Source organism: Mytilus trossulus, unplaced genomic scaffold, assembly GCF_036588685.1.
Source record: "Mytilus trossulus isolate FHL-02 unplaced genomic scaffold, PNRI_Mtr1.1.1.hap1 h1tg000187l__unscaffolded, whole genome shotgun sequence".
NCBI lineage: Eukaryota > Metazoa > Mollusca > Bivalvia > Mytilida > Mytilidae > Mytilus > Mytilus trossulus.
Window position 1 is genome coordinate 424576 of NW_026963309.1, and position 72089 is coordinate 496664.

Genomic DNA, 72089 nt, shown 5'->3' on the forward strand with positions numbered 1-72089 from the left:
ATATATATATATATGTCATTTCGAGGCCTTTTATAGCCGACTATGCGGTGTGGTCATTGTTGAAGGCTGTACCGGGACCCGCTATGGTAGTTTTTTATCATTATTATTTTTGTGTCATTTTGGTCTCTTGTCGAGAGTAGTCGCATGTGCAATCATATCACATCTTCTGTTTATGTTAATATCACAAACAATCCCGACAAGACATTGTCATATTACAATTAATGTTTTAACATAGTTTAATACCCGAATGAACTCTCATACATTCATGACATTGTCTTACCACAATTAATGTTTAGAATTTTCTTATTCCAGGAATAAATTACCTTATCCGTATTTGGCACAACTTTTTGGAATGTTGGATTCTCAATGCTCTTCAACTTTGTACTTGTTTTGTTATACATTTTTGTTTGGCTATAAAACTATTTTGATCTGAGCGTCACTGAGGAGTCTTGTGTAGACGAAAAGCGCGTCTGGTGTACTTAGTTATAAACCTGGTACCTTTGATAACTATTTTAAAACATAGTTTAATACCCGGATGAACAGTCATATATTCATGACATTGTCATATTACATGTACAATTAATGTTTTAAAATAAAAAAAGTTTAATACCCAAATTAACGCTCACACATACATGACATTGTCATATTACAATAAATGTTATAAAAAGTTTAATACCCGAATGAACTCTCATACATTTGTCATACATTCATGCCATTGTCATACCACATTTAATGTTTTTATATAGATACATCACAGATGAACTTTATGATCCTTAAACAACAAAATAACATTCATTTGGTAACAACATGTAAATACAGCATGTACGTCATATTTGTGATGTTTGCTGCAAGCATGCGTTCTCTGCAAGTCTAAAGTCATGAAATTTGATACCAAATTAGATTTTCCTTGATTTGACTAGTATGTGTTCTCGTGTGTCTATGTTAATATCACTCACACTGAACCTCAACGACAAACATCTCATTGTGAGTGGTAAAAGCTTTTTCCTCAGTAGGTATTCTCATGTGTTTCTGTAACCTACCAAGCCGACTAACCCGTTTACAACATGCATTACAGTCATAAGGTTTATCCCCTGTATGTGTTCTCATGTGTTTCTGTGAGGTACCAACCTGATCAAACACTATACGGTACCACATGCAGCACAGCCCCGATGACAGTCATATGGTTAATAAGTAAATAACCTGTATGTATTCTCATGCGAGTCTGTAAATTTCAAAGCTGACCAAACACTCTACCACATACATCACAATCATGAGGTGTATCATTCATGTGTGTGTTTCCATGTGTCTACGTAAATTACCAAGCCGACTAAACGCTTTACTACAAACATCACAGACATAAGATTTATCACCTGTATGTATTCTCATGTGAACTTGTAAATGAGATTTCTGATTAAACGCTTTACCACAAACATTACAGTCATGAGGTCTGTCGCCTGTATGTATTCTTATGTGAACTCGTAAATGAGATTGCTGATTAAACGCTTTACCACAAACATCACAGTTGTAAGGTTTATCCCCTGTATGTGTTCTCGTGTGACTCTGTAAACTTCTATGCTGACTAAACCGTTTACCACATACATCACATATATAAGGTGTATCACCTGTATGTGTTCTCATGTGACTCTGAAAATTAACAAGCTGATTAAACGCTTTGCCACACACATCGCAGTTATGGGGTTTAACACCTGTATGTATTCTCATGTGTCGCTGTAATTCACTGGAATAGGCCAACCCTTTACCACATTCAACACATTTGTAAGGTTTATCCCCTGTATGTGTTCTCGTGTGTCTCTGTAAACTTTTATGTTGACTAAACCCTTTCCCACAAACATCACATTCATGAGGTTTACCACCTGTATGTATTCTCATGTGACTCTGTAAATAAGCAAGCTGATTAAACGCTTTACCACAAACATCACAGGTATGGGGTTTAACACCTGTATGTATTATCAGATGCCTCTGTAAACTCCCAACATGATTAAACCCTTTACCACATATATCACAGTCAAAAGGTGTATCGCCTGTATGAGTTCTCATGTGACTCTGTAAACTTCTAAGATAATTAAACCGTTTACCACATAAATGACAGTTGTGAGGTTTTTCTCCAGTATGTGTAATCATGTGCACCTTAAGCTGATTTCCTTGTGAAAATTCTCTAACACATACATCACATTTATAAGGTTTTTCCCCAGTATGTGTTCTCAAGTGAATCTTTAACTGACCTCGTTGACAAAATTCTCTAGCACAGAGATCACATTTATAAGGTTTTTCCCCAGTATGTGTTCTCATATGTTTTTTTAAGTCTCCTCTTTCTCTAAATTTTCTAAAACAGACATCACAATCATGAAGTTTTATACCAGTATGTGTTTTCAAGTGTGTCTTTAAGTGACCTGTTTGACTAAATTCTCTAGCACAAAGATCACATCTATATGGTTTTTCACCCGTATGCGTTCTTATATGTTGCTTTAAGTGACTACCATTACTAAATTCTTTAGCACAAACATCACATTTATACGTTTTTTCACCAGTATGTGTTCTCATGTGTCTCTTTAAGTGACTACTTAGACTGAATTCTCTACCACAAACATCACATTTATGACGTGTTTTACCAGCCTGTGTGTTGATGTGTCTCTGTAGAGTACCGTTGGTTGTGCCTAAATCATCTCCTCCCTCTGACATCTTATTGATAATGTTTATCTCAAGAATGTGCGTTCTTATACAACTCTGTAAAGAACAAACAAATATAAAAATATATAAACCTTTTGATACCTTTCTGCAACTTCGCTGTGAATACCACTGTCACTCTAATATAATTATAACTAATTTAACTAGCTGTCAGTTTATTATCTTAATTGAGGTCTTAATTGTGTATGTCATAAGCATTTAATGTAAATGTGTTTGTACTAATAAATATTGTCTACTGTCTATAAAATAATACACATGATACATATCATATCTATTTTGACATTGGATCTCTGCATTTATGCATCTATGACTTACATTGTGTACTTATATATTTGAAATTATTGTTAATGTTTCATGAATTGCAACTTTGAGAGTTATCCCATTCATGACATTGGCATGCATGTTACATAATATTATATTTTATAATAGTAAATAAAGATATGTATAACCTGTCTGTATAAATAAAATCAGAAAAGACAATCTGATAAACAGCATGATCATTATTGATCATTGCAAATCATTATGACTAAATTAATGTAAGTAATTCAACCATGCACTAAGGATAATTCAATCGTCACAACTCGGCCGATTCCGTACCTCATAGAATAAGAGAAGCGGAGATACCCGAGGATTGCCGATTGAAGGATAATTCAATCGTCACAACTCGGCCGATTCCGTACCTCATAGAATAAGAGAAGCGGAGATACCCGAGGATTGCCGATTGAAGGATAATTACACAGGAGGTGGTAACTTCCTATTATTTGGTATACAGGGATGTGCCAAAAATATAGGTCATAATTTTGTGAGATTTTATATAACAAGAGTGCACACACTGAAATGTCTCGCCTTCTTTACTAATCCTTGATACTATCTTTACAGACCTAAATATAAAGCTTTATTACAACTGTCACATAAACTCAACATTAACCAAGAAAATGAAACATTGATCAATGAAACATGAAAAGGAGGTCACGGTCAGATGAACCATGCCAGGCAGACATGTACAGCTAACAATTCTTCAATATTACAAATATAGTTGACTTATTGCTTATAAATAAAGAAAACAGACCAAAACACAAACACTTAAAACTTAGCAATGGACCGGGAAAATGAGATCAAGGTCAAATAAAACTTGCGTAACCGACATATAGATCATAAAATATTTCCATACACCAAATATAGTTGTCCTAATGCATAAAGTATTAGAAAAAAAGACCAAAACTAAAAAACATAACTTTGACTACTGAACCATGAAAATGATGTCAAGGTCAGATGACACCTGTCAGCTAGACATGTACACCTTACAATCATTCCATACACCAATTAAAGCAGACCTATTGCATATAGTACAAGAAAAACAGACCAAAACACAAAAGCTCAACTATAACCACTGAACCATGAAAATGAGGTCAAGGTCAGATGACACCTGCCAGTTGGACATGTACACCTTACCGTCATTCCATACACCAATGATAGCAGACCTATTGCATATAGTATAAGAAAAACAGACCAAAACACAAAAACTTAACTATAACCAAACCACGAATATGAGGTCAAGGTCAGATGACACCTGCCAGTTGGACATGTACACCTTACAGTCCTTCCATACACCGAATATACTAGACCTATTGCTTATAGTATCTGAGATATGGACTTGACCACCAAAACTTAACCTTGTTCACTGATCCATGAATTGAAGTCGAGGTCAAGTGAAAACGTGTCTGACAGACATGAGGACCTTGCAAGGTACGCACATTCCAAATATAGTTATCCAATTACTTATAATAAGAGAGAATTTAACATTACAAAAAATATTAATTTTTTTTTCAAGTAGTCACTGAACCATGAAAATGAGGTCAAGGACATTGGACATGTGACTGACGGAAAGTTCGTAACATGAGGCATCTATATACAAATTATGAAACATCCAGGTCTTCTACCTTCTAAAATATAAAGCTTTTAAGAAGTGAGCTAACACCGCCGCCGCCGCCGCCGCCGTAGCCGCCGCCGGATCACTATCCCTATGTCGAGCTTTCTGCAACAAAAGTTGCAGGCTCGACAAAAATGACCCTCCTCTTTAATGGCATCCTATATCAAAATGCATTTACGTTTGATACCTGTATATTGATTTGGGATATGATCTACATATCATATATAAATATGCTTTTCGAGAATCTTACATTATTAATGGTCAATTATTATATTAAATCAAATCAATTTATTTGAAAGTACACCTTTCAAATAAGTTCGCAAATGAACACCGGTAATTTGTGTCCTGATTTGATCTTCAATAATGTTTAGCACCAAACAATGTCAATTCATAAATAACCAGACTTTTTTTTCACATCCCCCTTTCCTTTATTCAAAAACCGATCTCAATTTAAATTTCTAATCGAGTTTGCAACAATAATTACTCGACATTTAAATACATCATAAAATATTAAAATGTTAAATACAGTGCTTGTTATCACTGAATGGTAAAGATTTTTTTAATTTATCAGTTGGTAGTAAAAGTGAATATACATTGGACAAAGAAAGATAACTCCAATTGAAAATTTCTTGCTATTAAACAATATTGTGCAATTAAATATTTCTTCCTATTGCGCAATACTGTGCAATTGAAAATATTTGCTTTTGTACAATACTGTGCACTTGAAGATTATTTGCTATTGCGCAATACTGTGCAATTGAAAATTTCTTGCTATTACACAATATGACAATACTTAATATAATAATTTTGGATTCTGATTTGAACCAACTTAAACTGGGCCAATAATCAACCAGATGCTCCGCAGGGCGTAGCTTTATACGACCGCAGAGGTTGAACCCTGAACGGTTGGGGCAAGTATGGACACAACATTCAAGCTGTATTCAGCTCTAAATTTGGATTGTGATTAAATAGTTGACACAGCATAGGTTTCTGACACAGAATGAATGCGTTTTAATGAAATTAAAATTTTTGTTTTCTCTTAGAGCAATTCACTATGCTGTTGAATATTATTCCTCTCAAAAAAATGTTTGAAGAAATTTTCTTTTTATTTATGAGATTTCAAATGAGAAAATTGAACCCAATTTTTTTAATCACATCCCCCTTTCCCTTATTCCAAAACTAATCTCAATTAAAATTTCTAATGGAGTTTGCAACAATTACTACTCATTTAAATACATCATAACATATTGAGATGTAAAAAAAATGCTTGTTATCACTGAATGGTAAAGATTATTTTAATTTATCAGTTGGTAGTAAAAAGTGAATATACATTGTATATTGTATATATAACAAAGATTTAAGTTGATTCAGGACAAAGAAAGATAACTCCAAATAAAAAAAAAATTTACAATTAGATATTTCTTGCTTACTATTCTGGACAAAGAAAGATAACTCTAATTAAAAACAAAATTGCTATTTCACAATATTTTGCAATAAGATATTTCTTGCCATTGCGCAATACTGTGCAATTGAAAAGACTTGCTATTGCACAAAACTTAATATAATAATTTTAGATCCTGATTTGGACCAACTTGAAAACTGGGCCCAGAATCAAAAATCTAAGTACATGTTTGGATTCAGCATATCAAAGAACCCCAAGATTTCAATTTTTGTTAAAATCAAACTAAGTTTAATTTTGGACCCTTTGGACTTTAATGTAGACCAATTTGAAAACAAGACCAAAAATTAGGAATCTACATACACAGTTAGATTTGGCATATCAAAGAACCCCATTTATTCAATTTTTGATGAAATCAAACAAAGTTTAATTTTGGACCCCGATTTGGACCAACTTGAAAACTGGGCCGATAATCAAGAATCTAAGAAAATTTTTAGATTCAGCATATCAAAGAACCCAACCGATTAATTTTTTGTCAAAATCAAACGAAGTTTAATTTTGGACCCTTTGGACCTTTATGTAGACCAATTTGAAAACGGGACCAAAAGTTAAAAATCTACATACACAGTTAGATTCAGCATATCAAAGAACCCCAATTATTCAATTTTGATGAATTCAAACAAAGTTTAATTTTGGACCCTTTGGGCCCCTTATTCCTAAACTGTTTGGACCAAAACTCCCAAAATCATTACCAACCTTCCTTTTATGGTCATAAACCTTGTGTTTAAATTTCATAGATTTCTATTTACTTATACTAAAGTTATGGTGCGAAACCCAAGAAAAATGCTTATTTGGGTCCCTTTTTGGCCCCTAATTCCTAAACTGTTGGGACCTAAACTCCCAAAATCAATACCAACCTTCCTTTTGTGGTCATAAACATTGTGTATAAATTTCATTATTTTCTATTTACTTAAACTAAAGTTATTGTGCGAAACCCAAGAAAAATGCTTATTTGGGTCCCTTTTTGGCCCCTAATTCCTACACTATTGAAACCAAAACTCCCAAAATCAATCCCAACCTTTCTTTTGTGGTCATAAACCTTGTGTCAAAATTTCATAGATTTCTATTAACTTAAACTAAAGTTATAGTGCGAAAACCAAGAAAATGCTTATTTGGGCCCTTTTTGGCCCCTAATTCCTAAAATGTTGGGACCAAAACTCCCAAAATCAATACCAACCTTCCTTTTGTGGTCATAAACCTTGTGATAAAATTTTATAGATTTATATTCACTTTTACTAAAGTTAGAGTGCGAAAACTGAAAGTATTCGGACGACGACGACGACGACGACGACGACGACGCCAACGTGATAGCAATATACGACGAAAATTTTTTCAAAATTTGCGGTCGTATAAAAATATGAGTACATGTTTAGATTCAGCATATCAAAAAAGCCAAAGAATTCAATTTTTGTTAAAATCAAACATAGTTTAATTTTGGACCCTTTGGACTTTAATGTAGACCAATTTGAAAACGGGACCAAAAATTAAGAATCTACATTTACAGTTAGATTTGGCATATCAAAGGACCCCAATTATTATATTTTTGATGAAATCAAACAATTTGAAAGTTTTAGAATCTTATCTTAAATATAATGGTTAAGTCAACAGATTCGAACCTTGTCGGGTAAATAAAAGACATGAATGGATCAACGTGTTATATATTTAGATATATATGTTTTATATATATGTGTAATTCAGTTTTATATGTTTTACGGAATTGTACAAGTGATGTCCGGAAACGCCTTTTTGTTTAACTCTGACTCTCTTTTATTAAATGTCGTTAAGAACGTAAGATGTGTTTTTGTTCATGAGCTAGTCGCAACCCCAACACTAATATTATTAGGACGAGGCGATATCGTTACATGGTGGAGTGACCCTAAAACGATTATTAGGAGACAATTTAATGAGAATATTTGCTGTTTTTAAAAGACATTTTAATTATTTTTGAAAATGTGACTCCCGTTGATAATACATGTAGACCCCATACACGAGGACGACACACGTGGTTGATTCGTCAATATGGATAAATTATGAGAGCATTTTGACCAGTGACTATAGCATTATACAAATATATATTCATTTTTTTTTTTCAACATATCCAAAGACATTTATTTTTCACATCAATTCGCCATTATAAATGAGTCTTGCCCGTGTGAGTAAACAAGTGCGTAATTTAGAGCAGAGACTTCACCAAACGCCTCTTTTGCGCACAATACCTGTAATATTGTCTGATAGTAAGGCCAAATATTTAGCCAACACTATTGACTGGTCATCGCATCCTGATAATAAAATATTTTGGTGGTGGAAAAGTGGTGCGGACACTGAAACTCAGTTTACTTGGCTAAAAGACAACTTAGAATCTAAAATTCAGGAACTTTCTTCACAACATTTTACAATTTACATTTGGCTAGGCACTTGTGACCTGACAGAAAAAAATGGAAAATTTATTAAATTACGATCGGTTAATAACGAGAGAGTAAATTACATATGTGAAACATACAAACAAATTTATAAGTTCCTTTCCGATTATCCGACCATTAAAGTTGTTTTTCTCGAGCTTCCGTATTACTCAATTTATTTGTGGAATTTGTTCCAACAACATCCTGAACCAGAGCAGTTTCGTGTGCAGGATAGACTGTTAGAATGTCATATTGCCGAGGTCAATAAATTTATAAGGGAAACAAATATTTTGCTTCGTGTTCATTCACCAGATTTTGGCTTGGACCTTCTTAAAGTAAGAAAACACCATGGACGCCCGCCTGTTTATTCAAATAACTATGGTCTATATATAGATGGTATTCACCAACATCCATATTTGGCCCGTTTGTGGTTGATTCGAATTTTACTTAGGATAGTTGAAGATTGCCAAAATAAAGATTTATCATAGTATGCATTGCCTGTATTTATTTTCGTTTACGTAGAATGTGAGATTTATCTCATTTCTGCTCGTCTACTTACAGCTGAGCGTACAGTATGTGAGATTTTTCTCATTACTGATTTTTCCGTGTGATATATATAAAACATTGTATTTTTATTGGGTAAATGTCGGAATCTGACAACGAGTCTGTATTTACAGACGATTTTCTGTTGTATAATCAAATAACAGACGACATAGAACCTGATATTGGCTATTTATTACAACCTTCTCCACAAGAGTTGAATGATTCATTTAGTTTGCCAAATGTAGAGACACCAGCTACCCCTGCCCGGACACTATTTGATAAATTTCAAACCTCAGATATAACAAATTCTAGTACGCCAAATACCGTAGTTTCGTCAAAACTTGAAAACGAAGTTCAACCTTCCACATCAAATTTTAAACATAATTCTTTTCACAAAATGGAAAAGTTAGCCAATTGTCGTAAATTTGGGGGATACCCACATGAAAATGCATTCCAGTTTTTGAGTGAATTTGAGTCTTACGCCGTGTTACATCATATATTACCGGAAGAGGATGCTAGAAAAATTGCCGCTTTTCATTTACACCTTTGTGGCCCAGCTCTTACTTGGTTCAATACTCTTCCAACCGACAATAAGCAATTATGGCAAACTTTTGAACAGGTTTACAAAAAGCAATATATTGATATTGATTTTCGAAGTCCAACTATACTTCTTGAAGGTGAAATATTTAAAACATTAAAACTTTCAAAAGGGCAATCAATTGACGATTTTTATGCTCAACTACTTGAAAAAGCAACAATTTTGCACAAAAGTGATCACGAAATATTGATTAAATTTATAAAGGGTTTGCCTGATCAACTCGCCTTTTTTGTTCGGGCAGGTCACCATAGTGATAGCGCAAATTGCCTAGCAGCTGCCAAAATGGGCGAAGCTCACGGTTATCGAAAGGACGATTTACCACTTGTGGCTGCTGTTAGTAAATCTGTCAATAACACACCTGCTGCGGTGAAAGATGTAAACAAAGTATAAAACTGATGTAGTTAGTGAACTGCAAGGACAAATAAACAGTCTTGCTCAAGCTGTCTCAAAACTTGCAACCAATTTTTCTCAGCAAAAAGACAGTACTCGTGATGTACAAGGAAATGATTATTTTTCTCGTTCACGAAATCGTCAGTCACATCAATCTGACCGTGGTTTGTGCCGTAAATGTCATGCGCCTGGACACTTTGCGCGTGCCTGCAATTGGAATGAACAGGGTAATATAAATTTCTCTTGTGTATGTCATATTTGTGGACAAACGGGCCATAAGAGTCCACAGTGTGTAAACAGTTCGGGAAACCGGATGAACCCGGGGTTCACAGGGCAGGACCCCCGGGGCGGAATGTAGATAAAATTTCTGTACACGAGTCTGCCTATGTTAACATTTCTGATAAATCGGTAAATTATTCAGAATCAACTGAATGTACAAGTGACGACGATTCAACATTTGTTAGTAAATTTTTGTATATGCCTGTAAGAATTGCAAATCTGGAAATTTCAGCATTAATTGATACAGGTAGTTCAATAAATGTCATGTCGTCGCAACTTTTTAATTCAATACCAGATTCAATGAAGTCCGAGTTCAGTGCTACGAGTGACAAAATTACTTTAGCGAATAATCAAACAGTGCAAATTTATGGAACTGCTAGGGTTAAGATTACTCAGGGATGATTCCAGGTATTTTCAAATTGGTCCCTTGAACATCAAATTGGGAATTTTTATCCCAATTGGGAATTTTTTTATGCATAAAATCTAAGACGAAATCATTATCATTTTCCTATCAAAACGGAAAATGTATATTAAGTTTAACCTCTACACTGATTTAAGAATTTGTAACATTTTGAATAATTATGGATGGGCTACTGATTATGAGATATGTGATTCTGATCTCATAGATATGATCACCAGATTACTTGGAATTTATTGGATTGAGACCAGGGAAGTTGTATTACATGAATATCATTGCACATGATGCACTAGTCCAAATAATTATGAGGTCTTGATCATGAAAGGCTATTATATTTCTTTTCTTTGGTGCCTTACTTCAAAGTAACCTAGGCATATTACATATAGTACATAAACATATATACCAGCTAACATAAATCTATGGCATGCCGTTTTACTATTTAATCAAATGTCAAGATATCTCATGTAATATATAAGATAGCTCATTTTATATATAAGATATCTTCTATAATTTCATTTACATAAGATGTCTTATATATTATATGTGATATCTTATATATTATATAAAATATCTCATAAGTTTATTAGAGATCTCATAAAGTATATGAGATATCTTATAAATATATATATATCTTTATTAGCCTCCCTAAGGAGAGATAGTTATATCAATACAATATAATAGCATAACACAATATATACAAATTTGAATCGAAAAAAAAAATTAAAAAAAATAAATGAAAAATAAAAAATAGTAATAGTAATAATTGAAAGTACTTTCAACTTAATTCACATTGTTAATTCGGATTGAGAAGGGAAAAAAAACAAAAAAAAACACAACAAAACTTGGGACGGAAACTTAATTCATATTGTCAATAAGGAATGAGAAAATGTTTTGCAAAATCTGTAAACATATTTGACGCATAAGAATTGAAAACGTTTTTTCTGCTCACAGTCTAGTTCAAATTCGGTTTCGCATGAGAGCAAAATGTAACAGAAATCTTCATCATCTAAGGATCCAAGAAAGGCACTGAAAGTTATTGGATTTAAGCATAGAAGCTCGCACCAGAATTCATCCCGAATGTCGGATAAATAGTCACATGACGAAATTGCGTGAATACAGGGGTCGGTGAAAAGTTTACCACATTTATCACATAAAATACTTTTAAATTCTATTCTTACCTTTAGGGGCGTTTCCTGGATTCTGAAAGGGATGTGACATGTATTCTATAAAATTAAAAAATATCAACGGGTGTAGCGAGACTAAAAACGTTTCGTTCTCTAATTCAAGGATGAACAGCCTATTCGACCCCCCCTTTTTCCCCAAAAAAAAACAAAAAAAAACAGAATCAGCCATCTGACCTGAAGTTACATAAAAGTTGATAAATTAAACACTTTGTACAATCATCGTAGTTTCAAAATATGAAAAAATGATGGATTGATTGTTGATGTTTTAACTTCACCTTTAAGCGCCACATTTCGTCTATTTCATGGCGCCCAGTTATTATTGGTAGAGGGAGCCGGAGTGCCAGGAGAAAACCACACACATTTGATAGGAAAACTGACAGTCCTAATCAATTAATATTGGAGTCGAAAACCCCAGGACGGGCGGAGTTTGCCTTCAAACCCTCCGTGTTGACTGTCTAGTGTTTACTGTAGAAGAACTACTTGGGACTTCTTGGCAAACGAGGCCCCTGATGAAAAAAAAAGGTTTCTCTTCCTTTTTTATACGCCCGTCAAAATTTTGACGGGACGTATTATGTTATACAAATGTTCGAAAAATGATTTATGATTATTGCTTAAAACTTAACACACTTCTTTGTTACATTAATCTAAAGATCTGTATACTTTTTGGTGATGAGTCAAAATTTTATTTTTGAGTTATTGAGTATTTTGTAAAATAATCTATAAGATATTTCATATAATATCTTATAAACTATACAAGATATCTTATAAACTATACAAGATATCTTATAAAGTGTTTAAGATATCTTGAAATTAAATTAAATAGCAAAATGGCTTGCCATATAAACCAATGAAAAAAAATCATTCATTTGGTATATTTTCAACAGGTCATCTTTATAAGTTTACCTTGATTAAAATGGATTTCGAATTGAACTGGTCCATTGTCGTATTCAGAAAGACAATTACAAAAGTTTATATACTTAATAGATAAGATATTTAAAGCAATTGACCAGAGAACTTTAAAATTATTTGGAAAATTGTATATTTCATAAATAAATAAATCAAATAATCCCATAACATTTTAATCAATTGAATCCGGCTGCTAAAATTGTTTACCACATATTAACATAATCAAATCGTCCACTAAAGTCAAAATATAGGACACTTCATAAACATCTATATTTTGCCTAAACAGTCCTAAAATTTTCCGGAAATACCGATTTTTATTTTATTTTCATAAATTGGGAATTTACATTCACAAGTGGTTTTTTTTGGGGCCGCTGGCCGATTTTTTGCGGCCCTAAACTATATAGTGGAATCATCCCTGTTTACTGTGCCAAGGAAAGCACTGGATTCATGTATATATTTTAGTGCAAACATCGCATCCTTTAATTTTAGGAACGAATTATTTATATTCCAAGAATATCGTTCTTGACTTTAGTGATTGTCGCATAAGATCTAAACATTTCAAGGTTTTAACTCAAAGTCCCGCTTCTATACCTCCGAATTCAGAAGTCCTTATTTGGGGACACGTAAATGGAAAAGTGCAATATGGAATGCAAGGTATATGTACTTTCAAAATATCTAAAGACCGAGGAGTCATAATATCAAAAGCTGTAGTGACAGTAAATCGAGAAAAACAAGTCCCGATTAAAATTTTGAATTTTACTAATGAAACATTTTTGTACATTTGAATAAAAGACAGATTTTAGCGGAGCTTGAACCATTTTCTAAGGATCATGTATGTATGCCTTTGAGTGAAAATGATGACACTCATTTTGTTCAAAATATTCAATTGTCGACTGAACCGGTGAATAAGATACTGAGATCGACTCTAAATTTATGTCTTATTTTAATATTCCCAAATACTTAACTGAAGTACAGAAATCGACATTGATTGAATTTTTACATTCTAATAAAGAATTATTTGTAACCGAGGAAAACCCTGACTTAGGCTTTACCAATGTTGTTCAACACCAAATATGTTTGAAGCCCGACTTTAAACCGAAACACCAACGTTCATATCGTTTAACACCGGAAAAGAAGGATATTCTAAGACATCATTTAGATGAACTTTTGCGACAAGGTGTAATTGCACCAGTAGAGGATACAGAAGATGTTCCTATTACAAGTCCGGTGGTACTTGTGTCGAAAAGAACGTATCAAAAAGACAAATCAAACGCTTCACCCCAATTTCCGTTGTCTTTGCATATTAAGGACACAGACTTTTCGTCTGTACCTAAAGATTGTCATGCGTATCTCAAACAGCAATGTGAAAAGTTGAACCTTATACGTACTGAAGTCGAGAAAAATGCTATGAATTCACAAGTTAAAAAGGTTGACCGCGTAAATAAGGACAAAATACCAAATATTTCTTTTAATGAAAACGACTATGTTTATTTGTCGAAAGAACCAACCGGGTCAGGTCAAAAATTTAAGAATAGATTTGCCGGTCCATATGTGATCTCAAGAGTAAATAGTCCTCATATGTACACCTTAAAAGACCCAAACACGAACAAAATATTATCACAGCCAGTGCATATCAATAGACTGAAATCTGCGTATGTGAGAAAACCAAATCCGTCAAAATATTTTATGGACCCTGTTCATACGAAACTAGACGATGTTGAAGTGCAAGATTATACATCAATGAATGAGGATAATACGCCTGTTCAGGAAAACCAAAACACCAATTATGACAATTTATCTGATAATACTCCCGATTCTGATAATACAAGCCAATCAGACAATATTTTGATTGTTGAAAATAGTCAGTGACAATCATGTCTCGCCCAAAGCGCACTAAGAAATTACCCGCTAGGTTCAAAGATAATAATTTCATTCATTTTAGTGAGGTTGACGTATCTAGCGATTCAAAGTCTGCAAGTCAGTTAAAAGTGAAAAGATTCCTAGCGCACAAAATAATGAATGGAAAAAGAGCGTATCTTGCTCATATAGTTGGTGAACCAGCCCAACACGCTATGTGGCTTCAAGAACACCAGCTTCGACCGAAAGCCAAGGCCAAATTAAAAGCTCGACCTCCGCCAAAAATTTAAACATTTTGATTGTCATAACATCATCTTTATTTAATTAGCGTCCACCAATTATATACTCGTTAGATTTATCTCATGAGTACATGCGCGATACAACTCACGGTAAATTCACAAGTAGACTATTTGTCTGTGAGAGTTTTCTCATGACTACATGCGCAATATAACTGTATATATTCACAAGTTACTATTTGTCTGTGAGATTTATCTCATGACAATTTAATTAAGTAGCTATGTACAACGTAACATTTATCGAAATTTGGAACATCGACTCATGATATTAATAATTCGTCAAGGATCTGTGAGATATTGGTAGTGCCGTCTGTATTTTATTCTACCACAAACTTACTTGTGAGATTTATCTCATAGTAAGATATCCGTTTACTGGATATCCGTAAATGAAGACCAAGAGGCAAAAGAGAAAGATTAATATGAACATTTATTGCATGTTCCCTTTTATACTTTGTATTATTATGCATTGATGTGTTTATTATATATGATTCCGGCATCACTTACATTTTTGCTACTTAAATATGATTATTGAAATATCGTTTTTTGTATTCATTGTTGATAACATGAATAATATTGTTTGATATATTAACATGTTTTTGTTTTGTATTGAAGCTTTGATTAGACTTTAAGGGCAGTTAGCCTGATTTACTTTTGAAAGGCAAATTCATTGACTTTAGAACATGTAGCTAGAAGATTTACTTGTTGTTTTTCACCCTCCGTTTTGAATTTAGAATTATGACTATCGATTTGTATGTAATTTTATAAGTTCGAAAGTTGCAAGGATTAGTTAAGGTTCCACTAAAGTCAAAATATAGGACACTTCATAAACATCTAAACTTTGCCTGTATTTTTCAACCTATAATGAATAAAGTCATAAACTATGAGAACATATGTTCATTTAAACATACTTTATATATACACATTGTGTAAATTGTAAATAAACTTGAAATTGTTATGTTGTGGCCAAACCGGTTCTTGGGGCGAACACTAAATTTTCAAAAAAATCTACAGGCCTGCAAGACGACTTAATTTACTTAAAATTGGTATGGACGAATACTTTTACATGTAATGCAGGGCAAGCGGAAGCTGATTTGTCACATACATATGTTTTAATGGCATATTTGTCCAATTTCTGTATTGTACCTTCGATATTCGTTCACTTAGATACATAAAATTAACTGAAACTCGAAAATCAATACATTTTATAACCAGATGCTCCGCAGGGCGTAGCTTTATACGACCGCAGAGGTTGAACCCTGAACGGTTGGGGCAAGTATGGACACAACATTCAAGCTGGATCTCGCTCTAAATTTGGATTGTGATTAAATAGTTGACACAGCATAGGTTTCTGACACAGAATGAATGTATTCAAATGAACTTAAAATTTTTGTTTTCTCTTAGAGCAATTCACTATGCTGTTGAATATTAATCCTCTCAAAAAAATGTTTGAAGAAATTTTCTTTTTATTTATGAAATTTCAAATGAGAAAAATTGATCCCAATTTTTTATTCAAATCCCCCTTTCCCTTATTCCAAAACTGATTTCAATTAAAATATTCTAATGGAGTTTGCAACAATTACTACTCATTTAAATACATCATAAAATATTAAGATGTAAAAAAACTGCTTGTTATCACTGAATGGTAAAGATTATTTAAATTTATCAGTTGGTAGTAAAAAGTGAATATACATTGTATATTGTATATAACAAAGATTTAAGTTGATTCTGGACAAAGAAAGATAACTCTAATTAAAAAAAAATCTTGCAGATATTTCTTGCTTACTATACTGGACAAAGAAAGATAACTCTTAATTAAAAAAAAATTTGCTATTTCACAATATTGTGACATTAGATATTTCTTGCCATTACACAATACTGTGCAATTGAAAAGACTTGCTATTGCACAATACTTAATATAATAATTTTAGATCCTGATTTGGACCAACTTGAAAACTGGGCCCATAATCAAAAATCTAAGTACATGTTTAGATTCAGCATATCAAAGAGGCCCAAGAATTTAATTTTTGTTAAAATCAAACTTAGTTTAATTTTGGACCCTTTGCACTTTAATTTAGACCAATTTTAAAACTGGACCAAAAATTAAGAATCTACATACACAGTTAGATTTGGCATATCAAAGAACCCCAATTATTCAATTTTTGATGAAATCAAACAATGTTTAATTTTGGACCTCGATTTGGGCCAACTTGAAAACTGGGCCAATAATCAAAAATCTAAGTACATTTTTAGATTCAGCATATCAAAGAACCCAACCGATTCATTTTGTGTCAAAATCAAACTAAGTTTAATTTTGGACCCTTTGGACCTTAATGTAGACCAATTTGAAAACGGGACCAAAAATTAAGAATCTACATACACAGTTAGATTCGGCATATTAAAGAACCCCAATTATTCAATTTTGATGAAATCAAACAAAGTTTAATTTTGGACCCTTTGGGCCCCTTTACTGTTGGGACCAAAACTCCCAAAATCAATACCAACCTTCCTTTTATAGTCATAAACCTTGTATTTAAATTTCATAGATTTCTATTTACTTATACTAACGCTATGGTGCGAAAACCAAGAAAAATGCTTATTTGGGTCCCTTTTTGGCCCCTAATTCCAAAACTGTTGGGACCGAAACTCCCGAAAACAATACCAACCTTCCTTTTGTGGTCATAAACATTGTGTTTAAATTTCATTGATTTCTATTTACTTTAACTAAAGTTATTGTGCGAAAACCAAGAATAATGCTCATTTGGGCCCTTTTTTGGCCCCTAATTCCTAAACTGTTGAAACCAAAACTCCCAAAATCAATCCAAACCTTTCTTTTGTGGTCATAAACCTTGTGTCAAAATTTCATAGATTTCTATTAACTTAAACTAAAGTTATAGTGCGAAAACCAAGAAAATGCTTATTTGGGCCCTTTTTGGCCCCTAATTCCTAAAATGTTAGGACCAAAACTCCCAAAATCAATACCAGCCTTCCTTTTATGGTCATAAACCTTGTGTTAAAATTTCATAGATTTCTATTCACTTTTACTAAAGTTAGAGTGCGAAAACTAAAAGTATTCGGACGACGACGACGACGACGACGCCAACGTGATAGCAATATACAGTTAGACATGTGTACAAGCTTTGACGTGTATTTGATGTCTGATCTTATAGTCGATACGGGTTTGAACTTTGAAAAGTCTATACCGGACCATGGACCAATAGTTTGGACTATAAACGTAAAGAAAGACATTGCATGCAATACAAGTTCTATTGGCCAAGCACCAAATACAGATAGACCCAGGTACAATTTGAAACGCTTCCCATTGAACTTTCTAAACAACAAAACACACATTCAAGATACTATTGACAAAATTGAACACGAACTAGTCACAAATAAAGACATAAATAGTGCATATACAGAGTTTGTTACTTTAATAGAAAAAGAGATGAAAGACACAGTTCCCGTATTGAAGACCCCAACAGGACCAAGTTCGGATAAAAGGAAGAAATCGCTTCGAAAACCATATTGGACTGAAGAACTTACCTCATTATGGAATAAAGTGTGTTTTAAAGAAAAGCAGTGGTTGAAATGCAAAAACTGCACTAATCTGAGACGTCAACTTAAACAGGAATTTTGCAATATTCGTAATCAGTTCGATAAGCTAAATAGAAATACTAAACGTAACTTTCAATTAAAGGAGCAGGATAATTTGTCTAAACTGTTTCAAAGTAATAACACTCGGGACTTTTGGAAATACATTGGTAATATTGGTATTGCGAATGAACGTCGCCAAAACATTCCATTCAAAGTAAAAACAGATGAAGGCTTTAGTAGTGATGTTGATGTTGTCCTGGGCAAATGGAAAACAGATTATGAAAAACTATTTAATTCTGGTGATAATGGCAACTTTGATAACAATCATTTAGACTGGGTAAAGGGAAATAATCATGTTTTCCCGACTAGGAACTGTGACACTTTGAACTGCCCTATGTCATTGACGCTGTAAATAGGACTAAATTGAATAAAGCAGTCGGTTTTGATTATATTCCTGCGGAAAGTTTACGCAATAGCATATGTATAGACCTGTTATTTAAACTTATTTCATTCTGCTTTCAAAATGGTAAAGTGCCTGATTTATGGTTAAATGGAATTATTAATCCTATTCCAAAAAATGATAATGGTTGTAAATTCGATCCTATGTCATATAGAGGTATAACTATTCTATCTATCCCATGTAAAATTTTTGCTGACATTTTAAATAAGCGTTTGAATAAATGGCTTAATGAAAATGAAATTTTATGTGATGAACAGAACGGTTTTCGAAAAGGTAGAAACTGTACAGATCATGTTTATGTATTAGATAATATTGTTAAAAGTAGAAAAAATGCAAAAAAGGATACATTTGTATGTTTTGTTGACGCAAAGAAAGCATTTGATACCGTTGATAGAGACTGTCTAATTTTTAAATTGAAAAAAGTTGGTATTAGCGGTATATTTTTAAATTGTATTACTTCTTTATACAGTAATGTTAATTGTGCAGTCAGAGTAAATAACTTTATGACATCCTTTTTTCCTGTTGCTCTTGGTGTAAAACAAGGCTGTGTTTTATCGCCGACTTTATTTTCTATCTATGTAAATGATTTAGTCTCAGATATTAGAGAAGCAAATTGTGGTATTCAAATAGATGACATTATGGTCTCTATGTTATTATATGCTGATGATATTGCATTGATTGCACCTGATGCAGAGAAACTGCAAAAGCAGTTGGACATTTTAAATAAGTGGTGTGAAAAGTGGAGATTAACTCTAAATAAAAACAAAACCAAAATTGTTCATTTTAGAAATAAATCTGTACTAAGAAGTAATTCTCAGTTCAAATGTGGCGAACTTTGTCTTGAATATGCAGCTTGTTATAAATATCTTGGTGTACTTTTGAATGAATTTTCAGATAATTCTATAATTGCCAAAGAATTGTATAAATCAGCTAATAGAGCTCTTGGTGTTATTAAAGCCAAATTTTGTAAAACTGGTGGTATGAATTTTGATGTATTTACTAAATTATATGACACTTTAGTCAAACCCATTTTTACATATGCTTCCGGTGTATGGGGCATTAATATACATAATTGTATAAATAATTTGCAAAACAATGCTTGTAAATTTTTCTTAGGCTTAAGCAAAAGAAGCAGCAACTTAGCTGCTAGAGGTGATATGGGTTTTATATCAGGCGATGCACTACTGAAAGTTGAAGTTTTTAAACTTTGGAATCGTCTAAAATGTGACAATACTAGTAATATATGTAAAAAGGTTCATACCTGGGCGATTAGAAGAAAATCGTCATGGGATTATAGAGTTTTACAGTTAGCTCGTAAATATAGTTTGATTATAAATGTAGAAGATGAAATTAATATGAGTAATGTATGGGACTCTATACAAGTTTTTGAAAAAGAATATTGGCACCATGAAGTATGGAATGATAAAAATAATGTCAATGGTAATAAATTAAGATTTTATAGATTGTTTAAAACTTGTATTGGTACGGAGCCTTATGTAAAGTTAGTTAATAATAGATGCCACCGACGTATTTTGTCACTATTCAGAGCTGGTTCGTTACAACTTAAAGTTGAAACAGGTCGATATGCTAGACCACCAGAACCTCTACAAGACCGTTTGTGTATTTTTTGTGATAGTAGCCAAATTGAAGATGAAAAACACTTTCTTTTTAATTGTTGTTTTTACTCTGATATCAGACATGAATTATATGCCAAAGCCTGTCTTTTAAATGTTGATTTTGAGAATTTATGTGATGTTGAAAAACTTCGTTATCTTATGTGTAATGAGAATATGGTTCCTCTTTTAGCTAGTTCCCTTTATCATATGTTTTATCGACGAAAACATGTCATCTAGAAATTATATATGTTTTGTTATTTTTAATTATTTTTTTTTTTAATTTTCGAAATACATTTTAAATGTATTAAAGCTGTCCTTTTATGTATGTATTAGATGTTTGTTTTAATGATAGTGTCTCATAAGTCGTTTTCGGCTGGCATCCTTTTACATAAATATTAGGTTCTTATGACTTTATGTGTATATATATATATTGATATTGTAATGGATGGTGACACTTTAATAAAATAAATCTTATCTTATCTTATCTTATCTATACGACGAAAATTTTTTCAAAATTTGCGATCGTATAAAAAATCAACATGCGCTTGCCCTGCATTCCATGTAATAGTATTCGTTCATACCAATTTTAAGCAAATTAAGTCGTCTTGCAGGCCTCCAGATTTTTTTGAAAATGTATTGTTTACCCCAAGAACCGGTTTGGCCACAACATAACAATTTCAAGTTTATTTACAATTTATACAGTGTGTATATGTAAAGTATGTTTAAATGAACATATGTTCTCATAGTTTATGACTTTATTCCTTATAGGTGGAAAAATACAGGCAAAGTTTAGATGTTTATGAAGTGTCCTATATTTTGACTTTAGTGGAACCTTAAAGACTTAAAATCGAATTGTCAAAACTTTATAAAGGAAACTACACTTTATTTTATGAAATGAACATTGTTTTTTTCTGTAGTGCTGATTGTTAATGAAATAAGTTTAATAACCCCAAAACATGGAAATTGGAATAGTAAGGCATAGATAACCAAATGAGATTGTATGAATATCTGTCAATGACTTTTATATGTTAATCACGAATAACCTGAGTAGTATTGCTGTGAGTAGTATGGTTCACGAGAAATTCAGCGTTCATGAGATTTTATGAGCTGGTCTTGAATTGTATTTTTGTGTGGGACTCTTTGAAAGTGTGCATAATTTATCACGTTTAGCATTTATCTACAAAATAAGAGTAAGGACTCTGGTGATTTCATAGTATTTTATATCATATGATATTTAACTGTCACGTTTATGACGAACAAGATATTTTTTATACATGTAGTACTCAGCAATTTGTTCCAAGATGCTTATTCCACCAAGTTATCCATACCAGTTACTTGTTCGTTAAGATATATTTTGAAAGATAGAGAATTTTGAATATTTTGAAAGTTAGAAAGATAGTATTGCAATATTGATCATGTATTTTTATTTGATTGTGAATCTGAATTCCATATATGCAAAAATTCATTGGGAATTTTCTTTCTGCCGGGGGATGTTATATATTTAGATATATATGTTTTACGGAATTGTACAAGTGATGTCTGGAAACGCCTTTTTGTTTAACTCTGACTCTCTTTTATTAAATGTCGTTAAGAACGTAAGATGTGTTTTTGTTCATGAGCTAGTCGCAACCCCAACACTAATATTATTAAGACGAGGCGATATCGTTACAAACGGGGTAGATATATTTAAACTCGCACAATATTTTTATTTTTTATTTTTTTATTTTAGACAAAAGTCTAAAGAAGAGAACGAATGACTTTATATTTATAATACAAAAGTGGCCGCATTCGTGTTCATCCAAAATATTGCAATGGAAGTTGTATGTGATGATAATACATAACATAAATAAAGATTGAGGATGAACACGGATGCGGCCACTTTCGTTTCTGACAAAAACCATCTGAAAAGTGACATTTTTTCGCATATTTGGTAGATTTTTCATATTTGAGCTTGAATCGGATCGTTTTAAATGACTAAATAAGTTAAAATCTTTCACATAAGTTATTTGAATCATATGAAATAGACACTTCAGTGTTTAACCAGATGCTCCGCAGGGCGTAGCTTTATACGACCGCAGAGGTTGAAACTGAACGGTTGGGGCAAGTATGGACACAACATTCAAGCTGGATTCCGCTCTAAATTTGGATTGTGATTAAATAGTTGACACAGCATAGGTTTCTGACACAGAATGAATGTATTCAAATGAACTTAAAATTTTTGTTTTCTCTTAGAGCAATTCACTATGCTGTTGAATATTAATCCTCTCAAAAAAATGTTTGAAGAAATTTTCTTTTTATTTATGAAATTTCAAATGAGAAAAATTGAACCCAATTTTTTAATCACATCCCCCTTTCCCTTATTCCAAAACTAATTTCAATTAAAATATTCTAATGGAGTTTGCAACAATTACTACTCATTTAAATACATCATAAAATATTAAGATGTAAAAAAACTGCTTGTTATCACTGAATGGTAAAGATTATTTAAATTTATCAGTTGGTAGTAAAAAGTGAATATACATTGTATATTGTATATAACAAAGATTTAAGTTGATTCTAGACAAAGAAAGATAACTCCAATTAAAAATAAAAATTCTTGCAGATATTTCTTGCTTACTATACTGGACAAAGAAAGATAACTCTTAATTTAAAAAAAAATTGCTATTTCACAATATTGTGAAATTAAGATATTTCTTGCCATTGCACAATACTGTGCAATTGAAAAGACTTGCTATTGCACAATACTTAATATAATAATTTTAGATCCTGATTTGGACCAACTTGAAAACTGGGCCCATAATCAAAAATCCAAGTACATGTTTAGATTCAGCATATCAAAGAGGCCCAAGAATTTAAGTTTTGTTAAAATCAAACTTAGTTTAATTTTGGACCCTTTGCACTTTAATTTAGACCAATTTTAGAACTGGACCAAAAATTAAGAATCTACATACACAGTTAGATTTGGCATATCAAAGAACCCCAATTATTCAATTTTTGATGAAATCAAACAATGTTTAATTTTGGACCTCGATTTGGGCCAACTTGAAAACTGGGTAAATAATCAAAAATCTAAGTACATTTTTAGATTCAGCATATCAAAGAACCCCAAGGTTTCAATTTTTGTTAAAATCAAACTAAGTTTAATTTTGGACCCTTTGGACCTTAATGTAGACCAATTTGAAAACGGGACCAAAAATTAAGAATCTACATTCACAGTTAGATTCGGCATATTAAAGAACCCCAATTATTCAATTTTGATGAAATCAAACAAAGTTTAATGTTGGACCCTTTGGGCCCCTTTTTCCTTAACTGTTGGGACCAAAACTCCCAAAATCAATACCAACCTTCCTTTTATAGTCATAAACCTTGTGTTTAAATTTCATAGATTTCTATTTACTTATACTAACGCTATGGTGCAAAAACCAAGAAAAATGCTTATTTGGGTCCCTTTTTGGCCCCTAATTCCTAAACTGTTGGGACCGAAACTCCAAAAATCAATACCAACCTTCCTTTTGAGGTCATAAACATTGTGTTTAAATTTCATTGATTTCTATTTATTTTAACTAAAGTTATTGTGCAAAACCAAGAATAATGCTTATTTGGGCCCTTTTTTGGCCCCTAATTCCTAAAAACTCCCAAAATCAATCCCAACCTTTCTTTTGTGGTCATAAACCTTGTGTCAAAATTTCATAGATTTCTATTAACTTAAGCTAAAGTTATAGTGCGAAAACCAAGAAAATGCTTATTTGGGCCCTTTTTGGCCCCTAATTCCTAAAATGTTGGGACCAAAACTCCCAAAATCAATACCAGCCTTCCTTTTATGGTCATAAACCTTGTGTTAAAATTTCATAGATTTCTATTCACTTTTACTAAAGTTAGAGTGCGAAAACTAAAAGTATTCGGACGACGACGACGACGACGACGACGACGACGACGCCAACGTGATAGCAATATACGACGAAAATTTTTTCAAAATTTGCGGTCGTATAAAAAGTGGTCAAAATCTATCGTCAGATGAAACTGAAATTTGAGGCAAAAATCGGTCCTTACCGGACCTATACTCCTTTCATAGATTTCTATTTACTTATACTAAAGTTATGGTAAGAAAACCAAGAAAAATGCTTATTTTGACCCCTTTTTTGGCCCCTACTTCCTAAACTGTTGGGACCAAAACTCCCGAAATCAATACCAACCTTCCTTTTGTGGTCCGATAATCCTTGTGTTTAAATTTCATAGTTTTCTATTTACTTATACAAAGTTATGGTGCGAAAACGGTTACACGCCATTATTCCGACAGCCCATTGGTCCGACAACCCATTAGTCCGACAACCCAATAGTCCGACAACCCATTGCTCCGACAGCCCAAAACTCCGACAACCCACAAGTCCTACACTGATGGTATCAGGGGAAAATAAAATGTGTCTGTCTGTATTATTACGTTTAGATATGTAATAACATATTTTAAGAAATAATCCCGTATATATAACATGAGGCTAAGGTAGTTCGAATACTTTCTATATATACTCAATTCGAAATCTGTATATATATAGAATAAAACAGAAAAGAATATGTCATTTTCCAAATTAAAGGATCTTAAAGAGCATACATGTATAAATCAAGAACAACCATTGGTGGTACGAGCTACTGATGACACCCCCGCCCAAACATTTCGGTAGACAGGAAGTGTTTGAGTTGTGAATCTGAAAAAGCATCACACAGTATAACTGACTTATATAAATATTGAAATCAAATTTCAGAAATAATTTCTTGTAGTTCCTGAGAAAAATGTGACGACAGTTTTCAACTTGGCTGTCACATGTAATGAGTAATGAATTTGAAAAAGTATCACACGCCACAGCCGACTTCAATTAACCTTTCAGAAATCCTTGTAATGTAGTTCATGAAAAAAGATGGAACGAAAATATTTATGGGGCGGACGGACGAACGGTTAGACGATACGACAGACAGAGGTAAAACAGTCTACTCCCACTTTTTCGAAGCGGCGGTCTAATGATTGGGTCAACAGTCATGACATTAAAACATTAAAATACTAATATGATATAATTATCTTTATAGCCCTATAAGCCTCGGTCACAATCGGGGCCAAGACAAAATAGAAAAAAAACCAACTAACACATGGATATCAAATAACAGTCAGTATCAAGACATGTAATCCATAATTCAAAAGAACTAACAAATTGAATGTAATCATCATTTCCCCCCATAATAGTAAAGTTTTCTTGTGTTAACAAAATTTATCTTATTTAATATCTTACTTTTTAAAGTTCTTACATGTGCTAGAAATATGGTGAAAGAGTTCCACCCTCAAATTATTATATAGTGAGCAGTCGATTGAAAAATAACTCCCATCCTCAACTTTATCAGCTGTACAAAACGATTTTTTTAGTATCGAGCATTTCCAATTCTTAATGTAATGGAAGAGCACCGATTGTGAATTAACATATGACCTACCTTTCTTAAAATCAATAATATCTAAATATTTTTCCTCTTCTTGAAAAATGCTTTAAATGAAAAACAAATGTCAAGTTTCCAACAAAACACATAATGTACTAAGTTTTTAAAATTAGACAATATGACAAAGACACAAGCAGGACAAGAATGTCACACATTGTCTTAGATTTTTTACTAGTTTGTTATTGACTTTCATACTGCACTCATTCTATTTGAGCATTAAAATGCGTTGACTGTATATTTCTGCAACAAAATTAATTTAAATAAAACTCAGATGAGTGATACAAGGAGAGAAAGCGTTGCGAACAAAAACGGCGGGTAGTGTCATCAAACTCCGATATATTTATTTTATATGTAGTTAATAGTGGGGAAAACATCACTCCCCTGATACGCGAAAAGGGGGAGCCGAAGATCTAGTTAAGTCTTAGATGCATGATTTTTTTTTATTTGTTAGTGCATGCGCTATGAACTACAGTGCTTTCAGATAACTCCGAATACTCTCAGATATGTTCCTAGTGTCTTTTTGTTGTCGGGATGTACATGTTCCCAGCCAAATTCACTTGTTTTATTGTCCATCTGATGAGTTAAGCCTTTTTCAACTGATTTGTATAGTTCGTTCTTATGTTGAACTGTTATACCACTGTCCAAGGTTAGGGGAGGGTTGGGATCCCGCTATCATGTTTAACCCCGCCACATTATTTATGTATCTGCCTGTCCCAAGTCAGGAGCCTGTTATTCAGTGGTTGTCGTTTGTTTATGTGTTACATATTTGTTTTTCGTTCATTTTTTATACAAATAAGGCCTTTAGTTTTCTCGTTTGAATTGTTTTACATTGTCATATCGGGGCCTTTTATAGTGGACTATGCGGTATGGGCTTTGCTCATTGTTGAAGGCGTACGGTGACCTATAGTTGTTAATGTCTGTGTCATGTTGGTCTCTTGTGGATGGTTGTGTTATTTGCAATCATACCACATCTTCTTTTTTATAAAGAAGGTAGATCGAGACACACATGCGAAAAAATAGCGAACTAGAACAGCACAGACTGATAGTGGACACACAAACAACGAAATATTAAGATAGATAAAGTACCTTTACACTTAAAACGAATATGGGACGTGGGTAAAGACTGAGCAGTTGCCTTTAGCATGTGTATTAACTCCCATATACTGAGACAAATATCCCGCATGGAAAAAGTAATTGTAATCAAGACGGACAATCACACATATCATAAAGAACGGAGTTTACGGTGGGTATGGTTGTCCTGCGAGATAACGTACTGTGCTGGTGATTCGGTCCTGACGGGTGCTGGTGATCAATGAAAAAATGTAAACAAAGACGAAAATAAAGATTTTTGACGTTTTCACTCATAAAAAATGGAAGAAAACAGTTGAGATTTTTCAATTTCGTTTCATATATAAACCATTAAAAAAATGACCCTCTAAACTGTTTCAGTAAGCGTAACACAAAAATGCTAATTTTCAGAAAATCTCGAACTGAAAAAATAAAACAAAAATGCTCATAGAGTCCGCTTTCTATACCGCAATCCACACGACAAAACAATTTTGTGAAAAAACATTGCAATTTATTAAAATTTAGCATTTTCTCAATTTATTCATGTCCTGATACTGTGCTTATGGGTCCTGTCATTGTGCTGGTGGGTCCTGATACGGTGCTGGTGATTTTGGATAAAAAGTTGGTCATATTTGAAACAAATGCTACAAAATCAAAAAAAATAGCCAGATAATTGTTGCCAACAGGATCTATGACTCCTATTTTAGCTCTTGTGCATCCATTTGGCTGTTTAATATGTGTTTTCAAATGATCTGAACTTGTATTACATAATAACATAAAAGGGCAACATCTTTCGTCCAATATCAGATAACAATATATAGTATCTAAAATAAGTTAAAAATTCCACAATACTATATAATTCATTTTATGTGTCAATTTGTTCGAAAAAAGTCAAAAAGAAGAGACTAGCTTTTTTAATGTAATGATTATGTCGCTTTCTAGATCTATGCTTAGCATTTATTTCAGATGACATGGACTCCTCACCCTGATGGCCCTGCTGCCTTTCATAACTTTATCTGTATACATATATTAATAGCTAAAGGCTGCATGCAACACGTATTTTTGTATTTAAAATGATTCGTTGTAACGAGAATATTTGTGGTGAATGGAAACTGTGAGGGTCACAATCTTAAATTGCTTATAAATGTTGCTGGAACCAGTTTCGTTATCTGATCTGAATTTTCTGAAATGTGCAAGGTAGATAGACATTTTGATTTTTTTTACTCGGTAATGAACCATTGTGTTGATCCCATGCTAAACATAACAAAAATCTCTGTACAAAGGTCTGTGAATTTTCTACAAAAATAATGATTTCATTTTCACTAAATTCTCTTTTTCTTCTAAATACAATAATGAACTATAAATAATAATGCTTTGCAAGAAGTTTCCCCTTGATAGATGTTCAAAATTATATCTCTATTATTCATTGTCTGTGCTGTTTTGATACTATTGCAGTTTGCACATTTCGGAATTGACAGGCCACAGGAGGGGTCATAAACCGTACACGAAAAGATAAAATATTGATATAAGTACTTAATTTGCATCTTTGAACCCCCACCCCGGCTTGTTTTATTAGGAGCCTGGGGTGTCTAAAAATGGTCGATTATAGACACCCGAGTACGCAACAAAACAAAAATGTTTGATATATCTGGCTTTAGATTCAGTTTGTTTTAAATATAAATTAAGGCTACATTCTAATATATATAATAATTCTATGAATTCACAATATAAAAAAATGCAGAAAAAAATGAATGAAGTGAAATAACTTAGTAAGGAGTCATTACTACAGAGATGGTGTGTTTGACACTCATAACTTAAAAGCTTAGTGATATTACCAATATTAAAATAAAGTGTATTTTAGTTGGGTATTTTTTCCATTTACTCATTTTCAATTACAATCAAGGCACATTTTATTTTTATTCATGAAAAATATTTATATACAGAAAAGAAGGACACATTGTTCACTTCCTCCCCCGTTATTCTTTATCAAAAATATTTATTTTGAAATGAAAAAAGCTAAGAAATCTTAATTTTATTAGTCATTTAGTGCTCTCTAGGTTATCTCGTCTTCATTCTCTGACATACATGACATATCTAGCCTGCCCTTTCATAAAATATTGATTTTTTTTTAGTGTTCTATCGAACTTTCGAAAAAAAATATACCTAATAACTGTTCAGACAAAAAAAATGTGTTGGAAAAATCTACAGCAAGTGATTCTTAATAGCTATAAGATACATTTTTCTTTTACAATACAACTTTTAAATCTTACGGGATAACGGGAAACTATTTCAAGCTTTCACTGTAACCTCGCTCTAACTTATCCCCATCCCTCCATTTTTATGCAAAACCTTTTACATTTTTATTTTATGGGTTATAGTTGAAGGTCGTACGATGACGTATGGTTGTTAACACATACTTCCTTTGGTTTCTTATGGAAATTTGTCCATTGACAACAAATTTTCTTATTTCAAAAGGGGGCAAGAAGGGTTCCATTAACAGGCCAATAAATAAGATTACAGTTAGTTTAAAAAAAATTAAAAAATAGGGGTATTTTTCTCTCATAATAACAGTAACAGATTCACAACAATGTCAATTTCAAGAAAGCAGACAACAGCTAATAAGTCAATAACAGTACAGCATCAATGATCTTGAATATATATGCCACTTTTAACTAAAATATAAAAGCACAGAACCAGGACATAGGAGCACAGAACCAGGACCGTTTTTCTTATCACCAGCACAGCGTCAGGACAATTCCGTTTAACGAACTTGCACGACTTTTGCAATGTAATATTGTTGTAATATACTTTGCATGGTACATGTACTTATGACACATCAGAGAAAAATTAAGCAACAAAACAGTCGTTTTATTGCCGTTCTGATACAACGTAAACAAACCCACCAGCACAGAATCAGGACCCACCAGCACCCGTCAGGACCAAATCACCAGCACAGTACGTTCTCTCGCAGGACAACCATACCCACCGTGGAGTTGGTCTTTTTAAAGAAAATTTACCAATACACACAAGAAAAACGCATTGTCGAAATAATGGGCTGTCGGAGTAATGGGTTGTCGGAATAATGGGCTGTCGGAGTAATGGGCTGTCGGAGTAATGGGCTGTCGGAATAGTGGGCTGTCGGAATAATGGTTGTCGGACTAATGGGATGTCACCGCGAAAACCAAGAAAAAAGTTTATTTGGACCCCTTTTTGGCCTTTAATTCCGAAACTGTTAGAACCAAAACTCCGGAAATCAATCCCAACCTTCCTTTTCTGGTCATAAACCTTGTATCAAAATTTCATAGATTTCTATTCAGTTTTACTAAAGTTAGAGTGCGAAAACTTAAAGTATTCGGACGACGACGACGTACGTAGACGACGACGCCAACGTGATAGCAATATACGACGATTTGTTTTTTCTCAAATTTTGCGGTCGTATAAAAAGTTGTTGCAATTTGAATAATTTTAGTCGTATATTTATGTCTTTTCAGGTCAACTTTCAAATTTTTTAGTGTAACCCCAAATTTCAGTCTGGACAAGTAGATGGCTTCTTCATAGCTAGTTTTCACGTTAATTCTACCCATTTACTGCTCACTCCAGTTTAAGAAATATAAAATAAATCATTGTTTTAATCATAAAGTTTAACTTACCTCCGTTTGTTTTGAAGGGTAAATATAAGTTGAGGGAAAGAGACCAACGTTACACTCTTCAATATATGTATTTCCTTCCAATTATGGAACACCTCCTCAACGGATACTAATCGCTATTTTATTTAAAGTGCACTGCCACTGCTGTATAGTTTCTCTGTATGATGAACATAAAACATTGCGTCTTCCATAGAAATAGATAAATATCCCAAAATAAAATCAAAATAAAATCAATTGGCTTAGCCGGACGCACACGTTGTACAGGGACAATCTAAGATTATTATTTATTTTTATTTACATCGTTAGAGACGAGAACTTGCTGTCATAGGGTGAAACTTCGAACATGTATACCTTATCTAAGATCGGTATTTAATTACCCACATTTATTTTTCTAGACTGTCTGATTGACCGTTAAATTTAATGTATGATGCAGCTGTGTTTTAACTCTAATCATTTATAATTAGAAGCCGTATAATGGTACGCACTGAAACCCGGACCGGACCGGACTCCGGACCCGGACTTGGGTATGAAACCCGGACCCGGACCCGGACTGGTCGCCGGACCCGGACTGAATGCCGGACCCGGACTGTGGGTTTTTAACCACTTTCAGAAATATTAAGATTTATACTGTCATATAATAAGTAATAGTATAGTTTTAAAAAATCCACATTCCGAGCGCAAAATTTACCAAAAAGATTAAAGTAAAGTAAGGAAGAGATAAAATAATTCCCTTGTCGTTATTGTTTTATGGAAATTAATAAAATCTTTTTATTATCAATGAAAGCAAATTAAATTTTTATTCAAAGGAAGAGTGAAGCGCAACAGTTTGAAACATTCGAGGATTATATTTCTTTGTTTGTTTTCTTCTTCTAGACATAAAGGGAAAAATAGAATTCCTGCTTTTCTAAATAATGCGCCCGTGTGTTTATATTTCTCTAAGAAACTGTATAAATAAATTTTGAGTTATTACGACTTTTTTGTCTTATGACTCAATGTTTTACTTCTATAAATGATATATGACAATTATTTTCTCCCTCTTCCTAAACATTTATCGAAATTTACGAATTTAGCCTTAACTTGTGCTTTAAATGCAATTGGACAAGAAATTAGATCTTTCTTGTTTTGGCAGTCTTAATTAATCACTTTTAGTATTAGTTCACTTTCATGAGAACATTAATTAAACGTTGTTATGTCACTGTGTAATGAAAGTCTCGTGTTTTATTGGGTGTTTGACATTTACGCCGATTTTTAAAAGCTTCGATCTTTCATTTGCGCCGATTGTACACAGGTAAATTTCAGGTGAATATCACTTTCTATTCATCAATATAAACCTCTTTCGTTAGCGAGTCGTACATATCAGAATTGTCAACTAGTATCATAAGAATTCCTATGATCTCTTATTGTTCCTCCGAATTTTTATGATATCTTATTGTTCTTCCAAATTCTTATAATATCTTATTGTTCCTCATAACTCTTACGACTATTTATTGTTCCTCCGAATTCTTATGACTTGATTTTTCCTCCGAATTCTTGTGACCTCTTGCTGTTCCTCAGAAGCCTTGTGACTTTTTATTGTTCATCCGAGTTATTATAATCTCTAAGACTTATCGTTCCTACGAATTTGTATGTCTTTTAATTGTTCCTCTTAATTCTTATTATCTTTTACTGTTCCTCATATTGTATTATTGACAAAGTTTTACACAGACTCGCTTTAGAATATTGGGTTAATTGAAAGAAAACGAAAAAAGAAGACCAGGAATTACTTACAAGATACGTTAAGGCTGTTGGTAATTCAGTGTTTAGATAACCAAAATATAAACCATGATGGATTGCTTTTTACCTTTAGTTGTTGGCCATGTACTAGCTGTGATCATTAACTGCGAGCATTCTCATATTTGTAGTTGGTGTCGTTATGTTGTGTGGCTGTATAAGTTGTATAAGTACCCATCCAAGTATTAGTACCAACCCAAGTATACTCTGTTTTTGTAAATCTATTTGTATCCATCTGATGAGTTAATATTTTTTTCAACTGATTTTAATAGTTTGTTCTTATTTTACAGCACTGCCCCAAGTTAAGGGGTTGGTTGTCGCCTTCAAACGAGTTAAAATTGGCAACGTTAAGTATGTGCCTGTCCCAAGTCAGGAGCCTGCAATTTAGTGGTTGTCGTTTGTTGATGTGTAATACATTTGTATATCTTTCATTATAGCGATTTCTTTTCCTTTTGTCATTATTAGGGCCTTCTATAGCTGACTTTCCGGTATGTAATTTGCTCAGTTTTGAAGGTCGTACTGTGACCTATAGTTGTAAATGTCTGTGTCATTTGGTCTTCTTTGTCAGCTCTCATTTGCAATCACATAACATCACATCATTCTTATTCTTATATCAACATCTCAAATAACGCTTCACTGGTCAATAACATATATATAGTATTTTAATTACTCCATTTTTTTCTACAGTAAAATAAAAAAAAAAAAGATATACTTGCTTATTTCGGATTGTCATCACAAAGTCTATAAAAATAATTTAACAATCAGATGTGAAAAGGTGTCAAAGACTACACTATCAATCATAATCAAGCATGTATAGTAGAAGTTAGATTTAAAGGGGCATTAGCTACGACAGAGACATTTAATTATATGTCTCTGGCTACGAGATATAGTGAAATAATAAATAATGTTCAATATAGTGAAATAATTCTATTTGAGCATCCATTGTCAAAATGAACTAAGATACCTCGCTTAAGAATTATTCACTCGTAATCTCCGTATCAGTAGTATTCCTTTGGTAAGAAATACAGAAATAATCTTGTGTTATATAAAATGAGTGGCATATTACAAAGGCCGTATCCATTAAATATTTTTTACCCCAAGACGGTACTCTGAATAAAATATTATGCAGCTCCTGATTGGATGATACAAAGTTTAAATTGCTCCAATAAAATTTAAGCAGCGATCGATCACCCATGTAATACACAATGTTGAACAGGTGAGTCCGGACTGTGACCTGACATAACCCCGGACTAGTTTGAAGTGTACTATACCTGCGTGTATTGCATTACGACGACTGTATGTACACTGTTTATTGTCGTAAAGTATATTGACGGGACCTTTGATCAAGCATGTAATACAGAAAACAATTATAAGATATTTATCCGACATTTAACGAAACAATTACATGTACTAGCCGAGTCCGGATGGTGACCTGAAGTAACCCCGGACTAGGTGTATTCGCAAACTATAGACATCGATAGATATAAAACTTCACAAATTATTTGATGAAACGAACTTTATCATTTTTATTCATTCACTTTTTTGCTTACTGGATTATCGTCTGAAACATTAATAAAAGACGTTTACCCGAGAATCAACAAAATAATACTAGGCGAGTCCGGACCGTGACCTTAAATAACCCCGGACTGGTAGTATACGGATTGTATATAAATATACCAAATTATTTGTTAAATTGAAAGATTTTTTTTCCCGTTTTGCTTTTGGCTTTTCCTTTATTCATTTTTCTATTCCTTATAAATTATTCGATAGTCATCGGAAAAATCAATAAACGACATGTAAGCAGAGATCACCCATGTAATACACAATGTTGAACAGGTGAGTCCGGACTGTGACCTGACATAACCCCGGACTAGTTTGAAGTTTATTATACCTGCGTGTATTGCATTACGACGACTAACTGTAAAGTCATTTGTAAACATTGATACATATATATATATATATATTTTAAATTAGTTGCACAACTGTAAATTGAAGATTCAGAATCATTGCAAGTCTAACTTGCATGCTAGACCATAGAGGAGTTAGAGCAAAATTTGATGATCTCATAATTAATATAATGTGTTACAGTTCTCCAACAATTATCTTCCTTCCACTTAATAAAAAAAGAAAAGGTATTTATAAGAAAATTCATAATTTTTACCCAGTCCGGGTCCGGCGTTCAGTCCGGGTCCGGGTTTCATACCCAAGTCCAGGTCCGGAGTCCGGTCCGGTCCGGGTTTCAGTGCGTACCCCGTATAATTTATGTCTCTGTTTGTTTATTTTCTGTCCCTATTATATTGTTGTGTGGTCTGGGGATGAATGACGATTTTATGTGTGAGAAAGTGATGAAATAAGTGAAGGCCTTCACGATAATAAAAGTTGGTAAATGTTGAGATGCGGGAGAGTTGCAGATAGTTAATGATAGTGAATTGATGTGTCTATGTATTGAACAATGTAATTAATTGAAATGTATATTTATGAACTTGTAGCTAATAAATATGTATATCTGAACATGAGTATTTAAAGCCAGTGCCTTATAACAGCTCTGTGACATTACTATATAAGTATAATTTGATATCTTAAGTTAAGTTTATGGGTTAAACAAATAAATACTAAAGGTCGGTCGTAATTATACATAGGAGGCCATATTATGGTTTTCAGAACAGAAAAAATGCGCCCAAATAAGTTAGGAAATAATTAGGTGATAAAATATAAAGAAAAGAGAAAATAGGCCAACTTTTACTGAACTTCCCTATTGTATGTATTGGTACAATGTAATTTCTTTTCTTCCTGGGCATGCATTAACTATTTGCCACTGGACAACTATGCCAACCGATTTATCAATCGTTGAAGCAGTTTTATGGAAACACTTTTCATGATTGAAAAATCCAATTTATATTCAGCGTATGTGTAATTGTGTAAATTTGTCCTTTGATTGAGTTACTAGTAAGCAATTTTAATTGATACTTTATAATGTGAAATTGAGAATGGAAATGGGAAATATGTTTCTTCTTAGCTATGTTGTGATGTTACACTATTGATAAAAACCCTTAAACCCGCATCTTCGCTAGCGAAGATGTTAAACCCGCCGCATTTGATTGCACATGTCACAACCAGGAACATGATGTTCAGTAGTTGTCGTTTGTTGATGAGGTTCATACGTGTTTCTCGTTTCTCTGTTGTTGTTTTTTTTTTCTCGTTTTTTTTACAAATGAGACCGATAATATGGTTTTCCCGTTTGAATTGTTTTCTTTGGTAATTTTTAGAACCCTTAATAGTTAGCAGTCCGGTATGAGCCAATGATGGGTCTACTTTAACACATTTTGACTTGGATTGAGAGTTGTCTCATCGGCACTCATGCCACATCTTCTTGTATCTATTTTGTCGCTAATATCTGTACCAGTCAATCTATATTCAGATTGAGGAAACACAAGAGTGACTAGGGAATATAATATGATCCGACTTTGTTAAGTCTTCTGATCGTCAGTAAAACCCTTGACAAAGTAGGTTGTAAAGAGAGTCCAAAGCTCTCTGCAAATTAAGGACCCTTCAAGTTTAAATTTCCGTGCATATCCAATTTTACCCTGGTGTTCCATTGGAACACCAATTTTCCATCACGATCGACCCCAATTACTGGATTTTCCTGTTGTATGTGTTTTCATAATGTAATTTGTTCTCTTCCTGAACATGCGTTAACTATTTGCCACTGGACATTCAACAGCTATACTAACAAGTAAGGAAACACCCTTTATGATAGTACACCCCTTAAAATCAAATGGTCTTACTGTGAAGAATAGGAAAAAAAGCGCTGGACTGTTTATTTAACGCATCATGTCAATGTAACGGAATTTGATGAGACTGTTATTAAAGTGAGAGGGTTAGCGCTATAGAACCAGGTTTAATCCACCATTTTCTACATTTGAAAATGCCTGTACCAAGTCAGGAATATGACAGTTCTTGTCCATTCGTTTTTGATGCGTTTTGTTTTTTGATTTTGCCATGTGATTATGGACTTTCCAAATTGATTTTCCTCTGAGTTCAGTATTTTTGTGATTTTACTTTTTTCCATTGCTTGTTTTGTCTTTTACTGTGCCTATACTTATTATGTGTCATGGATATCATAGATACCCCATATCCATTCAATATCATTTTATGATAGCAAGTTTTGCCGCCGAATAATTGTGTTTATAATTATATTTGGGTATTCAGTCTTCCTCCGCCCAATAAATATTGGCCACTACGATATAGCCAAGAGTGACGAAAGTGGCGTTAAACACCAAAAATCAATCAGTTGTCCGATCTGAATTGTTTGAGAACCATGAGAACATTGATGGTAATGATTGCTATTAATTTGAATTTGCTATGTGAACATTTTTGTATTGGGAGTTATCTTCCCCTGTTTAAATAGTTGAATAAGTTTAAGAACGGATCAATGCAAAACTGATGGCACCCTGTCAGGCTTTATGATTAAACACATTAACTCATGATACATAATGTAACTTGTAAAGTATCAGGATTAAACACTTCAACACAACTTAAGGTACCCTGTGAAGTATCATGATTAAACACAACCACCCAACTTAAGGTACCTTGACCAATATCAGGACTAAACACATCCTCCAAACATAAGGTACCTTGTCAAGTATCACGATTAAACACATCAACACAACTGAAAGTACCTTACCAAGTATCATGATTAAACAAATCCACCAAACTTAAGGTACTTTGTCATATATCAGGATTAAACACATCCACCCAACTTAAGGTACCTTGTCAAGTATCACGATTAAACACATGTTGTTAAGTATCATGATAAAACACATCAACTTCTTAAAATCAAAAGATAGTAGCGAGAAAAATATTTTATTGATTTTTTCCTCATTTTTGTTGAGCCTGAGATTACTAGTTATAGCAAAAGTAGGCAAAATCTGATGTTCAGTAGTTGTCGTTTGTTTATGTAATTTATTTATACGTGTTTCTCATTTCTTGTTTTTTTATATATAGATCAGACCGTTGGTTTCCCGTTTGAATGGTTTTAAACTAATAAGTTTTGGGGGCCTTTATAGCTTGTTGTTCGGTGTGAGCCAAGGCTCCCTGTTGGAGGCCTTACCTTGACCTATAATGGTTTACTTTCATAAATTGTGTTGGAGAGTTGTCGCATTGGCACTCATACCACATCTTCCTATATCTTGTATATCTAAGACACTGAGTTTCGCAGAACTCTTACACATTTCTTTATATAGATTTGACCGTTGGTTTTCCTGTTTGAATGGTTTAAGTCTTGATATTTCAGGGTCCTTAATATAGCTTATTGTTCGATGTGAGCCAAGGCTCTGTGTTGAAGACTGTTTTCAAGACCGTACTTTGACCTATAACTTATACTTTACTTTAACAAATTGTGTCTTGGATGGAAGGTATATATCTCATTGGCACTCATACAACATCTTTTTATATCTATGGTATGCCATCATGACCATGTAAACTACATCTCATATCTACATGTTCATATATATATACGGGAGTTAAGATGGATTTGAATACATATTATAGATCATATGCATGACCCAGCTAGCTTGGACTTAATATGTTAATTCAAATAATTAATATGCAGCAGGTAAATTATACATTTATACAAATTTAGCCTTTACCACATACAAATAATACATCACAGACTCAGTAATGCGGTTTACCGCCTTGTATGTGTTCTCATGTGTTTTTGTAAACTACCAAGCGTAGTAAACCGTTTACCACAAACATCACACCCATGAGGTTTATCGCCTGTACATGTATGTGTTCTCATATGAATTTTCAAATTACAATGCTCACTAAACCTTTTACCACATACATTACATTCATGAGGTTTGTCACCGGTATGTGTTCTCGTGTGTCTTCTTAAATGACCAAGCTGACTAAAATCTTTACCACATACATCACAGTTATAAGGTTTATCACCTGTATGTGTTCTCATGTGCTTCTTTAAATTACTATACTGACTGAATCCTTTACAACATAAATCACATATATAAGGTTTATCACCAGTGTGTGTTCTCATGTGATCCCGTAAATTACTTATACGACTAAACCTCTTACCACATACATCACAGTCATAAGGTTTATCACCTGTATGTGTCCTCATGTGAATCTGTAAACTATCAAGGCGACTAAATCCTTTACTACATACATCACATATATAAGGTTTATCACCTGTATGTGTTCTCATGTGATCCCGTAAATTACTTATACTACTAAATCCCTTACCACATTCACCACAGTCATAAGGTTTATCACCTGTAGTGTCCTCATGTGAATCTGTAAACTACCAAGGCGACTAAATCCTTTACTACATACATCACAGTGATGAGGTTTATCTCCAGTATGTATTCTCATATGTCTCTTTAAGGTACTACCTTGAGTAAATTCTCTAGCACAGACATCACATTTATGAGGTTTATCACCTGTATGTATTCTCATGTGTGCCTTTAAGTTACAACTGAGAGAAAAACGTTTATCACAAGCATCACATTTATGAGGTTTTTCACCAGTACATGTATCATTTGTATGTGTTCTCATATGTCTCTTTAAGTCACCACTCTGACTAAATATTCTAGCACAAACGTCACATTTATGAAATGTTTTACCAGCCTGTGTGTTGATGTGTCCCTGTATACAGCTATGCATAGTACCATTGATTGTGACTAAATCCTCTCCTCCCTCACTTATAGTACCATTGATTGCAACTAAATCCTCTCCTCCCTCACTTATAGTATCATTGATTGCATCTAAATCCTCTCCTCACTCACTTATAGTACAATTGATTGCGACTAAATCCTTTCCTCCCTTACGTATAGTACCATTGATTGTGACTAAATCTTCTCCTCCCTCTGACATCTTATTGTGTCCCTGTAGAGTACCATTGATTGTGACTAAATCCTCTCCTCCCTCTAACATCTTATCAATCATGTTAATAAGGTTTATCTCCAGTATGTGAGTTCTTACACCACTCTATAAGGAAAAAAAAGACATATTAATATGATAAACCTTTTGATAATTTGACTTTCATGTGCCAGGCTTACAAAAAATCTGCAAACCCGCATCATACTTACCCTAATGAGACCCACTTTAAATATGCATCTGTATGTTTGGGTAATTCTTACAACCTATATACAATGATATACATTTGTACATGATATTATATACGACATGGTAAACAAATTTATATGATGTACTGTCTCATTGATGTATAACTCAAATCTTATTTGTTCATAAGTAAAACAATGTTGGAAAATGTCAACAAAATTTACAAGCTCTGAATTCATAGTGTTAAAGGCTGTACTTTGACCTATTATTGTTAACTTGTTATGCATTGTTACTTGGATTGAGAGTGGTCTCATTGGCATCCATGTGACATAATCTTTAAAATCTAAACTTAAGTAAACTGTTGACTCAATTTGTGAAAGATGTGTCTCGCCGGTCTGTATAAATAAAATCAGAAAAGACAATCTTATGAACTGTTAACAGCAACATTGCAAATTATGAATCAATGTAAAGTTGCTTAACCATGAACTAGGGATAGGACCTCAAGATAGTTGTCAATCTGATATGCTTGGATAGATATAACCATGAACTAGGGATAGGACATCAAGATAGTTGTCAATCTGACATGCTTGGATAGATATAACTATGAACTAGGGATAGGACCTCAAGAAAGATGTCAATCTGATATGCTTGGATAGATATAACTATGAACTAGGGATAGGACCTCAAGATTGTTGTCAATCTGATATGCTTGGATAGATATAACTATGAACTAGGGATAGGACATCAAGATAGTTGTCAATCTGATATGCTTGGATAGATATAACTATGAACTAGGGATAGGACCTCAAGATAGTTGTCAATCTGATATGCTTGGATAGATATAACTATGAACTAGTGATAGGACCTCAAGATTGTTGTCAATCTGATATGCTTGCATAGATATAACCATGAACTAGGGATAGGAACTCAAGATAGTTGTCAATCTGATATGCTTGGATAGATATAACTATGAACTAGGGATAGGACCTCAAGATTGTTGTCAATCTGATATGCTTGGATAGATATAACTATGAACTAGGGATAGGACCTCAAGAAAGTTGTCAATCTGATATGCTTGCATACATATAACTATGAACTAGGGATAGGACCTCAAGATAGTTGTAAATCTGATATGCTTGCATAGATAAAACTATGAACTAGGGATAGGACCTCAAGATAGTTGTCAATCTGATATGCTTGGATAGATATAACTATGAACTAGGGATAGGACCTCAAGATAGTTGTCAATCTGTTATGCTTGGATAGATATAACTATGAACTAGGGATAGGACCTCAAGATTGTTGTCAATCTGATATGCTTGGATAGATATAACTATGAACTAGGGATAGGACCTCAAGATAGTTGTCAATCTGTTATGATTGGATAGATATAACTATGAACTAGGGATAGGACCTCAAGAAAGTTGTCAATCTGATATGCTTGGATAGATATAACTATGAACTAGGGATAGGACCTCAACATAGTTGTCAATCTGATATGCTTGGATAGATATAACTATGAACTAGGAATAGGACCTCAAGATATTCTGATAGTTGTCAATCTGATATGCTTGCATAGATATAACTATGAACTAAGGATAGGACCTCAAGATAGTTATCAATCTGATATGCTTGTATAGATATAACTATGAACTAGGGATAGGACCTGAAGATAGTTGTCAATCTGATATGCTTGGATAGATATATCTATGAACTAGGGATAGGACCTCAAGATATTTGTCAATCTGATATGCTTGCATAGATATGACTATGAACTAGGGATAGGAGAAGGACCTCAAGATAGATGTCAATCTGATATGCTTGGATAGATATAACTATGAACTAGGAATAGGACCTCAAGATAAGATAGTTGTCAATCTGTTATGCTTGGATAGATATAACTATTGTAACGTGTAACCGGGCGGGGACGTTTAGATGTTTTTATCCTCGGGTTCGTACCAGTTTCCTGGATTTGAAAAACAATTCAAAAGTTCTAAAGTCAATAAAAAGTTACACTATCACTATCAAATATGAAACAAATACTTAACTACATACAACGACTTTCAACACCTATCAACCTAACCCGAACTTGTTGAATTAAAAACTGTTTAAAACCCTTTCTGTCCGATACTGTTTAAAACCAACTGTTTGAAACTATAGTCTGGAACCTAAATGTATAGAACTGGTTTGAAACCTAAATGTATAAAACTGGTCTGGAACCTAAATGTATGAAACCGGTCAGACGGTTATTAGCTATTGTCTGAAATCTAAATGTTTTGAACCTGTCTGGAACCTAAATGTTTGAAACGGGTCAGCCGGTTTGGAACTTGTCTGAAACCTAAATGTTTGAAACGGGTCAGACGGTTTGGAACTATTGTCTGAAACCTAAATGGTTAAAACGGGACTAAACCTTAATGTATCAAACCGGCTGAAATCTAAAAGGTATAAAACTGTATTTAATAAACATGTCTATAACTGTCTGAACAACAGGGCAGCACTAAGGCATGGTATGTCAGCAAACACTCACTGCAATAGTGAGAGATGTGAGATGCAAAACCTTAGTACCAGCCCTGTTTGGACAATCTGTACCGAACCAACAGTCTCAGCCCTTTCTATATTCTTTCCGCAGGTTCCAAGCACTTCTCTTTACTTATACTAAACCGTCTGCCTGCTATTCACTACTTTCTTTCCAACCTATTCGATGTTAACTGTCTGCTGTCTTCGGTACAAATGACGATTTGAACTGAAAAGCTACCCACTATTTATACTTTAAACGCGGACCTCGAAGAGAGCACCCTAGCAACAAATATACAGGTAAAGCGTCTGATAGCAACCAAGGATAAACGGATGATTTTTGATACAGTTTTCAACGATAAACGGATGATATGGGAAACTTATAGAGACATCGGAAGATATAAAACTGACCTTCTTAAACTGCAAATTCGTAACACTACCCACGCCTCCGATTTCATGCGTCCTCGCATGAGTTTTACAATTTTATACTGACTTAAACAAAACACAATCAAAACTGTTCTCGTTAAAACTAGCTGACACCATACCAAGGTTCTACTTTAAACCTCAATGTATCCACTCATTCCGCAGAATACCTCTGCCAGCAACTGTTTGTACACCGAGGGTTATACCATGATAACCAACTAATGGCTTTCCTACAACAATCTGCCGGCAAGCGTCAGACCTAGGGGTACCTTAGCCTACTCACAGTTTCGGGGTTCCTGTCAGCCTCGTTCGACTAGCATGTTCTTTCTGTTTTGTTAGCTAAGTTCCTATTTTCCAAATATTAGTATCATACTTTTATTCACATTTATACAAGCAACTGAATACTGAACTTAAATTAAATTTTGACCAGATAAAACCGTTTCAAATATTCCATTTTGAATACCACTTGAAAAGTTGTGTTGCCAAAAACCGGTTTAAAACAATTTTGCCTCACAACAGGCCACTTATGGACCGCTCAATAAGAGTTGCTGTAAAGGGTTCTTTAACGTGCACAAGACGTGGTACTTCCTGAACACGGGACCTCGGATTTAACCTCCCCATCCGACGGACGGACAGTCATAGACAATAACAAAATACTAAACAGAAATGCTCGACAAATCCCACCGCTAAGCCACCATTTGTAACGTGTAACCGGGCGGGGACGTTTAGATGTTTTTATCCTCGGGTTCGTACCAGTTTCCTGGATTTGAAAAGCAATTCAAAAGTTCTAAAGTCAATAAAAAGTTACACTATCACTATCAAATATGAAACAAATACTTAACTACATACAACGATTTTCAACACCTATCAACCTAACCCGAACTTGTTGAATTAAAAACTGTTTAAAACCCTTTCTGTCCGATACTGTTTAAAACCAACTGTTTGAAACTATAGTCTGGAACCTAAATGTATAGAACTGGTTTGAAACCTAAATGTATAAAACTGGTCTGGAACCTAAATGTATGAAACCGGTCAGACGGTTATTAGCTATTGTCTGAAATCTAAATGTTTTGAACCTGTCTGGAACCTAAATGTTTGAAACGGGTCAGACGGTTTGGAACTTGTCTGAAACCTAAATGTTTGAAACGGGTCAGACGGTTTGGAACTATTGTCTGAAACCTAAATGGTTAAAACGGGACTAAACCTTAATGTATCAAACCGGCTGAAATCTAAAAGGTATAAAACTGTATTTAATAAACATGTCTATAACTGTCTGAACAACAGGGCAGCACTAAGGCATGGTATGTCAGCAAACACTCACTGCAATAGTGAGAGATGTGAGATGCAAAACCTTAGTACCAGCCCTGTTTGGACAATCTGTACCGAACCAACAGTCTCAGCCCTTTCTATATTCTTTCCGCAGGTTCCAAGCACTTCTCTTTACTTATACTAAACCGTCTGCCTGCTATTCACTACTTTCTTTCCAACCTATTCGATGTTAACTGTCTGCTGTCTTCGGTACAAATGACGATTTGAACTGAAAAGCTACCCACTATTTATACTTTAAACGCGGACCTCGAAGAGAGCACCCTAGCAACAAATATACAGGTAAAGCGTCTGATAGCAACCAAGGATAAAGGGATGATTTTTGATACAGTTTTCAACGATAAACGGATGATATGGGAAACTTATAGAGACATCGGAAGATATAAAACTGTAGAACTATTATAACCTTCTTAAACTGCAAATTCGTAACACTATGAACTAATGATAGGACCTCAAGATAGTTGTCAATCTGATATGTTTGCATAGATATAACTATGAACTAGGGATAGGACCTCAAGATAAGATAGTTGTCAATCTGTTATGCTTGGATAGATATAACTATGAACTAGGGATAGGACCTCAAGATAGTTGTCAATCTGATATGCTTGGATAGATATAACCATGAACTAGGGATAGGACCTCAAGAAAGTTGTCACTCTGATATGCTTGGATAGATATAACTATGAAATCTAGGAATAGGACCTCAAGATATTCTGATAGTTGTCAATCTGATATGCTTGGATAGATTTAACTATGAACTAGGGATAGGACCTCAAGATAGTTGTCAATCTGATATGCTTGGATAGATATAACCATGAACTAGGGATAGGACCTCAAGATAGTTGTCAACAGGGTTGGCAAAAACCCGGTTTTATGAGTATTGCCCAGCCCAGTGTGAAATACTGGGAAAACCCGGGTTTTACTGGGTTAAAGTGGGTAATACTGGGCAATACTGGGTAATATAAAATACTTGTCGGAATTTTATAGAGGATTCATTGATCAAACACAAATTTTATAATTCAAGATATATATAAACTTTGTTTGTTTGGATTGGTAAAACTGTAAATCATAAAGCAAAAACCTTTTTTTTTTAAATTAATATAACTCCTATTAAGAATTAACTATTACATGTAAGAAAAATTACATTTAAATAAAGTATATATGTACTGTCACTAATTAGTAAGTAAATATTCTGATTAGAATGCAGATTTGTTTATGTAACAATAATCAGCCCTTTCAATTTTAATAGTGTTGATGGCATGACCCCTTAGGGTGTTTATTTAGCAATATGATATATGTATGAATGTATAACATTTAAATTAACAATTCACTTAAACATTGCAATAATTATTTTTTTCAAAGTAAGGATTATTGAAACAATGCTTGGTAATTAACAAGGTTTCCTGAAATGTGCAAAACTTGTATTCCGGCTACATAGAAGGGAATGAAATTGATTTTTCATTCTTTTAGAAATGACTGTCAATGGTTATCTGTATAAAAAGTTTTATATTAAAATAAGCTAAAACCAGATGCTCCGCAGGGCGTAGCTTTATACGACCGCAGAGGTTGAACCCTGAACAGTTGGGGCAAGTATGGACACAACATTCAAGCTGGATTCAGCTCTAAATTTGGATTGTGATTAAATAGTTGACACAGCATAGGTTTCTGACACAGAATGAATGTATTCAAATGAACTTAAAAGTTTTGTTTTCCCTTAGAGCAATTCACTATGCTGTTGAATATTAATCCTCTCAAAAAAATGTTTGAAGAAATTTTCTTTTTATTTATGAAATTTCAAATGAGAAAAATTGAACCCAATTTTTTAATCACATCCCCCTTTCCCTTATTCCAAAACTAATTTCAATTAAAATATTCTAATGGAGTTTGCAACAATTACTACTCATTTAAATACATCATAAAATATTAAGATGTAAAAAAAACTGCTTGTTATCACTGAATGGTAAAGATTATTTAAATTTATCAGTTGGTAGTAAAAAGTGAATATACATTGTATATTGTATATAACAAAGATTTAAGTTGATTCTGGACAAAGAAAGATAACTCCAATTAAAAAAAATTATTGCAGATATTTCTTGCTTACTTTACTGGACAAAGAAAGATAACTCTTAATTAAAAAAAAATTTGCTATTTCACAATATTGTGAAATTAGATATTTCTTGCCATTGCACAATACTGTGCAATTGAAAAGACTTGCTATTGCACAATACTTAATATAATAATTTTAGATCCTGATTTAGACCAACTTGAAAACTGGGCCCATAATCAAAAATCTAAGTACATGTTTAGATTCAGCATATCAAAGAGGCCCAAGAATTTGATTTTTGTTAAAATCAAACTTAGTTTAATTTTGGACCCTTTGCACTTTAATTTAGACCAATTTTAAAACTGGACCAAAAATTAAGAATCTACATACACAGTTAGATTTGGCATATCAAGGAACCCCAATTATTCAATTTTTGATGAAATCAAACAATGTTTAATTTTGGACCTCGATTTGGGCCAACTTGAAAACTGGGCCAATAATCAAGAATCTAAGTACATTTTTAGATTCAGCATATCAAAGAACCCCAAGGTTTCAATTTTTGTTAAAATCAAACTAAGTTTAATTTTGGACCCTTTGGACCTTAATGTAGACCAATTTGAAAACAGGACCAAAAATTAAGAATCTACATACACAGTTAGATTCGGCATATTAAAGAACCCCAATTATTCAATTTTGATGAAATCAAACAAAGTTTAATTTTGGACCCTTTGGGCCCCTTTTTCCTTAACTGTTGGGACCAAAACTCCCAAAATCAATACCAACCTTCCTTTTATAGTCATAAACCTTGTGTTTACATTTCATAGATTTCTATTCACTTATACTAACGCTATGGTGGGAAAACCAAGAAAAATGCTTTTTTGGGTCCCTTTTTGGCCCCTAATTCCTAAACTGTTGGGACCAAAACTCCCAAAATCAATACCAACCTTCCTTTTGTGGTCATAAACATTGTGTTTAAATTTCATTGATTTCTATTTACTTTAACTAAAGTTATTGTGCGAAAACCAAGAATAATGCTTATTTGGGCCCTTTTTTGGCCCCTAATTCCTAAACTGTTGAAACCAAATCTCCCAAAATCAATCCCAACCTTTCTTTTGTGGTCATAAACCTTGTGTCAAAATTTCATAGATTTCTATTAACTTAAACTAAAGTTATAGTGCGAAAACCAAGAAAATGCTTATTTGGGCCCTTTTTGGCCCCTAATTCCTAAAATATTGGGACCAAAACTCCCAAAATCAATACCAGCCTTCCTTTTATGGTCATAAACCTTGTGTTAAAATTTCATAGATTTCTATTCACTTTTACTAAAGTTAGAGTGCGAAAACTAAAAGTATTCGGACGACGACGACGACGACGACGACGCCGACGACGACGACGACGACGACGACGACGACGACGCCAACGTGATAGCAATATACGACGAAAATTTTTTCAAAATTTGCGGTCGTATAAAAATCATATTGCCCAGTAAAGCCCAGTATTGCCAATTTCTGGGAGTATTGCCCAGGCCAGGAAAACCCGGGATTTCCCACCCGGGAATTCCCAGGCGGGTAATACTTTGCCAACCCTGGTTGTCAATCTGATATGCTTGGATAGATCGATATAACCATGAACTAGGGATAGGACCTCAAGATAGTTGTCAATCTGATATGCTTGGATAGATCGATATAACCATGAACTAGGGATAGGACCTCAAGATAGTTGTCAATCTGATATGCTTGGATATATCGATATAACCATGAACTAGGGATAGGACCTCAAGATAGTTGTCAATCTGATATGCTTGGATAGATCGATATAACCATGAACTAGGGATAGGACCTCAAGATAGTTGCCAATCTGATATGCTTGGATAGATCGATATAACCATGAACTAGGGATAGGACCTCAAGATAGTTGTCAATCTGATATGCTTGGATAGATCGATATAACCATGAACTAGGGATAGGACCTCAAGATAGTTGTCAATCTGATATGCTTGGATAGATCGATATAACCATGTACTAGGGATAGGACCTCAAGATAGTTGTCAATCTGATATGCTTGGATAGATCGATATAACCATGAACTAGGGATAGGACCTCAAGATAGTTGCCAATCTGATATGATTGGATAGATGTTGAACTTTCAAATGACTTTGGAGAAAACACCACAATAAATTAAGTTACTACAATTGTACTAGACCATGATTGACCTTGGTTGCAATAACAGTGTAGGAGTCATGTGGAATACCTACAATCCCATAATGGGGCGGACAAACGGACAGACAGTGGTAACATATATAGTATTATAAAATTGAGAATGGAAATGGGGAATGTGTCAAAGAGACAACAACCCGAAGTAAAAAACAACAGCAGAAGGTCACCAACAGGTCTTCAATGTAGCGAAAAATTCCCGCACCTGGAGGATATATATAAATATAAATGTAAAGTCTCTGAATGATTGTATAATAAAAACTAGAACACAAATTCCCATACGTTTCGGCCATTACGGCCTTCTTCGTTGGAATAAATTACATATATAAATTAACCAGATGCTTCGCAGGGCGTAGCTTTATACGACCGCAGAGGTTGAACCCTGAACGGTTGGGGCAAGTATGGACACAACATTCAAGCTGGATTCCGCTCTAAATTTGGATTGTGATTAAATAGTTGACACAGCATAGGTTTCTGACACAGAATGAATGTATTCAAATGAACTTAAAATTTTTGTTTTCTTTTCTTTTTATTTATGAAATTTCAAATGAGAAAAATTGAACCCAATTTTTTAATCACATCCCCCTTTCCCTTATTCCAAAACTAATTTCAATTAAAATATTCTAATGGAGTTTGCAACAATTACTACTCATTTAAATACATCATAAAATATTAAGATGTAAAAAAACTGCTTGTTATCACTGAATAGTAAAGATTATTTAAATTTATCAGTTGGTAGTAAAAAGTGAATATACATTGTATTGTATATAACAAAGATTTAAGTTGATTCTGGACAAAGAAAGATAACTCCAATTAAAAAAAAATCTTGCAGATATTTCTTGCTTACTATACTGGACAAAGAAAGATAACTCTTAATTAAAAAAAAATTTGCTATTTCACAATATTGTGAAATTAGATTTTTCTTGCCATTGCACAATACTGTGAAAAGACTTGCTATTGCACAATACTTAATATAATAATTTTAGATCCTGATTTGGACCAACTTGAAAACTGGGCCCATAATCAAAAATCTAAGTACATGTTTAGATTCAGCATATCAAAGAGGCTCAAGAATTTAATTTTTGTTAAAATCAAACTTAGTTTAATTTTGGACCCTTTGCACTTTAATTTAGACCAATTTTAAAACTGGACCAAAAATTAAGAATCTACATACACAGTTAGATTTGGCATATCAAAGAACCCCAGTTATTCAATTTTTGATGAAATCAAACAATGTTTAATTTTGGACCTGGATTTGGGCCAACTTGAAAACTGGGCCAATAATCAAAAATCTAAGTACATATTTAAATTCAGCATATCAAAGAACCCCAAGGTTTCAAATTTTGTTAAAATCAAACAAAGTTTAATTTTGGACCCTTTAGACCTTAATGTAGACCAATTTGAAAACGGGACCAAAAATTAAGAATCTACATACACAGTTAGATTCGGCATATTGAAGAACCCCAATTATTCAATTTTGATGAAATCAAACAAAGTTTAATTTTGGACCCTTTGGGCCCCTTTTTCCTTAACTGTTGGGACCAAAACTCCCAAAATCAATACCAACCTTCCTTGTATGGTCATAAACCTTGTGTTTAAATTTCATAGATTTCTATTTACTTATACTAACGCTATGGTGCGAAAACCAAGAAAAATGCTTTTTTGGGTCCCTTTTTGGCCCCTAATTCCTAAACTGTTGGGACCGAAACTCCAAAAATCAATACCAACCTTCCTTTTGTGGTCATAAACATTGTGTTTAAATTTCATTGATTTCTATTTACTTTAACTAAAGTTATTGTGCGAAAACCAAGAATAATGCTTATTTGGGCCCTTTTTTGGCCCCTAATTCCTAAACTGTTCAAACCAAAACTCCCAAAATCAATCCCAACCTTTCTTTTGTGGTCATAAACCTTGTGTCAAAATTTCATTGATTTCTATTAACTTAAACTAAAGTTATAGTGCGAAAACCAAGAAAATGCTTATTTGGGCCCTTTTTGGCCCCTAATTCCTAAAATGTTGGGACCAAAACTCCCAAAATCAATACCAGTCTTCCTTTTATGGTCATAAACCTTGTGTTAAAATTTCATAGATTTCTATTCACTTTTACTAAAGTTAGAGTGCGAAAACTAAAAGTATTCGGACGACGACGACGACGACGACGACGCCAACGTGAAAGCAATATACGACGAAATTTTTTTCAAAATTTGCGGTCGTATAAAAACTTTAGAACCTGAAGGACTCAACACAATATATGAACGATAATAAATATATTTATATTAAACTAGAGGCTCTAAAGAGCCTGTGTCACTCACCTTGGTATACATGTATGTGAATTAAACAAAGGAAGCAGACAGTTCATGACAAAATTGTGTATAGGTGATTGTGATGTGTTTGTACATCTTACTTTACTAAACATACTTGCTGCCTCGGGGGGGGGGGGGGCACTTCCTATGTAATGACTGGTAGGGATGAGCCGCTGGAATAGGTCACTATTTCATGCTTCATGATATATGAAAAGGGTGAGAAATTCAGATTAAATATATCAATAGGTTGATATTATCACTTGCTGGATATATATTATAAGTATCTGAAACTAATCAAATGTTCTTGTTTATTTTAAATGCGGTTAAACCACAGTCGTAAATGCATCAGCTATTTGTCAAATCAATTAAACTATTGTGACAGATACTTGACATAAATATTGGACATAGCTGACGTTAGAATTATTAATTAAATTTTAATTAAATAAGAAAGGTAATGATTTTGTTAATCAATATGTATACCGTTAAATAATGCAAACAATTCTCTGGTCTATGCGGTGTCTTCCTCCTATTCCCACTTTTTAAAAATACTATTCCTTCTATTCCCACTTGCAAATAACAATAGGTGTTTTGATAAATAATTTGTTTTTACAACAATCAAGGTTAATTAGAATTTTACCAAAGATTTAACTGTATTTTTTTAAAAAGCCTAACATATTTGGTACACTAAGTCTTGTTTATTTGTAATATGTTTCTATTTTCATCATAGAAAATTAATACTTAAAAATAAAGAAAAAATATGATAAATAGATTGGAGTTAGATTTATTTTTAATTTTTTGAATTTGTACTAAGAAATAAAGATAAATTATGATAGAAGATTGTAGTTAGAATTATTTTAAAAAATTTTGAATTTGTACTTAAAAATAAAGAAAAATTATGATAAATAGATTGGAGTCAGATTAATTTTTAAATATTTGAATTTGTAACCTTGAAAAATTGTCTGAGAACTTTTCCATCTTGCAAGAACACAATGTACCACAAACGCAAGAAGAACCTTCCATTTTACCAAAACTGATCAAATCAATCATGTTAACAGACGACAACACAGTAGGGCGTATGCTCATCTTCAGTACATAAAAGAATCTAACACACTTATCAGCTGCAGATATAATACATGGTAATCCACTCGTACCCAGTTTATTTCCAGCCAAGAGTGAAATAGTATATACAAGTTTCCTGACTTTACTTAAAGATCTTTGCCACCAGCACCAACTAAAACTTCAGCCTACCAATATCTTCCTGGACAACAAAGTCGCCATCTGAAATTCTGCCACTAGACGCAATACATCTGGAGAAAAGCACAAGAAAGTGGACTTCAGGTCCCATACAAGGATGAAGACAACATTCATCAACTAGTATGCTGTGCCGCTGTACTTCCACTTATACCCTTTGCTGAGGTTGAAGGTGTGTGCTTTAATGCCCTAACAGACATAGGTCAGATTGATACCAACATCAACTAAACAGCCTTTACAGACTATGTAACAACATACTGGGTTGAACAGAACAGTCACCTTTGGAACCACTACTTAACACAAGAACTAAGGACAACAAATCATCGAGAGGGATGGCACAGCAAGCTGAAGAAACATTCTTCGCAGCCACATCTAAACATCTTTCAACAAATTAAACTTCCATAACATAAGAACGCCTTGACAATGATCCAGTATGTAGCCAGTGGGAAGAGAGTCAGTGGCGGATCCAGAAAAAAATTTGGGGGTGGTCCCAAATGAATATTGAATGATATGTAAAAGGTTAAAAAATACCTTCGACATTATGGAAGATCATGAATTTGGACAACACCATGCGATGCACATATTCCTAGGTAAAGGAATTTAAAGACATGTAAAACTGATTTTTATTTAAGACTCTATACAATATCTTGCAATCTAAAATAGCACAACATACAACTGTCATCTGAATAAGGCAAGCTGTAAAAAAGGTTTAGCTAAAATGTTCCGAATCGGTAAAAATAGTTTTACGAAAAATTGTTCAAAATTTACTTATTTAACAAACTTAAGAGTCGTTTATCAGGTCATTCAACATCATGCTTCGCGGGGTTTCCTTGCACAGTTATCTATAATTTGTTTTATGTTTAGTTCCAAAGTGCACATGCATCAATGCAAGTCCGTCTAAACGCGATTGTCCCATAGTTGTTCTCAGGTAGGTTTTTAGAAGTGATAACTCACTGTTTGATCGCTCACATTCGCAACTCGTAACCCCCATGGTAGCTATGATTTATAAGATAACAGAATTAATTGGAAAGTCGGTTTTGCAACATTCTTTCAGAGTACCGGCTACAATTTCTGGTTTTGAAAGCATTGACTCGCAAGTCTTTTGCCACAAACGCAGTACGGAAGGCATTGTAGATGGACTCGGCAAATCAGTCGACAAAATGTTTAATTTCATCACATGTTGCGCTTTGTACAAATGCCGGTACCAACTTCAGTGCTTGAATTGCTGTTGATGTTGGGGGAAAAGGGGGGAGGGCTCAAAGAGATAGATAAACAAATTTAATTTAATTCATTCATAATGATTGTTTTTTTTCAAAATGTACATAAATGAAATTTAAATCCGAGACTCCGTTAGGTGGAGAATGCAATTACATGTATATATAGAAATTTCACTTAAAAATACAAAAATAATTTGTATTTACTTTTCAAAATAAGAAGTCAACTTCTTCATATTGACGAGCTGTTTTGACAATTTAATTACATGTATACAGGTGAAACACATTGATCCGTATTCTATCATTGTGACACCTCCAGGTATCCAGGTAATCCATAACCAATTAGTGCGATGAAAGGATTAATCTTAAGTGTTAATTTGTTAATTAGCTAGTTATTGAAAAAATAGACACTTTAATAAAATTTGAGGTTCATCATGGGGGTGGTCCGGTGCGCCGTGGGACCACCCCCTGGATCCGCCACTGAGAGTGGCCCTTTAAAAGAAGTATGTAGAAATCATCAACAGATTAGACGAAATTAAGGTTAGACACCACAACCAGGAAGTCACAACAGTAGAGTTTGGTGATGCAGCCTCCCACTTACTTCACATGGAATAGACATTTCCATTCTCAATTTTATTTAATTGACTTGTATACAGTGATTGTCTAATATTTGTGCTATTTAGTGCTGTTGTATAATTTGTTTTTATATTATGCTTGCTTGAATCTTCAGTTAAATTTGTGCTATAAAAGTAATAAAAATAATTTACTTATATTTGTTTTAATTTCTTTCATATTTATTTTGTTTAAAAAAAACAGAATTCATAGATGCAAAAATAACTTATTACCTGTTCTAATAAAAAAAGACACTGGTCAATTAACAGTTGATTAAAAATGTTTGTACAGTATAATCCTTTGTTTGCACAAGTTTTCCTCCTATTCCCACATGATATTTTACCTTTTCTTACCAGATTTATAAAAAGTGGGAATAGAGGGAATGAACCACTTATGCAACATTTGACCTTATTTCGGACAGTAAACATAGTAGATAATTTCTAATCAAATCGTGACAAAAAAAGCCACGTTGGCATAACATCAATTTAACGATTACTATATAAGTAGAAATTCTGCTTTGAGACGTCAAAGTTTGAATTTTGAAACTTATAGGTAAGTAATGATTTTAAAAGTATTAAGATTTAAAATAAATTATTTTTAAATAAGTTTAACTGAAATAAAGATAGTACATAGTTATCATAAATAAAGTTTGTTCAAAATATTTATTGTTTTCTGTTAGGGAAATAATTGAAAATATTTGTTTTACTTTATTGTTGTTTGTAACTGTTTTGTATTATTTTTGTTTTTATTTATTTTATTAAAAAGTTTGAATTTTGAAACTTATAGGTGTCAGTCGATCCCGGCCTGCCTCTACATCGGCAACAACGGCCGGCGGCTTGCCTTAACAGCGGCAATGCCAAATACCATCCAAGGCATTGTTCCCAGCTAGTTCCCCCATAAAATGGAAAGATTCCAGAACCCACTCTCACAGATGTAGTTCGTATGTCGAGAGGCCGAGAGAAAAGAGCAACAAGCAGAACAAACTACAGTACGCCTTCTTTTTGTTATAATAAAACTCTATTTATTCAATATATGGTATTTCCACTGAGGTTAGATATAGATGCAATTAATCCAATCATTTTGACATTTCCACCTCATTAACATTGAAAGGTTTGCATACATGAAACATTAGAAGAAATTCCATAGCATAGTGTCAGCGTCCTTCAAGAGGGAACGACAAATCAGTTTTTAATTAATGTAAACTCAGAAAAAGTGATACTATCTAAAGTGTTACTACAATTATCTGAGAAAACATTATCTATTGTCTTTTCAAATTGAAATTTCTTCATAATTAAAGTTATAAAAGGGGCAAATAGCACTGGCAAAAAGAAGAGTGAAGAATTTATTGGAAAAGCAATGTGTGATTATTGCGACTGCGTTGCTTCTAAACAAAAACGTAAAATGAGCGGGACATCAAAATTTTTGTAAACTCTAATGTATCAGAAGATGAAAAATATCCAAATATATCTATAGGTCTGTTTTTTTTCATTAATATATGACAAGGTATATATTTTTGATAAACAAAATATATGAAAAGGGTGGGGTACTTGATGTCTCAGCTGCTCACCCCTACCCCAAAAAGTTTGAAGTGCCCCCCCCCCCCCCCGGGCTTGCTGCTTACAATTATCTCTATCTATAATGAACTTGTCCGTGTAGTTTCAGTGGAAAATGTTAGTAAAAATTCACAAATTTTATGAAAATTGTTAAAAAATGATTATAAAGGACAATAACTTCTTAGGGGGTCAATTGACCATTTTTGTCATTTGACTTATTTTTTAGTCTTAAATTGCTGTATATTATTGCTGTTTACAGCTTATCTCTATCTATAATAGTATTCAAGATAATAAACCAAAACAGCAAAATTTCCTTAAAATTACCAATTCAGGGGCAGCAACCCAACGACAGGTTGTCTGATTCATCTCAAAATTTCAGGGCAGATAGATCTTGACCTGATAAACAATTTTACCCATGTCAGATTTGCTCTAAATGCTTTGGTTTTTGAGTTATAAGCCAAAAATGCATTTTACCCCTATGTTCTATTTTTAGCCATGACGGCCATTTTGGTTGGTTGGCCGGGTAAAAGAAACATTTTAAACTAGATACATCAATGATGATTGTGGCCAATTTTGGTTAAATTTGGCCCAGTAGTTTCAGAGGAGAAGATTTTTGTAAAAGATCATGGAAATTTACGAAAAAAAGGTTAAAAATTGACTATATTAGGGCAATAACTCCCAAAGGGGTCAATTGACTAATTTGGTCATGTTGACTTATTTGTAAATTTTACTTTGCTGAACAATATTGCTGTTTACAGTTTATCTCTATCTATAATAATATACAAGATAATAACCAAAAACAGCAAAAGTTCCTTAAAATTACCAATTCAGGGGCAGCAACCCAACAATGGGTTGTCTGATTTATCTGAAAATTTCAGGGCAGATAGATCTTGACCTGATAAACAATATTACCCCTGTCAGATTTGCTCTAAATGCTTTGTTTTTTTAGTTATAAGCCAAAAACTGCATTTGACCCCTATGCTCTATTTTTAGCAATGGCTACCATGTACCCTTCGGGCCAGGTGAGTTAAAAAGGCCACTGAAAATTAAACCTAAAGACCAATGCCTTTCCATTTCTGTATGCAAATAGATAATTTGTTCATAAAACATGATATTAGTGACAATTTTTATTTCCTCAAATGATGTAACACAGACTCCAAAACTTCTTTTTCATACAGGTTTTCAGAAATTCTATGGACAATTTGAGATATGTTCATTATCTCCGAAACGATTAAATACTTCCAGTATTATGTTTAATTTTTAACCTTACTCAAGAAATTTCATTTTTAAATTCACGAATGCAACCATGGCAACAGTACACAATTTCTGTTTTCTTTTCATGTTTCGGAATATATAACAATCAATTTTTGGTGAAAGGTTGCAGGATATATATTATATATAAGAAATTCATGGTGCAAATAATAAAAAAGTTGACTAAATCCAATTGGGTCCTCATACTTTTTTTCATAATAAACTATTTTTCAAATTTGTTGTCTTTGTTTCATCAAATGTTGATTTAGTTTCAGTGTTACATCATCTACTGCAGTATCTATAATAGCTTCATCCCTTCATGGAATATTCCATGTATTAATATTGTGGTGCAATGTGAACTAATCTCCGTGTGTACATGGTGAAAATCAGGTTACTTTTATTCAGGAATTTTCATTAGCCTAAATTTAGACAAACAGTCAAGCATTGTGTCAAGGGTGTAACAATATGAAACCATATTCTTCACCAGACATATTGCAGTGAAATGCAATTCTTTACTTATCAAAAGTCTGTTTACATTAAACTTAGCCGTACCAAATTTGTAGGGTTAACATGGTTAACCTTGATGATATTAGATTTAAAAATAACAAAATCAGTCTCAGTAATCCTTCATTATATGTACATTTATGTGGTAAGGCCATAGTTATCATATTTTTAGTTTTACGAAATTTTTTGACAAAACTAATGGGTAGGAGGACGAAAAAAAACAAAAAAAAAACTGCTGCTGCTGATGATTTTTTTTTTAATACCAACCGTCAATATCAAATTTTTTTTGTTTTTATTTCACCAGGAGATTTTCTACTAGTGTAACAACTATTTTTTTTTTCTTGACAAGGTTTGAATTGAAAATCAATGTGCAACAACTTACTAAATCACCAAGAGCATAAATTAAGATTCTTTCATGCAGTTATGAACTAAATTTTTTTTTTTTTGCATGAAAAACACTGGGTCGGAGGAGAAAAAAAAATAAAAATCAACATTTTTATTTTTTTCTTTTTTCCTATTTGGCAAAAATTAGGGTAGGAGGGTTCGTAAAACTAAAAATAAAAAAACTAAGGCCTAAATATAACTGCCATATTTAACCAATCTCTGGTTTGCACTTCCCTCAATTTTCCAACCTTGTTTTCTTTCATTGAGAGTTGAAAAGACAGCATGTGTCGAATATGGTTGTACATTATAAGTACATGTATGATGTTATGTCATATTTGGACGTTTATTTTCCCAATTGAACTTTTTTTAACATTTGTCAATGTTCAATTTTTGGGCTTTTACAGTTTGCTATTCATGAAAGTATGTGTTTTCCTCATGGCATTACTATGATTTTTAGGCACTGGCTACGGTTACATGGAAATAAGGAATGTAACAATAATTACTGAGGCTACGGTTACAATTTACGTTATTGTTACATGAAAACCAGCAATGTATGCTAAATTTATTAAACTTAAATCTTCTATAGTTGTATTGCTTTATTCTTTCCTATGTACTAAACAATACTTGTAATAGATAAATAATAAATATTATTATTCAACATATGGTGTTTAGGGTGAAAAAAATAAAACTTGGGATGCGTTTTAAACGAAACTGAAACAATATCAAGACATAAATTACATGTAGCTATATAACTTGACGCAAATTGATACATCAAAAGCAAAGTTTGCTAACTGTAACTTAAATACTAAGAATTTATGTATGTACACATATCCGTGGAGGACGTAATTTCTTTCATCAAAAAAGTTTCGGACTTTAACATGTTTAAAAACCATGAAAACCACTTAATCATTGTTAATGGATTTGTAGAAATTGTCATTGTAAAAAAAAAGTTACAGTAAATAAATTGTATGTAACATAAATGTATGTATTGTAAATTTAAAATAAATGTCTAACTTTTATTATTAAGTACATATTACATTGTATTAGGCAGCAACCATTTGATTTTCTGAGGGGGGGCTATGGATTTTTTTTCTGGATAAATTTTCTTTTCCGCTTGGCAAAAGACAATCTATTTTTTTGGTGACAAGTCGAAAACAATTTTTTTCTTTCAATTTTAGCATTGCATATAGTGGCAGCTGAGGGTGAAACAAACAATTTTTTTTTTCAGGGTCAAAAACAAATATTTTTTTTTATCCAAAAACTGCCAACAAACTTATTTTTCTAAAAAAATTCATACCCCCCCTCCCAAAAATCAAATGGTTGCTGCTTTTTCTGGGGGGGGGGGGGGGGCTATGGTTTTTTTTGGGAAAAAAAAGTTTGTTTCCCGGTTTTGGTGAAAAAAATAATTTGTTTTGGACCCTGAGAAAAAAAAAAATGTTTGTTTCACCCTCAGCTGCCACTATATGTAATGCTAAAATTGAAAGAAAAAAATTGTTTTCGGTTTGTCGCTAAAAAAATAGATTGTTCTTCGCCGAAGGCGAAAAAAAAAGTTTGCACAGAAAAAAAAACCATAGCCCCCACCCAGGAAAATGAAATGGTTGCTGCCTTACTAGTCCCATGGTACAATGCTGTTTTTCATGTAACAATAACCATGATAACGCAATGTAACTGTAGCCTCAATAAATATTGTTAGTGACTACATTCATAATTAAACAGGTCCTTACCCAACCATGCATTCCGGCATTTAGTCTCCAATGTAACAATAATATGTAACAGTAACCGTAGCCAGTGCCTTTCCTCATTGACGAAGTCCAAGTAGTTGCCTTTAATTTCTAACAGGATGAATCTAGATACTTTATTTAACTTCGGAGCATAGTTGTCTCATAAAATGTTTAATTACCAATCACGTATACAGAAATAACCTAGTCATAATAATTATGACGTCTTGGAAAGCTATTTTAAATTTTTGCTTTGTTATTTATCATGTTTATACCGTCTTACATGACAAAATTCAGTCTGGACAAGCAGATAAAAGCTTCTTCATATTTTTCACGTTGTAAACAGTGTCAAATCTACCCATTTATTGCTCACTCTAGTTTGTAAAGAATAAAATAAACCATTGTCTTCTTATCATAAACTTACTTTGTTTTGAAGGGAGAATTTAAGTCGAGGGAAAGACACCAACAATGTATTCTTCAATATGTATTTCCTCCCAATAATGGAACACCTCCTCAACGGATACGAATCGCCGTTTTATATATTATCAGTGCACTGCTACATAGTTATAATAAACATAAAACATTGCGTCTTCGATATACTTTTCCCAGATAGAAATAAAGACAAATACTTCAAAATGTGATCAAAATAAAATCAGTTTAATAGCTAAGCCGGACGCACAGTTTCAAAGTCTGTAAAAGGGACAATAAATCAAAAGCAAAGAGCAGAATGCTCTGAGGGATACGATTGCCATAGTTTTCATTGCCACATGTATAGCAGTTGAAGTTTATATACTTAATCTAGATTAGACCGTTGATTTTCCTGTTTGAATGGTTTTACATTTTGAGGTCCTTGATTAGCTTGCTGTTCGATGTGAGCCAATGATCTGTGTCGAAGACCGTACTTTTACCTTTAATTTATGGTTTACTTTCACGAATTGTGTCTTAGATGGAGAGTTGTCTCATTGGCATTCGTATTACATCTTTTTATATCTATGGTCTACCACCAAATACATGACCATGTAAACTGTACATCTCATATCTTACATGTACATCTCATATCTTACAAGTACATCTCATATCTTACATGTACACCTACGGGAGTTAAGATGCATGACCAAGCTAGGGCTGGAAATGTCAAATCAACAAATTAATATGCAACAGGCAAATAATATATATTTATATACATTTTCACATTTCTGTAAATTACAAACTTGGCCATGTTGGTTGAACGCTTTATCGTGATTTAACTGACTTTACTGTGAACATGACAATCACGCAGCTTATAATCTGCACAATGTATGTGTTCTCATTGTGAACCATTCTCATGTGTCTCTGTAAACTAACAAGTCGACTAAACGCTAAACCACATACACCCTAGTCACGAGGTTTATCGCCTGTTTGTATTCTCATGTGAATCTGTAAACTGTAAATTACTATGTATGTATTCTCATGTGTATCTGTAAACTGTGAACTACTATGTATGTATTCTCATATGAATCTGTAAACTGTAAATTTATACTATGTATGTATTCTCATGTGAATCTGTAAACTGTGAATTACTATGCATGTATTCTCATGTGAATCTGTAAACTGTAAATTACTATGCAAGTGTAATGGTGGTTGGTTTTACCTTATAAATTATTAATATTAAAAACCACTTTGTAAAAGTATAATAGCTTCTAAACTGCCGTACTGGCCGTAGCTAGTTATGAGGTTACCGGGCCTACCGGTCTTCTTCCGGTAGGACAGGCACGTGCCGGTCTGATGTCTCATGACGTCAGACTATAGTTTTGCGTTCTGTACTTACGAACTGACTGAGAAAGAAAACACTGAACATCACCTTCTTCAGGTTGATATTGTTATTAAGACTACGTTTGTAACCACCATTATGTCTCATTTCGCCATTCTAAACATTTAAAGTATTATTATTCATTGTAAACTGTGCTTAAATTATTTGGCTGATATTAAATCTATATTATTATTAACGACGTATTCTGTTTTCTAATATTCCGTGAACTCGGGAAAACTCATTCCCGTTACATTGGGGGCTCGTCCGGGAGAAACCCTTTGTTGTTCCTTTGTGTTTTCTGGCATTTCTCTACGGCAGACTGTATCAATCTCATATCTGTCATATAATGTTGGCGAACCAAATGGATTTTGATGTCATGTTTCCTTCTACAGGACGCTAAACAACCGGCTACTGAACATTCATACTTCACACACTTCATAGAATTATTTCACAGTATTGTTGGTATGCAAATGTAAGAATGCTTAACACAGACATTAGTATGTTAATTGACACAGGATCCGATGTCACTTTGTTGTCAAGTGAAGTTTTTAAGGAATTATTCTGTTTTCTAATATTCCGTGAACTCGGGAAAACTCATTCCCGTTACATTGGGGGCTCGTCTGCGGGATATTTGGAGAAAAACTGATTAAGTTTTCTAAAGAAAATATATTTTTCTGTGAAAACTTCAGTAAAATACAAAAATGTCGTCAGCCAAAAAGATATTTTCGAACTTAGGGGCTAGTTTTAATAGACTTCTTCATGGAAGTAGGGAAAATGAAACACAAAATTTGTGTACAAATCAAAATTTAAATTCCGTTTACCAAGTTAACGAGTATAATAAATATATAAATAATGAACACTCAACAATTTCACAATAAGTCAGTCATATATAATAACTATAGTTCCACAAAACAAAAGAATTACGGTTCCATATGTCTGAATTGCTGGTCCTTCCATTTTAATTCGGCAAGTTCTGTGAGTAAACGGCGATTCTCCACCTCAACCTCTCTCCTCTTCTTTCTTTCGACCTCAAGTTTGGAACCCTCTTTCCTGAGAGTCTCTAACCTTTCCTTAGCAACCTGCCTCGTCCTTCCCAGAGAGTCCATACTATTTGATAGGAATAAAAGATATAATGATAACTCAGTCTCACTCTCTGGGATGGCAGGCAGCTGAATCGGAGGGTAATCCAGGCAGGACGTCTGGCTGGAACTTTCAGTAATAGCAATGGCAGAATACCCAAAGGAGGTATTATAAGTCCTATCAATAGCTGTTGAAGTAGTAGCTGTACAAGTAGTAGCTGAAGAAGTAGTCTCTGTTGCAGTAGTATCTGTAGAAGTGGTATCTGTTGATGTAGTATCTGTAGAAGTGGTATATGTTGCAGTAGTGTCCGTGGAAGTAGTATATGTTGACGTAGTATCTGTAGAAGTGGTATCTGTTGCAGTAGTAGCGGTAGAAGTAGTGTAAGATCTTTTCTGATAATCAGACAAAGAAATCCTAGAAGAAGTGGTTGGGAACTTCCTCGGAACTGACACTGTAAACTCAGGTCCATCATCCTCATTAGAAGGGTTGTCTGTAGCTGCTAGAACAGATGAAATTAGTGATATAGATGGAGTGGGTGATGATACCAGACGGACTGAAACTACGGAATTAGAGCCTAGGTGCTTAGTGGGATTCACATCTGAAGAAGCTGACTGCTGGTTAGAAATCACAACGGATGATAACTGCTTAGTAAAACTGACTGAAAGTGAAGGTGAATCCTGAGCAGCTTTGTCTGAAGGTGAAGGTGATACTTGCTTGGCTGAACTTGTGTTAGATGAATTTTCTATCTCTGTTGATCCGGCAGAATCAGGTACCAACACTCTGTTTTTGTATATAAAAAAACCAGGGTCAATAAACCCTTTGTTGTTCCTTTGTGTTTTCTGGCATTTCTCTACGGCAGACTGTATCAATCTCATATCTGTCATATAATGTTGGCGAACCAAATGGATTTTGATGTCATGTTTCCTTCTACAGGACGCTAAACAACCGGCTACTGAACATTCATACTTCACACACTTCATAGTGTGTTTTTCCTCCCAATGTCTTTGATACTTGGTTCTGTTTTCAAAGGACTTAGCGCCACAATCTTCCACCGGACATTGCATTCGTCCCCCAGGTTTAAAGAAAAATTCAATGCTTTTTGTCAGTTCCGACATCTCTGTATCCATTTCTTCCTCGTTGTATTCCAATACATCCTGATTCTCCATGCTGTGAATAAGAGAGATACTTAAAAAAAATGTTTAGTATAATATGTGTAAAAGTTTTTCTGGTTAGATTCCTACGATTTATACTTATTATATTTTTATCTATCATTATGTAGACATCAATGCTGACTGTTCACATGCTATAAGAAGCGTTCCCAGCTTCCAAAATAATAAAATCAGGTTGACGTCTAACCTGACCTTATTCCCCTACCCTTACAAAAAGGCAGCTAAATTCTCCTATATACATCTGCACATTACCGAAAGCTCATACGAAAAGGCCCATGGTAAATAAAATGTACAAACGTACATGTAAATTCCTAGCATTCCCGGTCACAGCCTTATGATATATCTACATAATGTAGGTCTAAAGTTTATTCGGATATTACAAAAAAAAACTATGTTCAAAAGATTTCATAAGAAAGCTAATTTATAGTGAAAATTGAAGTTTTGGTCGTATCAAGCGACCCCGTGTGCTGTATTTAGGAGAGTTATGTACAACATTGTCTTTATTCATGTTATTTTTGACTGTACAGTTATCTAAAACTGTTTCATCTTCAGTGTAAGAAACGGAATGGTGTTCTTCTGTGTTCAAGTTTACATGTTCCAGAGATCCTTGATCCATTAAGGTCGCGAGGCTTGAATCGACACCGGAGATAGTAAACCGATAAAATTGCCTTTACGGCGATTACCGATTATGCAGCGAGACATAGCCGAAGCGGAAATTAATAAAATGCTAAATCAGGGCATTATTGAACCAAGTCACTCGCCGTGGGCCGCTAATATTGTCTTGGTGAAGAAGTCTGACGGCTGTACTCGATTCTGCGCAGACTACAGGAAAATTAATTCTATAACGAAAAAGGATGCCTACCCCTTACCGCGCATCGACGAGTCCCTGGACGCCTTGTCCGGAGCTAAGTATTTTTGTACGGCCGACATGGCAAGTAGTTTCCATCAAGTTTCCGTAAAACAAGAAGACAGAGAGAAAACGGCATTTATCACGCATAAAGGCCTTTTTCAATTCAAACACATGCCTTTCGGCCTCGCCAATAGTCCAAAGACTTTCGAACGCCTAATGGAATTAGTAATGTCAGGTCTGCAGTGGGAAAAATGTCTTGTCTATCTGGATGACGTTATTATTTTTGGAAAAACTTTCACACAAACATTAGAAAATTTAGTTTCGGTATTTGATCGATTTCGTAGTGCTAATCTTAAATTAAAACCTAAGAAGTGTGCCTTCTTCAAGGACGAGATAAAATATCTAGGACACATCGTATCTGAATTTGGCGTTCAGTGCGATCCAGGAAAAATAGAGGCCATTAGAAACTGGCCTAAGTCTCATAACGTTGGTGATGTCCGTAGCTTTCTAGGCATAGCGTCGTACTATAGGAAATTTATTCCTAATTTTTCCGATGTGGCGTTCCCGTTAACCCAGCTCACTCGGAAAAATCAAAAGTTTAAGTGGACAGAGAGTTGCGTTGACGCTTTCGACCGCCTTCAAAATGCCTTAACAACAACGCCGATTCTAGCATATCCAACTCGCGAAGATCCATTCATTTTGGATACCAATGCCAGCCTTTACGGTATCGGAGCTGTCCTTTCGCAGGTACAAAACGGAGAAGAGCGCGTTATTGCTTATGGCAGTAAAACACTGTCACGGTCTCAGATAAAGTATTGCACAACTTACAGAGAACTTTTAGCGGTGGTTGTATTTGTAAAGCAGTTCAAGCATTACCTCTACGGTAGAAACTTTCTTCTGAGGACAGATCACTCCTCGTTAGTTTGGCTAAAAAACTTTAAGGAACCGGAAGGAATGGTAGCTAGGTGGATATCTCTGTTAGACACTTACGACATGACCATACAACATCGGAAGGGCAACGCGCATGGGAACGCAGATGCACTTTCACGAGTGCCTAGACGACGTTGTAAACGTGATAACTGTTCAGAATGCATAAGTAATATGCCGTGCACTGTTAGCGCGATCAACTCAAATTCAGGGGATTCAGAGCAACCAACTTCAAAGGACTTAGCGCCACAATCTTCCACCGGACATTGCATTCGTCCCCCATTATTTATATATTTATTAAGTTGGTTGGAAAAGTTAATTGACTGTATTTTGTTGAATTTGAAATTGAAATATGTGATATAAATTTCTAAGAATTCAAATTGATTTAAGAAATTTAAATAGAAATCAAGGTAAATAGTTTTGGAAATGAATTTTTTTATTGATTTTCTTTGATGTTAATTAAGTGCTAAAGTTAAACATAATTAAGGACTTAGTAAATCTACTTACATGCTTTTATATTATATGTACTTTGATCTATTCTATTGAATATTTTATCGTTGGACTAATGTCGTCCCGACATTAGGTCTTAAGAGAGGGGGAGTGTAATGGTGGTTGGTTTTACCTTATAAATTATTAATATTAAAAACCACTTTGTAAAAGTATAATAGCTTCTAAACTGCCGTACTGGCCGTAGCTAGTTATGAGGTTACCGGGCCTACCGGTCTTCTTCCGGTAGGACAGGCCCGTGCCGGTCTGATGTCTCATGACGTCAGACTATAGTTTTGCGTTCTGTACTTACGAACTGACTGAGAAAGAAAACACTGAACATCACCTTCTTCAGGTTGATATTGTTATTAAGACTACGTTTGTAACCACCATTATGTCTCATTTCGCCATTCTAAACATTTAAAGTATTATTATTCATTGTAAACTGTGCTTAAATTATTTGGCTGATATTAAATCTATATTATTATTAACGACGTATTCTGTTTTCTAATATTCCGTGAACTCGGGAAAACTCATTCCCGTTACACATGTATTTAATTTAATTCTTTATTTATTTAAAGAGGATTGCCAACAGCCAGAGGCTACGCTTGGATCTCCTCAACATAGATATATACAGATTCACAATTATCAAAGTTTTGAATACAAGCATGTTAAACACAAGACAAGACAATATGTACAAGACAAGTCAAACAAATACTACACACCCATCCAATCACTCGCTCATTCTTACTCACATGCACAAGAATTAACAAACATGTATGATTCAGTAATATAAAATAGTGATTATGGACAGACAATTTTGAGCACAATCAGGTCAAAAAAGTTTTTAAGCTATCGAGAAAATCTGTTCGAAGATTTAATAAATCGAAACACACACTCAAACAACTCTAAATTAGTATCATCAGACAAATCATCACTACCTTCTATTAATATTTTGCTCAGATAGTTGGGACATAAATATGCATGTATTCTAATGTGAATCTGTAATCTGTAAATTACTATGCATGTATTCTCATGTGAATCTGTAAACTGTAAATTACTATGTATGTATTCTCATGTGAATCTGTAAACTGTAAATTACTATATATGTATTCTCATGTGAATCTGTAAACTGTAAGTTACTATGTATGTATTCTCATGTGAATCTGTAAACTGTAAATTACTATGTATGTATTCTCGTGTGAATCTGTAAACTGTAAATTACTATGTATGTATTCTCATGTGAATCTGTAAACTGTAAATTACTATGTATGTATTCTCGTGTGAATCTGTAAACTGTAAATTACTATATATGTATTCTCATGTGAATCTGTAAACTGTAAATTACTATGTATGTATTCTCGTGTGAATCTGTAAACTGTAAATTACTATGTATGTATTCTCGTGTGAATCTGTAAACTGTAAATTACTATATATGTATTCTCATGTGAATCTGTAAACTGTAAATTACTATGTATGTATTCTCATGTGAATCTGTAAACTGTAAATTACTATGTATGTATTCTCATGTGAATCTGTAAACTGTAAATTACTATGTATGTATTCTCATGTGAATCTGTAAACTGTAAATTACTATGTATGTATTCACATGTGAACCTGTAAACTGTAAATTAATATTTATGTATTCTCATGTGAACCTGTAAACTGTAAATTACTATTTATGTATTCTCATGTGAATCTGTAAACTGTAAATTACTATGTTTGTATTCTCATGTGAATATGTACCCTACTATGTATGCGTTTTCATGTGTCTCTGTAAAGTACCAGACTGACTAAACCGTTTACCACATACACCACAGCTATGAGGTTTATCTCCTGTATGTGTTCTCATGTGTCTTTTTAAATGACTCAGCAAACTAAAATTTTTACCACATACATCACACTTATGAGGTTTGTAACCTGTATGTGTTCTCATGTGAGTCTGTAAACTACTATGCTGACTAAACCCTTTACCACATTCATCGCATATATAAGGTTTATCACCTGTGTGTGTTCTCATGTGATCTTGTAAATTACTTCTACGACTAAACCCCCTACCACATTCGCCACAGTCATACGGTTTATCACCTGTGTGTGTTCTCATGTGAGTCTGTAAATTAATATGCTGACTAAACCCCTTACAACATACATCACATATATAAGGTTTATCACCTGTATGTGTTCTCATGTGATCCCGTAAACCCCTACTTTTACTAAACCCCTTACCACATTCACCACAGTCATAAGGTTTATCCCCTGTATGTGTTATCATGTGAGTCTTTAAACTACCTTGCTCACTAAACTTTTTACCACATACGTCACAGTCATATGGTTTATCACCTGTATGTGTTCTCATGTGAATCTGTAAACTACCAAGCTGACTAAACCCTTTACCACATAAATCACAGTCATGAGGTTTATCGTGTTTATCCCCTGTATGTATTCTCATGTGTCTCTGTAAACTACCTTTCTCACTAAACCCTTTACCACATACACCACAGTCATAAGGCTTTTCCCTTGTATGTGTTCTGATATGAGTCCTTAAATTCCCACGCCAACTAAACGCTTTATCACATAAATCACATTTATAAGGTTTATTCCTTGTATGTGTTCTCATGTGCAGCCGTAAACTTCCAAGCTGACTAAAACGTTTTTCACAAACATCACAGTTATAAGGTTTATCACCTGTATGAATTCTCATGTGAATCTGTAAACTCCAAAGCCGACTAAACTGTTGACCACATACATCACACTCATGGGGTTTAATGCCTGTATGTTTTCTCATGTGAATCTGTGAATTACTAAGAAAACTAAAACCTTTACCACATACATCACAGCCATGATGGTTATTTCTAGTATGTGTACTCATGCGTGCCTCTAAGTTACTACTTTGACTAAATTTTCTAGCACAGACATCACATTTATAATGTGTTTTACCAGTCTGTGTGTTTATGTGTCTCTGTAGCGTACCGTTGAGTGTAACTTCATCCTCTCCTCCCTCTGACATCTTATTGATAATGTTTATCTCCAGCCTGTGTGTTTATGTGTCTCTGTAGAGTATGATTGGTTGTGATTAAATCCTCTCCTCCCTTTATCATCTTATTGATAATGTTTATCTCCAGTGACCAGTATGTGGTTTCTTGAACGGCTCTGTAAGGAACACCAAAAAATAAAGACATATAATGATATATAACCTTTTGATAATTTTCTGCAATTTAGACATTCTCTGCATTTATGAATCTGTATGTTTGGGTAATTCTAGTTCCATACTATATATTAAATAATACAACATGTACGAGAAGGGCTGTGAGTGTGGTAAAGGGTTATTTTCCTGCAAGATGTTTTGCCATTTTTATTTCACGCGTAGCCTTGAAAAAGGTTTGTTATTCACCATGATCACAGTGTTTCTTAAAATCGGTAAACAATTTATGTGGAAGACATTTTTGTTGTTTGTTTATTCATGAAATGCCAATTTTATTTCATGTTTTCTTGCAGATCAACGCCCCTCCCCTTTTCGTCCCTAGAAGTATATACAGTAAAACCTGCTTAAGAGACCTTCTGTATTAACAATTATTAACAGTAAAACCCTGTGTCAAAAGACCAACAATCTTAGATCCCTTTGTACATCTTGTAGTATATTTCATATATCATGTATATAAACATGATAAATCAAATATGTATTAAAAGATTACCTGTAATAACAGACCACTGTTTTGCTCTACATTAAATAGTCTCTAAAAACAGGTATGAATGGTTTTACACTAGTAATTTTGGGGCCCTTTATAGCTTGTTGTTCGGTGTGAGCCAAGGCTCCGTGTTGAAGGCCGTACTTTAACCTATAATGGTTTAATTTTTAAATTGTTATTTGGATGGAGAGTTGTCTCATTGGCACTCACACCACATCTTCCTATATCTATGACTGTATGTTGTACTGTCTTATTGATGTATACCTTACAACTTATTTGTTCATTAGGAAAACAATATTGATAAATGTCAACATTATTTTAATACAAGCTCTGAGTTCAGGATGTTCTTCACTTTTTTATGTTTTTAAGCATTGTAACTTGGATTGAGAATTGTCTCATTGGCCATGTTGGCATGCATGCTACATATTCTTATCTTAAAAGTATATAAACTGTTGACCTAGGTTGCAATCAAACTGTAGAAGTTGTGTGGAATATCTAAGCATTGGCACATTCAGAGGGAGGGGTCTGGGGTTAGGAACCCTCCCTTTTTTTTGGCCGATCAATGCATTTGAATGGGGAAACATAGTTGGAACCTTTTTTTAATTGGTTGGATCTGCCCCTGCTAAGACTGTAAGACAACATGATACTTAGTATTCCCATAATGGGGTGGACAAGCAGACAGACAGTGGTAACATAGTAAAATAATCATATATATGTTTTTCATTCATTGATTGTTTGAACTAACATGAATAAAATCAGGACATTAATTTCCCCAACTGACATAACCTGAATAATCCAGTTGTTATATTCCGTCTCACTATCGATTACTGAGGACACTGAGCGATAGAGGGCGCTGATACATTCAAGTTACAATTAAGAGGGGATAGGACCTTATCGGGACTCCGGGATCAAGTGTTTGTAAGCTCGGGATTTCTGAATTGACACTTTCAGGATCTGGGAATTCTTTTATTTTAATTTAGGGACGTCAGGATTACTTTACTTAAGGTTTATGTACCCTTCTGTAGCCATTTTTGTACGAACTTTTTAAACTTCAATTGTATCGAAATTACAGATATAATGAATAAAAAAGATAGGCCATTGTGTACATTTTCCAAGGGGAAACTTGATGCAAAGCATTATTTTTTACTGTTCCATTGCATTTAATAGAAAAAGAGGACTTTGTGGCAAATAAATCAAGATTTTTATAGAAAATCCACAGCATTTATCCTTGTACTCTCATATTTGGCAATTTGATGACTGATAGATATAGGATTATTGCATGCAGTCCTAGCATTGATTTCCTTAAAACAAGTTTATAAGTGTAGTTATTGGTTAAAAAAATAATAAATATGGCCAAAATCAAGTACACCTTTAATAGGATGCGCTCGACTTTAGAGACTCAGCACGAGGTGTTTTGGAATTTACAGGTTGCTTAGAACTTTTAGTAAAAAATAAACACTAGCAAATCATAGAAAATCAAGTGAGTAATTTATGTTTCAAATTTATAACAACAATCTCTGTATTGAAGGCTGTGGATTTTCTATAAAAATCTTGATTTATTTGCCACAAAGTCTTCTTTTTCTATCAAATGCAATGAAACAGTAAAAAATAATGCTTTGCATCAAGTTTCCCCTTGGAATATGTACTAAATGGCCTATCTCTATTAATCATTATATCTGTAGTTTTGATACAATTGAGGTTTGAAAAATTCGTACAAAAATGGCTACAGACATGACAGAAAGGTACATAAACCTTAAATTCTGGACCGTAGAATTTCGTGTTTTAAAGCCCAGGATTTCTATCCCCCTCAATTGACACAATGATTGAAATGTGTAACATGTGTCAATGTTCATCTTCTCTAGCTGATGGTTACGATCCACTCCTCTCATCTTAGCATGCTTAGTGGATCTTGGCCTTTTAGTTTTACAGTTTGCTATTCATATTAACAGATTAATGTATGTTTTTTTCTCGTTTTTGAAGTCCAAGTGGTTGCCTTTAATTTCTTACAGTATGCATCTAAATCGTGATGAGGATAGTTGTCTCAGTCATAGATTATATAATAAATTACCGACGATGTATAATCATGATAAAACACTGACATATAGCATTTATTGTTACCTTCTTACTGTACACATGCCACATTTCAGTCTGAACAAGAAGACAATAGCTTCTTCATGACATAGTTTTCATGTCAAAAACAGTATTAAACCTACCAATATATTTTTCAACTCAGTCTGTAAAGAATTTATAATAAACCATTCTTCTTACCAGAACTTACTGTTTTTGAGGGTACAATTTAAGTCGGGGAAAGGAGACTAACGTTATATTTCATCTTCAATATGTATTTCCTTCCAATGATGGAACACCTCCTCAACGGATACTTATCCCCGTTTTATATTTAACTGTTCACTGCTACATAATTTTTCTGTTTATAATGTACAGAAAACATCGCGTCTTCGATATATACTGTCCCCAGATAGAAATTAAGACAAATACACTAATATAAATTAAAATAAAACCAGTTATCTTAGAGGGACAGCGTGCAAATCAATTTTTAGGGTTAAAGAAATCGATCGTAATTAAATATATTAAGGGGGCAAGGATTTAGAGTCTAATTAATCAGGAACATATATGTTTCAAGATTTCAAGATTTTATTTGAACACTCAGACACAGATACATGTGTAACATGAGGTCATACATAATAGCATTATATAAACATGACGAAGTAATTATGTGGTATCAATGACATAGTATAAAGATATAACAATAACATACAACATGTTTTTTTTTAACATTTTCAGAACATATTTGCAATGTTTTTGATAAATACAGAAAGACGTTTATACAGTTGTACATTTGTGTACATTACATATTGAAAGAAGACCTTCCATTTTTTTATAATTAGGGTTCACTGTGTAATAGCTTGGGAGAAACTTTTTCCTTAATACAACAATATTTTGATGAGTATACACTTAAATAGCAAATGAAATTCATCACCAATATTACTCTTACACAAAGTACATATTCTATCATGCCTCGGGATATTTTGCCATCTGCCTGTTTCTATAGGCAGACGCAGATTTGAACACCTAAAGTCAGGTGTGATCCAAAGCCTGCAATAT

At 33.6% G+C, this 72089-nt stretch overlaps 2 protein-coding genes and 1 pseudogene across 4 annotated transcripts; all 3 read right to left on the bottom strand.

Annotated features, from left to right (window-relative positions):
* Positions 1–546: 546 nt before the first annotated feature.
* On the bottom strand, positions 547–30874 carry LOC134700891 (zinc finger protein 234-like). The gene is made up of 2 exons (XM_063562043.1): positions 30826–30874; positions 547–2745 (listed from the first exon to the last, which is right to left on the bottom strand). Exon 2 carries the CDS (start codon positions 2698–2700, stop codon positions 1285–1287), a length of 1416 nt encoding a protein of 471 aa, XP_063418113.1. The 5' UTR covers positions 2701–2745; positions 30826–30874; the 3' UTR covers positions 547–1284.
* Positions 30875–38170: 7296 nt separating this feature from the next.
* On the bottom strand, positions 38171–39908 carry LOC134700873 (zinc finger protein 664-like; annotated as a pseudogene).
* Positions 39909–65833: 25925 nt separating this feature from the next.
* On the bottom strand, positions 65834–71277 carry LOC134700893 (zinc finger protein 569-like). Of its 3 annotated transcripts, none has more exons than XM_063562046.1 (2): positions 71235–71277; positions 65834–68430 (listed from the first exon to the last, which is right to left on the bottom strand). In XM_063562046.1, the coding sequence occupies exon 2, from the start codon at positions 68285–68287 to the stop codon at positions 67031–67033; it is 1257 nt and encodes a 418-aa protein (XP_063418116.1). In that variant the 5' UTR covers positions 68288–68430; positions 71235–71277; the 3' UTR covers positions 65834–67030. The 3 variants fall into 3 exon arrangements, with proteins under 3 accessions (XP_063418116.1, XP_063418117.1, XP_063418115.1); XM_063562047.1 differs by having other exon boundaries at positions 71245–71271; XM_063562045.1 differs by having other exon boundaries at positions 71180–71271.
* Positions 71278–72089: the final 812 nt, after the last annotated feature.

What these genes read in the sequence shown, in the direction of transcription:
- LOC134700891 (XM_063562043.1), bottom strand. Translation starts at nt 2,700, where the DNA reads ATGTCAGAGGGAGGAGATGATTTAGGCACAACCAACGGTACTCTACAG.
- LOC134700893 (XM_063562046.1), bottom strand. Translation starts at nt 68,287, where the DNA reads ATGTCAGAGGGAGGAGAGGATGAAGTTACACTCAACGGTACGCTACAG.